The sequence below is a fragment of the Strix uralensis genome, chromosome 4 (assembly GCF_047716275.1).
Source record: "Strix uralensis isolate ZFMK-TIS-50842 chromosome 4, bStrUra1, whole genome shotgun sequence".
NCBI lineage: Eukaryota > Metazoa > Chordata > Aves > Strigiformes > Strigidae > Strix > Strix uralensis.
Window position 1 is genome coordinate 118318293 of NC_133975.1, and position 72089 is coordinate 118390381.

Genomic DNA, 72089 nt, shown 5'->3' on the forward strand with positions numbered 1-72089 from the left:
CAAAGAAGTAAGTGGACATTGATATTCTCCCCAGACCTGTGTCTGCAGGACACTTGAGAAGTGATCTGAGCAGTATCTGCAGGATGCTGATACCAGCAATCTCTTCCAGAAGAGCTGAGCTCTGAGGAAGCTTTGCTCTCTTCTCCACAGACACAGCTCCCAGTGCATGAGGTGAGCTGCTGAACACCAGTTTTGACTGAATAAATATTCCTTTATTTACTTTCTCTGATCTGCTGTTTGCTACTGCTGCTCACACCTCCACTACATCTACCCAGGACACACAAGATGGCAATTGATTTCCTACCCCAGGACTAGACAGAACCAATAGGCAGCATCAGATGGGATTAGTGTTTCAGTCCATCAGTGCCAGAGACTGAGCACAAACATGAGTGGTAGAGCTAAACACTGTTTTTGTTGCCTCTTTCCAATGCCTTCAATGTCTGACTCAGATTCTTATTCCCATTGATGACTGGTTCTGTTCCTGAGCATTCTGCAGGGGTCTCTAGGTCTTTAGTAAGCACTGAATATGCAACCAAAAGACATGGACAGCGAAAGAGTTCTCTGGGCCTGATCAGTTAAATGTCTCCTAGATCCATTGGATTCTGGATCATATGAGTAAACATGTATATACAGGAGTTATATAAAATAAACCAAACTAATGGAGCCTGTACAAAAATAGCAGTATAAATAAATACATATAAGCACATTTCAGTCTTCAGTTTTCCAGAACACTCTAGGACTGCTTTACATTTCCGGTGGGACCTGACTATATGGAAAGTACAATATACAGTAGAATTCACTTTTTTTTTTATTCAGCCATTTTTTGCTGTTCTATACACAGGTCGTGACCTCTCACCTCCTGTTTATTTCTTCCCATGTTGACCTTTCACTGAAGCACGGGGCTAATTTTGTGCTCCAGTGACCAAGAATAGGAATTTGTCACTTTATTCAAAATGGAATGAATACAGGTATGTCTGGCATTCTCAGCTGGGCTTAACCCTCTGCATGCTGAAAACAGTCAAATAGCCAAGTGATCTCTATTAGGAAATATCTTTTCTGAAGTTGTGCTATTTTTTGTAACAAAAGAGCTTTGCTTCTTTTGTCTGAAAAGGGGTTTTTCTTTTTCTGTGCACAGCCGGGTACAGTTTTCTTTGTTGCAAAATACAATGAACTAAACAGAAGAAAATGACAGGTTAGAGGTCCATAGAAATTTGCAATGGTTCTAAGGGAGAACTTTCATTAGTGTTAGGAAATAACCTCCATCTTAATTGTCTGCTGTACAAACAAAGTTCTATGTGTTATCTTTGACTGAGAAAGAAATAACTAATTTCTCCAGTAAGATGCCAGTAATGAATTCTTATGGACTAATCTTAATAAGTATGTGCAAAGTAATCTATGCTTCTCATGTTGAGTTATAAAATATAATTCTTTTCCTTATGCAAATACTTTCACTGGTACTTATCCATCTATTCAAATCTTCTGTGCAGTAGGGCTCCTTTCTCCAACTGTAAGTTCTGTAAAGGGAAAAGACGTCAGTGGATTCATGCAGGATTTGAAGTTAACACTTAAGTCCTGTGTTAGAATTACAAAGGATAAGGGTGCCAGCAAAAAAAACCCCAGTAGGTCTCAAGTGAGACAGTCAGTAGATTCAAGCACTACCTGCAAAAATGAAATAAGTGGTTCCATGAGCAATGAACTTTCAGAGTGTGATTTCCTACAAATATATCCTTTTTATTTCTATGGTCTTTGCTGCAGCGACCATTGTCTCCCTTTTCCTCCTGGTGGCTATATTACTATATTTTCAGTTCTTCGTCATGTGCCCTGATCTTTTCTCCTAAATACACACATTGTTGCCTTCCCAGATACTGTCATTACCTGATAAACACATGCCTTGAGCTATGCATGTATCTTTTGGCCAGCCAGTGCACAGGAGCTGTCTGGCCAAGAGAACAACACTGCTGAGCACTGCCCTTCCTGCAGTGGAAACACTCGTTTGGGCCACTAATCTCACAAAACTTGTCAAGAGTTAGCATATCTGAGCACTTTAGCACCTTCATTTAATTTACTGAAATTAAGTTCAAAGGTTACTTGTGGGAAGAACAACAGACATAAATGGCATGCTCCAGTAGGCTTCCTAACCCTCAGGAAACCAAGTCAAAAAAGCTTCAGTGGCTTTGGACCCTGTTATAGGTCACAGGCTGAACCAGTCCTGTGCCTTCATCTAGGATGGAGACCTCCCAAACATGTTTCCAGCTAGGCCAGCGGTTCTGATCTCATGAACATGAAGAAAGCATCATTTCAGATAATTTGTGCAGAACTTTTTTGAGATAATTTGTGTAGAAATTTTGGCCCTCTCAGTTAAAATCAGTAAAATACTATATAAAATATAAATGTGCATATTTTTTAACACACTTTAAAATACCTCTAAAATCCCAAGTCTTCCATATCTTCCAACAGTGTCAGAACTGTGTAAATGAAAGGAGCAGAATGTTGAATTGTAAGGTCTGTTATGTGGACTGGGATTTTCTCCTCAAAAGAGTGCACTTCTAGTGCACTACAAATGGGTGCCAAACTTTATGTGTTGTTTTTAAAATAAAAATCTCAGACCCTGGGCAGGTCCTGCACATAATTTCACTGAACAGGGAGTATCCTCACCCCTCTTTCCTCAGTGCTGAGCTCATGGCTGTTGGCCTTGACACAGTTTGGCTTCACAACAGCCACATGAACAACAGATGCTCCAAGCTGCTCGGTTCTGGGTCTGTCCATGGGTGGGTGTATGCTCAGGGGGCTGCAGGCAGATCATGGGATTCAGAAGTGATGCACTTTGTTCACTTCCTGGTTCAAACCTCTAAGTGATTGCAGTTATTTCCTATTCTGAGAACAAGGAAATAGAGGTGTGGGTGAAATGGAGTGTCGTACATTTGTAATGGCAATCACAGTAACTGTAACACTAACACCATAGAGAGGCGTGACATCTTTTTTCCTTTTAGTTATTTATATTTATACTTATACAATATTTATATTTATACTATATTTATACTTTTTAGTACTACTTTTTCCGAGGTGGAAAACTAGATCCTACACTTGGCTAAAACATGTTTTCCAGATTCACCTGAAGTATGCCAAAATATATACATAAAATATTCATGTGACTTAAGAGAAGGACAAGAAGGATCCTAAAATCAAGATTAATTAGTTTCAGCTTCTCTCCAGCAAATATAACCTCCCTGCCAAGCACAGATAACTATTTAGCAGAATAATTCTATGAAAGCACTTAAGAACAGCAGAATCTAGTTAACTTAGAAGTTACTGGCAGTTAATACTACCCCATGGTCGGAAATTCTTCCTGTTCATGCTATGTAGGGTATTTTAGTCACAACTACAAGCATATTCTCCCTCTTTTAGACATAAAACATTGTGTCATTCACTGTTTTCAGTTCTCACCTCTCTAAGTGCAGAGTATGATGCCAAGGGAGTGGAAGTCAGTGAAGAGCATGTGCTTCTGGACCAGTAGACCTTTAATAGCTTACAGTATTACTGAGGCCGCAATTCATCCAATTTGCTGACAAGTTAAGGATTCAGCTTTCACAAGCTAGTGGAAGCTGTGCTCACCAGTGCCAGCAGAGAACCTATATTTTTATCTGTTCATCAATATCTCTATATTTTCATAAATGCTTCCTTCCTAATAGAATATGTCGGTATTTATGTACACAGATTATTGTTTCTTACTGACCTACACTCTTCATGGTGCTTTCTACTACTAGAATGAGATCAGCAGCAGCATCCTGGTCTGGCCAGGGGCTCTGGCTCCTTCCCTGAGCTGTAAGGCTTTGCACAAGTGGCAAAGCAGGGAGGCATCAGCACCAAACCATCCTTGTTAGTCCTGGCACTTGCATACTAACTGCTTCTATGGTGACCACTTAACTCTGATAAACTGAATGCTGAGGGGGAAAAAAACCCCACAACCTAAACAGAACAGAACAGCATGCCTAAACAGCCCAATACCACACTTCTCATGCTTTACAGAATTTTACATGGGTGTTTTTCCTCTGTGAGCATGCACATGCTCTGATTTTGATCATTTAAAATTTCTGCATCCCTTAGGTTGCATTCTTTCACTCCAGAATAACTTTTATTGTGATAGATGAACTGGAACAAGTGTGGGCTTCCTCATAGCCACTTCCCATCAAAGTACCCTGTGCTAAGCAGCAAGCTGTGCAGTCAAATGGAAGGAAGGACAAAAGTCCACTTTTCCCTTATCCCTTCCCCATGGCAACCTGACCATGAACAGTGACCCCCAGCAGTACAGCTGAGGCCTGAAACTGTGCTGAATTACTCAGAAAGAGCATCTCCTGACCCCAGGCAGCAGAACCCAATGGAAACACATGACCTGTAACTGCAGAACCCCTTGCCTGACGTTGCGTTTGTACTGTACACAGCCAACACAGGTCAGAGCCTTTCAGGAAGCTGACTTAATGATTCTCAAATCTAATTTAAAGTGAACCAGTGAACCTAGAACTATTCAGCAAACAGGTTCTGCAATTAGAGGGATTTAAATTAAGCAGTCAAAAAAAACCCATAGAAATATCACACCTCCTTGAATTAGGTATTGAAATCAAATACTTTTTCTCATGGCTGACCTTTGTTAGTTACATGTAAACTGAACTGACGATGAGTCACTGAGCTAGCAAATTAGCTACTGGTAGTTGTTGACAGGGTCAGCAAGAAATCTACCACATTTTAAAACAAAAATAAAATCATCGTGTAGGTATTGTACATTACTCACTTCATATATACTTCTTGTCCTTAGCGACATTCAGAAACCATTGGCTGCAATAAGAGGAAAAACAGGAGATCCCGGGGTTTTCACACTCTCTGCCAAATGTAGTCAGAAATTTAGCACCATAAGTTTTGGTTAAAGAGCAATAGCAGTATCTATTTGTTGTGCTTTCCACCACATAAGTAATAGAATTGACCTTAACAGTGGGTAGAAAAAGGACCAAACTCTCTAACTCCCTACCCTGGTTAATATGATTTCAGTAAAACTACAGCCTATGTTATAACGCTTCTACACAACAACTTTTTGCCTTGTGGGAGCAAGGTAGACCAATAGTTCATTACAAGAACACTAGTTCTGTGATTAACTCTTATGACTGTATTAGTAATTTGGAACACAGCTAATCAGGGCCCTGAATGTATTTTTGAGTGAGAGCACCTTACAGTTAACAACTCTAACAAATGTATATGAACAACATTTTAATGCCAGAATGAAGCTCAAAGGTGGCTGTTTAGCAGACTTGGCTTGTTTTAACATCTGCCCATTTAGTTTATGGCTGCTTCCAAGGTAATGTCATTGGATCACAGCTGATCTACACAATGAACACATTGCTGTGGTCATCGCAGGCATCAGATGAGCTACATGATTAAAACTGGTTTTGGCCACCCCTATTTAATCCTTTCTTGTAGTCAACATGTCCACACAGGGCTCCAGTGTGCAGAGCACAGTGCCCTAAACCTGTAGAAAACACACCGTGCTATAGAAATATTTAAGGTAAGAAAACAAGCTAGAAATATTTTCTGCTACAAATACTCTTAAATTTTAAAGCAGCTTCTCTTTTGCCTACCTAGTTTCACCTTTTCTCTTTGTTGAAGGCCTTTTGGCATTTGTGCTGGTCTTCTGAATCTAACTATTTTGCTTCTCTTCCAGTATGTTACCCAACTCTGTTGTTCCTTCCAGTATTTGGCATTTGCTTTGGAATTATGTTTGTCCATCTGTTATTTGTCCTTTTGGTGATGCGTTCTGCTGATTCCCATTTGTTCCTTTCAGCTTTCTCAACAATTTGAGCTTCTGAACTGTTGTGGCATCAGTCAGCTCTATCTTGGCCCAGGAGGGCGTTTGTACAGAATGACAGAAAGAGCAAAAAATGGCCTAGACCTGTGTTTCTTTTTCTTTGGGAACACAGATACACCTTTTTCCAGTGGTCATTCCCACCAGCTGATTTCACTGGTACAAGGAAAGTGTAGTGCAAGAGACTTTCTTCTATTCCGGTTTCTGGTTTGCTCCTTCCATCTTTCTGGATGTTAGTAAGCATTGTGAAATCATGAAAAGGCTGTAATATCAGCAGATACTCCACCAGTCTTGACTGAGCTTGCACTTTTCTGATATGGGTTCCTTTCCCTTTGTGAACACATCGAACTCCTTTATTAACTCTTCACAAAACTTACTGACCTGATCTGGCCTAAGGAGAACCACAACTCCACTTATTCACCCTTTTTTTTTTTTTTTCCCCCCAGTTACATCTTTTTTATCTCTTAAAAAAAAAAAAAACCAAAAAAAACAAACCCCCAACCTCCTGCACGCATTTGCTGAACACGACCTTTACTTGGCATGACTTAATTTTTCGGGCTTAAAACATTTTGTAGATAGAATTTGAAATCTGTCAGCTCACAAGTTGCCTGTGCACAGGTGGCATGACTAAAGGGATGCTCAGTTATTGATCAATAACTCAGTTTCTGTTTTCTTCCCCACTACAGCTCTGAAAGTCCATTTTAAGGTGACCAGCCCTAATGCACTAGTGTTATCAATTATACTGGGTTTGCAGAGCTTTGTTTGGCAGCCAGGCTCTAGGTAGGACCATGTCTCTTTTTCTACATTTGTTTTGGATTTAGGCTCATCCAGTAATGCAGTCTTATTGGAAAATCAGATTTCTCAGGAAAACAGAACACTGTCCTGGAAAATCTGATTTTTTTATAAGTGAAGATTTAGTTTGTATCAGTAGCCCTTGGAGAGATCTGAGTAGTGTAGGGGAATGAAGGATACTTACCTCACTTACTTTCAGCTTTTAAATTAGACATTAGTTAAACTCTTTACTGAGGTGCACTGAAATCACAGCCTTACTCCACTGAAAGCCATGTGAATTTTGCTAATAACAATAAGAGACAGATATTCGACGGCACTTTTTGGAGTAGACATGTCTTTGAAAGGAAGGAACTTCCTTTTCTTCCCTCTCTTTCCCCTCCCACCCCCAACCAAAAAACTCCCAAGCCCATGGCTTTCATTACATATATACTGGGTATTAAGAATAATTTATGAAATGTTTATGATGTGGGTAGGATGCTGTTTTCCATCAAATCACAAAATCACGAAGCCCAAATTTGTAAGGAACCCCTGAACAAAGCACCCATGGTATGTGCAAGTTCTTGGGGGTTTGTACACAAGTGCTTTGCACATGCAAATGAGTTGGAGCATGCAAACTCATTCTGCTCCTGAATATACAAACAAATCCTGGGTCACACAGAACAAATAGACCACTGTGACTTAAAAAAACCTATTTCTGCATCTCTAGAGTCCTTCTGAAAATCTGACATGATCAACCAGGTCTCATCCAGGTGACCTGGTTCTGCCCTTGAGCTCTAGCAAAGGCAGGAGGAGAATATGCAAGCTGCTGTAGGGGAGAACTTTGTAGAGTAGGGCTGATGGTTGGACTCGATGATCCCAAGGGTCTTTTCCAACCTGAATGATTCTGTGTGACTCTGTGACAGTCTCACTGGCCAAGTGCGCCAGATCAAAAGGAGGCAAAACCTATTACTAGCACTGCAGACAGTCACCTTCTGATTGGAATTGCTAATTAATTGTTACTCTTTAATATTTTTATTCTAGTATAAAACCATAAAGTGTGTGCCCATGAAACACCATTGGACACTCAAGACATCGAAAATGAACAAAAAATATAAGGGCTAGGTAACACATTTACAATTACAAGAAAGAGGTGTGAATAGTGCAGCAATGACAAATGTATGCAGTTAACTACAGTTTCAGTGTTGATCAAAAAAGGCCTTTTGGAAACAAAATTAATGTAGTGACCTTCAAAGAAAAGACCAGACATAACCAGATAACAGTTGACCATTCAGTCTAAGATGGTCAGCAATCATTAAATCACATCTCATTCTTATTCTTGTATTACATCAATCCAGAAGTTGCCATCAGTGAGAGATGTCGGCTTATGAAAGTACCAATCAGCTGATACAAACATCATTATTATACACCTGCAATGTACAAGGAGAGCTACCTTGTCTTTCTGGATTCTACTCCAGTGAGATGTACAGATCTAATAATTTTTCTCTGCAGGAGGCTACTTACTTTATATCATCATGTTGCAGAACTTTACACCTTTAAAATAATTAAAACATTCCAGTTGCAGTCATGTCACATTTAAACAGCAGCAGCTATAGTGGGATTACAGTCACGGCCTCCTATACTGCTTGCAGGTTAAATTTGAAGGCTTGCTGGCTGTAAGCTAGTTAGAAGCATTGCAAAACTGAGATTTAACTTTGCTGTTCGATAAAGGGGAAAATAGAGGAATCTCCACAGACTACTAGCCCTGTACAGTACACATTGTTAGTCAAAAGAGAGAATGATAATTCTGCATTATAAACAAGAGCACATTCCTCTCTTTTTATTCCTGAGAGCTACAATTAAAGGATGCAAGTCATAAAACAGTGTATTATGTGATGCATTGTTTTTAATCTCACTGCCTTGTATTATATATCAGGTTCATATAATTCTTCAGACAAGAAAGGCTTGTTCCATAAAAATACAGACTCCTGCATCTGAAATATAAGTTCACGCACAAGCAATGTATATATCACCAAACCAGCAAACTAACTCACTTTCTCAATACACTAAACTTCAGGTTCTTCCTATATTATGTGAAATGGCTTGAAACAGGAGGCAGCTGCCAGGAAACATCACTGCTTCTTTGCTCAAGAGAGACAGGGGAAGGAAGAATGAAGAAAAAAATTCCCTCGATGGATGCCACAATAGCATGTCTTTCATTATCGCCCTGTGTCAAGGCACTGTGTAATGTTCATTGTGCATGCATAGTAAATTACTATTTACCTGCCAGTGCCTTTGATAAGTCAGTCTTTTCTCCCTCTTTTCGTCCACACAGCATGGAACAGTGAAACCTCTTTGCCTATAATTCTTATTAAGGTGATACCTTTTCTGAATAAGAAAGTACACACTTCCAAAGGAGGCATTCTCTTGGGTTTTTAAGGGCCATTGTTTTTATTGTTTTCCTTTTATTTCTCCCACCCTGCTGTGTTTTAATGCTATAGTGACTTCTGTGTATACAACTCTCATATTGAAATGTCTGCCGCAGATATATGCAATATTAAAGAGTGCTTATGAATTTTTGACATCTAATTAGTCGCTACCCAGTTAACATGTCAAGACTCAGAGGGATTAGGGAGTCAGCCCTTTCTGAATAAGTTAAAGCTATGCCCTGTCCTTTTCATGTATTATTCTTTAATGTAGGTGGTGATTATTTTGCTGTGATTAATTGATGAAGCTCATTGGTCTGGCAAGTGTTACAGAATTCACCATTCCTCACTTTTATTTCTCTCTGTAGGGCTTTCCCACTTATTTGAAAGGAATTGGTTCTAGTCAGTCTGTGAAGCCTCATTGTCTTTCCTCAATACATGCACATTGGTTTCTCTTAAGATTTTATCTATTTAATTTTATATCTTTTCTACTATAAAGGAAGAAGATAATTAATAACGCTTGTTTTATCTTAAGTCATGTGTCACAAATAGAGTTTCTGTAAGGTGGTGTTTATTTTTATTTTTGATACATACATTTAGATAAAATTACAGACATGTATTTTGCAGGATAAAAATAGATTTTAATGTTTGGTGTGGTGGGTTTTTTTTTTTTAATACTCTACAAAGTCCCCCACATTCAACATGGCTTGGAGGATTTCAGGGTTTTCCAGTCCCTGACTATAAGCAATATTTCACCCAGGTGAATTATTTTTTTTTCAGGATTTTGAGTGGGGTTTATTTAGAGATGATATAATATTCTCTGTTGTCATCTATGGTGAATTATATTCATTTTAGCATCCAAATGGAAGCCTTAATTATACAATCTCTGTTTTCCATGTGCACATTCTTTTATAAAAGGAAAAAAAAGAAAGAAAAAAAAAAGGAATGTTGGGGCAAATCTTTAAACACCTGTAGAAATCTAAGTGATGCATATTTAGAACAATGTGATCGCTCATAAATTCAGCTGTGTGTCAAGGTTCCTGCTGACCTGTGGTGCACTCCAAAGGAATGTTCCATTGATTATATACAGCTGCGGATGCTCAGAAAGAAACAGCACATATGTGTGCTTCATGGTCTGATATATTTGTTATATCCCCCTCTGTGTAAGTGATATTGGGTTCTATATAAAGAAACAATAAAAACGTATGCTGAGCACATAATGGCTGTGCCGTTTGCCTACATAGGCACCGCGCCACCAGTATTTAACTCACTGCTTTGTAAAGCACTGGAAGATCTACCTAAGCTATGAAAGGCACAGTAAAAACATACACACACACACGTGCACATGCACAAAGTTCTTTTTTTTTTTTTTTTTTTCCTTTTTTTTTTTTACCTTTTTAAACTACTGTAGAGGAGCATCCTGCTGTATTGCATTGGTTTTTGTTCATGATTTCAATGTAGTCAGCTCAAGAGTTTTGGGCCTTGTAAAAGTGCAACCCAGTCAGGCAGTTTCCCTGAAAGTATAAAACCAGAAAAGGAATTTGCAAAGCACAATGCAAGAGGTAAATGTATAGATATGGTTATGGAAATATTTAATCATGCAATGTGGCTACTGAGAACTTTCTTCAATTTCCCTACTTCTCCATTGCAAAGGAACTGAACAAAAGACTGTTGCCATCGAGTTCATTTCTGCAGCCTCCTGGTTTTATGGACAAATAATTACTTTTCACAGAGCAGAATCAATCCCATTATGAACATCCACTATTCAAATCTGTAATTGGGACAATAAGAGAGCTCCAGCCGGTTTATCTTCTTTTGAAATGAACAAACTCATGCACACACTCCTGAAAATTGTATCGTTATAAATAAGCCTTCCCCTGCATAGACAGAGTTTTTAATTACAATCCTATGTGTCAGTCAGGGTTTGTGCTTTTTAATGTACATTTGGGGGACTGTTTCTAAGGTATTTAGTTGGTGAAAATATGTAAACAATTCTCTGTTACCAGGCTTTAAAGGAAATTGCTGTGTGTGAGGGAAAGAGGAGAGTGAAAGGGGCCAGGAGGTTTTATCAAGGTGCCCCTCCTTAACCCCCACCTGGGTTTGGTTGAGAAAAATGTTGGGTCTGGAGGTTATTATGAAGAAGCTGAAAAGAGGAGTCACAGCAGCCTCACACACCACCGAACCACAACCTCTTAGAAACAAAAACTGACATCGACCCTGCCACAAAAAGAAGAAGCACGAGGCAACAAGGAAGGGAAATAAAAGTGAGCAGAGTGGGTGGGTCAGATAAAGGGGATGAGAGTACGAAGAAGGAAGGGGGGGCAGCATTAAAAGAAATATCAATCAATTGGAGCATATTCACTTTCTCCTGCACAGTAGATTCTATCAGAAGAAAACACTGAACTTTGTAGTGTTAGCAGCAGCTGAAATTTAGAATTATTGTTTCCTCCTAACAGAAGACTCATTTTCCACGGCCGCATTTGCAGCATAATAAGCTTTTTGTTATTTTTTCAATTAGAGTCAATTGACCTAACAAAATGGTTGGCAATTAAGTGATTTTTGTAATGGTCCGGGGGTAATTTAGTCGAGCTTGTCAGCTGTGTTTCATGAAGCCGAGATGTCTTTTTTTCCCACTGCCTCTCTCTCCCTCTCTCTCACTTACTCTCTCTCTCTCTCTCTCAAGCATAATGGCTCATAATTTCAAAATCTTTTCCTTCTGTTTCCCTCACAATAATTCGCAATTACAGGAAGTTGTTGGAGGTGATTTTTTTCCTACCTTGCTTTTTGAGTTAGTAATTTTAAATAAAATGTACATACTTGTAAAAAGGGGGCTATTACAGAAATCACTTTTTGTGTAAACTCAATTATTTTATGAATAGTGACACCAGTTTCTGCTGGGTTCAACTCCTAAAGGCTGATGTATTATTATTTTCAGGGTAAAAGGTTTTGAACATTTAGAACACTTTTTCAAATCAAACCAGTATTCAGGAAGGTAAACAACAACTTAAATGATGAGGAGCCTTGTAGTAAAGCTTACAGGTATATGAGAAGAATGAATGCCATTAGGACATTTAAACAATAGTCTGAAGCTACTGGACTTTATCTTCTCCTGCTATGATTTATGAAGGGATTCCTCATTTGCTTAATTGATTCATTTTCTTAAGACAACATCTGGAGTTGCATTTCCTATTAAAGTGCTGTAGTTAGATCCGATGACTAGATCAGATGTTCTTTCATTTGTATTCTTTTTATTATCTGTTTTTGTAGTGCACACACGCTGGAAACCAAAGCCACACGCCCGTCCACCAATGAATCCGGAGACTTTCCAGCATCTGCCTGCAAACGGCTGTCTACTTTTTGATTTTTAAATCCTTTTTTTCTAATCCCCGACCATGCTCAACATTTCCCCTGTTTCAAGAGCCACCTTCCTGGCCGGCGGGATGCGAAAGATGCGCAGCTGCCTGGAGCCGCGCTTGCGACTGCGTCCTCGGCAGTCAGCAGAAGGGGGCACTGCTGGAGCAGAGCAGCCAGCACCTCGCCCCCCTGCCTGCCCCCTGCCTGCCCGCAGCCTGCCTGCCCCCTTGCCAGTCCCGCGCCCCCACCTGCCGCCCCTGTCTGCCTCTGCTGCCTGTCTGACGGGACCCTGCCTGCCCCCTTGAGAGCCCCCTGCCTCCTGCCTGCCTGCCCCATGCCTATTGCCCCTGACCCCCCCTGTCCTCTGCCCCTGCCTGCTACCCCTGCCTGCCCTCCTGCTCCTTGCTCCCTACCTGCCCCTGACCCAGACCTGACAGTCCGTGACCCCCTGCCTGCCTCCTGCCCACCTGCCTGTTCCCATCACAGGATTACATTGGAAAAATTTGTCAGGCACGGCTCGGAGGTGCAGTGGGTTTAGCCCCATGCCGGTCTCAAAGGCAGGGCAGTTGCTGTTGGGCTGAGGGTTGTGTCACCGGTGGAAAAACCTCTGTGCTTAACACTACGGGCACTGATTTGCAAATGACAGGGGATGGCTCCTGTTTGTTTTTTGGGTTTTTTTGGGGTTTTTTTGGTTTTGTTTTGCCTTTTTTTTTTCTGGTGCCATAATTATTTGTTGGTGGCTGAATTTTATTTATTTATTATTTTAATTTGCCTCATGTCACGTTCTGAAAGCTTCTCATCCTGTAGTTTTGTATCACATTTTTCAGCTAAAATCTGTGGGCCAATTCTAAGAGTAATTTTTACCTTTCTCTTTCTCTCTTCCTCTACTGCATCCAGCATCTCTTGGAAATCGGTTGTGAGAGACTGGCCTTCCATCTTGCCTATTGGGACAGCAAGATCTGTGTGCATTATCCTCAGTAAATATTACTTTCACATTTGGATCTCCACTCATTTCCCTTATGACCCCTGACAGTCTTCTCCTAGGGTTTGATTATAAGTCACTATAGTCTGGACTGGGCTGGAGCCTCTTAAAGCTTCGATTAATCCACTGCACCTAGCATTTCTGTGACTATAAAAGGAAAAGTTATGATTCTGAATAAGCAACGTGCGGAAGAAAGAAGCAAAAGCATAAAGTATTAAACTTTCATCCAGCACCATAGGAGAGATGTAGTTATTAAATTTCAGCTGCTTATCAAACTGATATGAAAGTCATTTTGCATGATTGCTTTGCATCCTCAAATCTTCTGCTTTTATTTGCAGTGCATCTCTGTGCTTTCTTATTAGAAAAATACTCAAAGGATAAAAAAGCTGATAATATTATTCAGTTTTGACAATTAGGTAGAAAAAACATTTTAAGAAGTGCTTTTTTTATTGCAGCTAGTAATAATAGTGGTGGTCCTCCTGGTAGCAGTCTCTTCTGATGCTACCCAGGGTGATGCTAGCTTTACCCTGTAATGTCTAAAGCCCTGATGGTTACACTGGTAAAGCTGTTAAGGAGTGTGAGCCAGGATGTCATTCTCAATATCACAATGTATGCAGCCACAGCCCACTTTGCCTTGAGAGGTCCATATTTTATGGCTTTTTCACTCTCCCCTTCCTATTTCAAAGATTCACAGATGGACTGTGGCTAGTATCTGTGCTGAGAGGGGCAGGACAAATAGCACCTTCCCAGCTTTACACACCCAGTCCTGGATTTGCCTGCAGCTGCTGTCCATCCCCTCAGGATCACTGTCATGTTAGCCACTTCAGCAAACCTATCTCTGCCTATTTACAATCCATCTCCCATACACTTTAGCTGCCCAGCAACTGCCTTTAATTGTTACCTCCCCACATTGTGGTTCCCTTCCAGTTCAGCTTAATCTGCTCCTGATGCTTTGCGTGTGAATTTATGTAAAGCTGTGAGCATTCATGGGAATGCGGAGCCCTTAGAAGATGAGAGCAAATCATCCCATCTCCCACAACTCTCCCTTTCCCCACCATGGGTTTCCACAACTTGATGCTTGGTTGTTTTTTTTCCAACAAATGTTCCAACCATTTCTTCAGTACTCTCCCTGCCTTCCCATTTTCTGTCAATGCTTCCCCATCTCCTGCTGGCTTTTACTCCTCTATGATTTAATTCACTCCCAGCAACTGTTGCAAAGCTGATGCTCCCTAGCATTTATCTCTTTATCACTGGTTGCTACCTTCTGTCCAATCCTTTCATTTCATACTATCCACCTCACATCACTGGCCAGATGTCTGGTCATAAACTCAGTATAAGAAAAATGCAACCTCTTTGATCCACTGTTTCTCCATCATTGTACAGAATTATTTCTGTTGCATGATGCTGGAGGATATTAGGCCATATCCTGGGATGCATCAAGAGAATTGTGGCCAGCAGGTCAAGGGAGGTGATTCTCCCCCTCTGCTCCACTCTCGTGAGATCTCTCACCTGGAGTGCTGTGTCCAGCTCTGGAGCCCTCAGCGTAATGGAGCTGCTCGAGTGGGTCCAGATGAGGGCATGAAGATGATCAGGGGGCTGGAGCACCTCCCCTATGAGGACAGGCTGAAAGAGTTGGGGTTGTTCATCCTGGAGAAGAGAAGGCTCCAGGGAGACCTTATAGCAGCCTTCCAGTACTTAAAGGGGGCCTACAGGAAAGATGGGGAAGGGACTCTTTATCAGGAGGGAGTGTAGTGATAGGACGAGGGGTAATGGTTTTAAATTGAAAGGGGGTAGATTTAGATTAGCTATAAGGAAGAAATTCTTTCCTGTGAGGGTGGTGAGACAGTGGAACAGGTTGCCCAGAGAAGCTGTGGCTGCCCCCTCCCTGGCAGTGTTCAAGGCCAGGTTGGACAGGGCTTTGAGCACCCTGGTCTAGTGGAAGGTGTCCCTGCCCATGGCAGGGGGGCGGAACTGGATGATCTTTAAGGTCCCTTCCAACCCAAACCATTCTATGATTCTATGACATTAGCTCTATACCTGCTCCTCACACTTTCCCTTCCAGATTTAATTTCTACAAATCAAGTAACTGCTTTTCCAATCTTTACAAAACGTATCTCTGTCATATTAAAAGACCTCCTTAGATCTTGCTGTCTAGATTTGTTTTCTCTTCCCCAGGCTATGGCAACTTTCTCCTCTCTGAATTTTTTCACCTCTACACTGCTGTCCCATTGGACAGTAATTTGCTCTGGGTATGCCTACAGCTTGGGAGAGCAGTCTTATATACTTCTTAATGCTGAGAAGATCTGGAAAAGACAAGTCCTTCTCCCTGTGAGAGGAATTCTAGTGACCATCCCCATGCAATACATGTCTTTTAATAAGCTTTTGGACACTCCCAAAATCAGAGTGGGATGAATTTTAGAAGAATACTTCATCAGGAGAGAGGGGAGGAATAGTCATAGTATTAGGAAAAATATTCTGACAGTGAGATATGCTAAGCTGGGATGGAGGAGGAGTATCTCCTTTACAGGATTCATCATCAGAATATATTTATTACTGTGTTGTCCAAAGTACTTTACAAATTCTAAGATATGATTGTATCTTACACCTTGGCAAGGAACAGAACAGATGTCCTTATAAAGGACAATTTAATCAAGGAAAAATAACAATTAGGCAGGAATTTGCTAAAGAAATCAGTAACTGTAATTCATAGTCAGCCCAAAAATGTAAAAGCAAGCTGCCTGAGTTTTGCTGTGCTGACCTTTTGACTTCTCAAAGTCTACATTTCAGTCTTATATAGTTTTTGCACCAAATATTGCTTTAAAGAAAGAAAGTAAAAAATATTATCTTATTTCACTGGTTGTGGGCTAATATTTTCTCTCTGAAGGTTGATAACTCTCCATTTTCAATACAAAAACCAAAGGCAGGTCATGTGTTGAAAATATATATAATGTCCTCTGCAGAGTGCTTTAACATGCCCAGCAGTATATTCCCACTTTATTCCTAGAAGAGTAAAATTACAGTGTGTAGCAGGGCTGGCACCATGCTTCCATGCCGTGCAGACATTAGAGCAGAGGGAATAATTCACAATGAACAGTTCAGTCAGTAAGTTTAGCCCTTTTTCTGCTTATGGGATCTCCATGGGCAGACTGAGGTTTCCTTGAGTTTATTATGCAAAAGAATTCAACAAGATCCTTTTTCCTTTCTAAGTATTTTTAATTGCTCAGGAACACTTCTCTGTGAACACTCACCAATCAGTTCTTGAGCTTTGTTAGTTATGACTGCTTTGATGAGTCACATGGTATTGATTTATTTTTCCAATGTGTTGAACGTGCAAAAACTTCTGGCACACATACTCATGTGTGTGAATCTAAGATCCAGTTTCCATCAATACTTGTGCATGCTGTTCTGAAATTCTCTGTGAATAGCCACAACATTAACTGAATTATACAAATGTCCCTAGAAAGCAAACACAGCTAGAAGACAGTGTGGTTGATATGAATCCATTTCTAAATTCCAGTGAGTAAACAATGGTTGATATTAATCCATTTCCAAATTCCAGTGAATGTACAAGTGTTTTTAGTAGCATTTACCCAGCTATAGTAGATTATAGAAAAAATATTCTTGTCTCACTGCTCTCCTTTCATTCCATCCTGTGTTTCTTTCTTCTCATGAAGTAGTCATGGGAAGGAAATAATAGCAACTCTTCCCCACCAAAAAACAGGATGAAGGTAAATGTCTTTGAGTACGAAATAGCCATCTCCCATTTTTCAAACTCAGACATAGTACATTGCAGTTGTACCTGGGAGGTCTAGTTCTTTCAGCACCTACCTGCCTCCAGGATGAGGATTCAATTAAGAAATACAAAAAGATAATATGGTGCTATAGGGACAAAAGTAGTTTTGAAACTCTAACCAGGCTTTCTGTAAATAGAGGTACATTTCTTTGAAAGCAAACATTTGCTGTTAAAATGCAGCAGTTTTCTATTCTCTGATCCTCCACTCCAAATTATAATAGAAAATATATAATGGAGTGTAAGAGCTAACAGATGAGAAAAATATACCTTTAATATGAGTTTCCCCTCCTAGCTACAAGGTGCTGTTTTCAAGAACCTCACTGTAGTTGCAGACTGTTACTGAGGCATAAATTAACTACCCTCACCACAATCCTTCATGGTTTTCTAGGGAAAATCTGGGTTATGTCTCCATGATGATTTGCGTTGAATATGTCTGATTTAAAGTATTTCAGCACTTTCAGTGGGTGATGGAAAAAATATTCTTCACCCTAAATCCAATCACTTGATTCAAGAGTCTGCCAACCTCCAATATCTTTGATACAAGACCCATAGCAGAGTGACCTGTCCTTTGAGGACTTTCAAGGCATGAACTAATTGCACCAGTGCTTACACTGACCACATCTAGGATCAAATCTGTCTCTCTTCGTTCTTACCTCATGGGCTTTTTGCTTTTAAGATTTTGTGATCCTCCCCTTATTGTTATCTACCACTGAAGCCAATGTACTTCATGGCAGAATAAGAAACACAAGACCAGCTTCTTTTTAACTTCAGTTTGAAACCTCTAGCCTGGCACCAGCCTAAGAAGTCATACTGCGCAACAACTATCTTGGATCAGAAACTGTACATTACCCATTTGATATGCTCTGTACGCCCCACCATTATTACTTAATTTCTTGCAGTTTTTTTCTGTGGTGACATTACCTTTGTATCTTTGTGCTTTGCAGACTTGATTGCAATGGTCTTCACTACATGAAGGGAGGTAGCACTCTTTCTTCATCTGGGAAACTGAAACAAAGATGTGAAAAATCATCAAATTTTGCCTACCCAGTTTGTGAGATGAAAGACATGATTTTCCAAAGCACTTACAACTGTGTAACATTTCTCATGCACAGGGCACAAGTCAGATGACCTTGCTTGCTGGCTGAGGGACGTGGGTCCTTCTGCAAAGTCTGTTTTGGGTTGGGAGATCAACAAAATTAGGGAAAAAAGTGGACAACTGTGAACACTTCAGCATGAATTATTGCTTCTTCATTAGAAATGGATGTGAAGTGAAATCCAGCTCGTCGAACATAGTCCTAGCACTTGTTTGCACCTAAAGTTTTGGTAGTTATTCAAACACGGCTGCTACAACAAGTGAATAAATTCCCTATTTAATCAATAAAAAACCTGAAAAACACCAAAAAAAATTTTCTTGTTTAAGCTTTTGTCCATAAAATTTATGTTTCATTTGCCTTCATTAGGCAAACTGGAACTCCACTCTCAGAAACAGGGCTAGGTTGCAAGCAATAGGGTTAGGACACATTTTCCACACCTTCAGGTGACTGAGCCAGGAGAACCTGCTTTGCTCCCCTTTAACTCTGTCACAACCAGCAGAGACTTGCCATTCCCCCCCCCGGTGTGACCAATGTACATCTGGAGACAGTATGGGACCCAGTCCTTACCAACAGTCATAGTGCATAACCCCAAGTGGGCCAAACTGACATTGCCAGGGCAGATTTAATCCAGACATTTCTAATTTTTCAGTGCTGAACTTCAGAATGTCATTGCTTAATTTAAATTTCATGGATTCAATACCCTTGTGTTTTGAAAATATAGGAATTGAACAAGCAAAAACATCATTGCCTGTGACTGTTCTGATGTCTATGCAGAAGTGGTGGAGGGGTGTTATCTTCTGCGTAACTTGTTATTAGGCATGGGCCGGAAACAAATTTGAACAGAAGGTACTGTTACTTTGCTAAACAGCACAGAACTCAGGACTGCTTAATTTGAGTTTAGGTTCAATAGAGGTGGATGGATTAGATTTCCTCTTGTTCCTTACAACCTGAACATCCTTTTGCTCCTTTTCTTACCTCCTTTCTGGTAACACTTGTGCATACCTTCCTTCCCATTCCTCACTTCCCCATGAGCTTATATCCACCTCCTACTCATTCAGTCACTCCTCACATCTGTGGTCAATGCTCACGACTTCCCTTCTTTTCTGCTTCTATGACCCACATGTTGCTCCTCCTTACCCAAAATCTGAAGGTTGCCATGTTTCTAAATGTTCTGGCCAGTTCAGTACAGCATGTCCTGGACCCTCATAATTTTTCCCATTTTTTCCCTAATTGTCAGACATACTGATCTGTGCATGCACATTATCTCCACATCCCAAAGTGGCTGTTCTTTTGTGTTGTTAAATATAAGCTCTGCCAAAGCCCCACCACTCGATTCCTCATACCTTTTCCTTCCCCTCTTTTATTGACTTACTGTATGAAAGTAATTTTTCTCCAACTGCATATCCTGTGGACTCCACCAGGAGCAGGGAAGAGCAAAGCTCTCTGCTGTTAGTTTTGGATCCAGAGACCCAGCCAACTCCAGCAAGTAGGAGCAAAATCCTGCTCAAGTAGCAGGGCTGTGTATCTTAGGGGACCTGGTGTATCCGTGCAACCTGATTGACACATAGAAACTCTGACAACCATAACAAGCCTCTAATGAGCATAAATAAACTTTTTTTTTTCCTAGCCACTTAAGAGCTGACCAGTTTTCAAGACCCAGTTTTAAATTGCTGAGGTGTTAAGGAAACAACTGAAAGGTATATTTATTTTTAAACATTGGCAAACAACGTATTTTCCCTAATCCTCTTCTCAGAAGTGAACATTCACCTGAAACAGAGCCATACAGAAGAAAACTTCTGACCTGAATGTTAAATTCTGGCAAAGAAACACCTGCTGGAAGCAGATTTTGTGAAAGAAAATTTCAAGTCACCTTCATTATAGACGTGGCTTTTTCCAGTGTTCGAGGAAAACTAAATTTCATGCTAAAGAAAGATGCTGTATTAACAACCCTTGAAAAGTTATCTAATTAATTATCAAATATAAGCTGGATTGTTTCCTTTCCCTGGGCTTGGCCTATCAGTATGTGGCATTCCTAACACACTGGTGAGAGTGAATTTCTATCTACCTGAACTTTTAATATCTTAATTTACCAGGATTTATCAGAAAGGTGAAGAGTTTTCACCTGTTTCACTGATCAAATTAAATTTTCTCACTATAAGTAAGAAATATTAAGTATACAAACTGTAGATCGTGCAACATCCTTCTGAGAATATCCTTCTGGGCATTGGTCACTGCCAGTAAATGTTGATTTCAGACAGGAGAAATTATTTCCATTAAAAGGCAATACAATTAACAACACTTGCCACACAGTGGAGTCTAGGTTACCATGGTATTGCCTTATGCCCAGAATAGGAAATAATGGTGGTATATTAGATTCCATCTCATGGTAATTGCTACTTTTTTACTGACCACCCATGTAGCATTAAAAGTCTCCTGCCCAACTAATTCACCTATTTTAAAGCATATTATGGCTATATTTATTTTCTGTTCCACCTCAAATCCTTAGTGTGCCAAGTACATAATGCTGGGTTTTCAAATACCCCAGAACATATATTTATGATGTGATGAGTAGGAAAGAGGTATTCAAGGTGGAAGAGAAAATTGAAAAAGAAACATTTTGGGGTTATGGGGTTCAGGGGAGTGTCCGAGGTGCCTCTGCACCATGGAAGAAAGATGGGAAAAGACCCAAAGTAAATATGAAATGTGAGAAGATCAATGATGATTTTCTGAGTGCACGGGAATATGCTGGTTGGAGGAGACAGGAAGAATAATGTCAACAACATAAGAGATGAAGAAGATGGTGAAATTGTGGCTGACAAGATGATTGAGCTACAAAGAGGGGCTAACTCAGAGCTGGATAGAAAATTTCCTTCCACATCCTTCTCCCACCAGCAAACAAAATGTGCCTCCCCCTGTGGGGAAAGCTAGGGACTGTTGGAAGTGTATGGTGGGAACACGTTTGGGAACAGAAGGAGGTATGTGAATGGAAGTGGTGAGTTGGGAAAAGACCGAAAAAGGAAAAAAAATCAGTGAAACAGGAAGGTGAAAAAGATGGGACAGTGAAAAGCACTTTGGGATACTGGTAGACAGGAAAACAAAATCCAGGTGTCACATTACAGCAGTTAGGGAGGGGCAGTGCTGTCTATATGCAATCAGAGAGGACCTTATATGCACGTGGTTGAATTTTGTACCTGAAATGACCCTGCTTTATTTGTGAGTGACTTCTCCTTAAACATGCTGATGTTCCGGCAGCCAAAGAACTGTGACAAGCTTTCAAAAATAAATACAAGTATATACTAGGTAATTAGTTCCCCTATTATACCCGCCCCCCCCCCCCCCCCAAGAACCCCCCCCCCCCAAGAACACCCCCCCCCCCCCCCCCCCGAAGAATTATAAATGTTTTCAAGGTTTGGGTTTGTGAATGGTTTATACATTTCCTTCCCCAAAATAATTTTTTTAAGCATGTGCATTGCTCTGAGACACCCTGGTTTGAAGGATGAGTTTCTAGGATGTCTCCTTTTTAGCATCCTAGGTTCTGGTATGTGTGATATCACACAAAGTTATGTTTGGGAATGTCCTTATCAAAGGAGGAACTGCCAGATTATTGTACAGGAGAAAAGAGAATTTTGAAAGCTGCAGTAAAACTTGCCTGATAGTTGAGAGATTCAGGACATATTTTTGAACTTAACATAATTTTCACTTCAGCTTTACAGCTCACCTTTAACACATATCACCTTTTAAAAATATTTCCACAAGCATCATGCGTGTTACCATCAGAGTGTCAGCTTTAACTATGAATTCACTGTCTTCATTATCTGTTTAAGTTTAGCTGCTTATCACTGAAGAACCACAATGGTGGCCATGTTACAATATGCAGGTGGAGAGGCACATAGGTACACAGAGGGATTCTGATTTAGCAGCAGATTTCTGCAAGTGTTTAGCTTTGCGTGTATGATTGTTGTGCACAGAGCTAAGGCATAAGGTATATTGTGTATATGGTGGGATTTTGCAGGATCAGGCCCACAACCAGTTAAAAGTGATAGACAAATCTAAGTTGGACTCACAGCATTATTTTAGTATATCTCTTAGTATTTATAAACAGCAATATGCTGCTGTTACAAAAGCTATTTCATTTAGTGCCATCCTACATTCAGCAATTTAATTATTCTCTTAATTATTGAAACATTCATCATAGTTTTCCAATTGATTCATGAGGGGCTGGCTGCATTTCTTTAACTCATTAATATAGTGACAAGGAAATTGACAGTCCTCTTCCTAACCTCCTATCTCTGAACAGCAATACTGGGAATACAAGACCTTGAGTCTTTTTTTTTTTTTTTTTAATTTTTAAAATTTGTATTATTATCACCGGCAATAACTATAGTCATAAAAGCCTCATTTAGTAGTGAAGGAACAGAACAATATATGAGGAAACCCTAATTATCAATGGTTTCGATAGTAAAATTTGCGAACTAATATCTTCCCGAGACCACATTTTTTATTATGAAATGGGTGATAAAGCAGAGATAATTCTAAATCCAAACACATATTATATGAAATAGATAAACCTGAGATAAAAATTAATAGTGACCTTGCATGCCTGGATATACGAAATATAATCAAGCATATATATCAGTCATGGATGGAAAAGGACAGGGAGATGCCCACAGGTGAAAGATTAATTTACAGAGTTCTAAAATGTGTTCAAATAAAATCTGTGACATCTCTCTTCCCTCCCTTGGCCTGATTTTGAATGATTTTGTTATTGCCAGTCTGCAAAACTACTACCTTAAAACATGTTCCTAACTTGCATTAAAAAGAAAAATTTAATCTTTTTTCTTCTATGTATTTATCTATTTACAGTCTGTTTAAGAAAAGGCACGACTCTCTACGTCTCTATAATTTTTTGGCAACTGTCTCTGCTATTTATTTCATTTTTATAGCTTCTAAAATGTTAGGTGATACCATCAGAAACCTCTCTTGTATTCATCAGTTTTCTCTCAGGAGACGTTGTCCAGAGTTTGAAGCATACAAGGTCTTGTCTTAATGCTTATATGAGTACTTCTGCCCTTGGATATTATTCTCATCTTCATGATACTATGCAAATCGACAGCTACTTCCCTGTGTTTCCAGCTAGGACTTCTGAATATAGTTTGAGTAGCTGGAAAATAGCTAAAAAGGGGTGTGAGCATCAAAAATATTAAAGTTCAGCCCTGAACATGTCTTATGGTGTATATGTACATACGATTTTGTAGATGTGTGTGCTAGTCATATACTGTAGTTTGAAAAGTGAATCTGTGTAAATCAATGCATTTATTTAGCTCTCTCACCAACTCTCTCCCTGAGTTAACACCCCAGCACACACAATGCTAGCGAAGGTGATTATCTCTGCTAGCATAATTCCTCCGTAACATCTGCTTTCGCCCATAACACTCCACTAATTTTTCCCTCATTTCATTACACATAATTTTCTTTCAACACAATCTACATGTATTAAGTGGTAATGACTTTCCAGTTAAGAGCAAATCGACGCCAAGGGACCCCCCCCTCGATTGCCTGCCGTGCCTGACTCCGGCTATTAAAGATAAATTTGGTGCCTCAGAAAGCTGCAGTAAGCTAATCAATCAATTAAGCGGTTAGGACATACATTATCAAAATTCCACAGTGAGGGGGTGCATGAGAGCATGCTGATATACTTGGTATGATTTTACGAATAAAAAAAGAAAAAAAAATGCAAGGTACTAATGAATACAATTTGAGGTTGAAAGTCAGTATTCAGTGTCTTCTGAAATGAAAACTCTAGCTATTACACACTACCGATAGCAACTTTGTTGTCTATGCTTGTACAATTTCCACTGCAACTTTTATACCTAGTGCAGTTTACTAGTGATACCAGAATGGAGCTGATGACACAGTACAATCTATTTTTAAATGATATGAGGATTCTGGTGCAGAATAAAGGAATGCCATTCACAGTTAAACTGTCTGTTCTGTCCCTAACTTGTCATTGTGTCTCTGGGTACTGCCACAGCCTTAGAACACTGATTAATATTCTGTATTATGTGTGTTGAAAAAAGGTAGTTTAAGGACAGAACGGCAGCCATCACATCCTGTTGTGTCAAGTTTTATCTTCAACATTGCTTAAATATTCATTTTGAGTTTAATTTTGGGGGTTATTTAAAACTAGTAAAATAGATTATAAAATAAACTGAAAAATGGCTTTGACTTTTTTGGTTTTCTAAAAAGCAGTTCCTAGCGAAGTGATGTCCTTTGCAGGACTGCCTTACAAAACAGCTTCAACCCAACCAGAGAAAGTTAAGTTCACTGATAATCTAGTTACATCTGAGTGCAAGGAAATAGGATAATTTCAGAAGTATACATAATATCACTACCAACCCCTTCATGGCTATTTTTTCTTTATTATCTTTGGCATTGTGTTGTTCTTTGTATGGAAAAATGTCTTAACCAGTTAAAGGCATTTTTTTAAATGAAAAAATATTTTCTCTTGCATTGTGATGAATAGCCTGTATGCAATATTTGGCTAAACGCTAAAGAAATTGCAGCAAAACCCCAAAGACCATAAGAATTATAGAAGCAATCTTTATAGCTCTGCCAAGACTAATACAAACAGGAGAGTTAAATAGAACTTTAGAGCAGGATTCTGAAGAGGACAAAATATGACAAAAATTGTAAAACTTATATTTTTAGAACAATCAGTAAATCTATAAAATATAAACTATAAATGGATCATTACAAGGCTTTGTCAATTACTTTTCCTGTCAGTATTAAGCATTTTGCCTAAAGCTTTGTTATCGTAGTATTGTAGTTATCAGATGAAACGACATGGCAAAACTCCCTGTTTACTTTTCCAGAGTATTTTCCTCACTTTCTGCAAATTACCTTGGAGCACATTCAGTGCATACACTTCTGCTAGTGGAAAGAACCATCACATCATTTTACTGTCTAAATAAATATTTCTTAGCAAAAAAAGAAGCAGGTTGTCAAAGACAAAAAGGGTGGTTTTGTTTTGGTTTAAAGTATAATACAAATAAAGGAGGTAACTCAGTGACTTCTTTCTGATGTGTTTACATAAGGAAAAAAGCCATGAATAAACTCTAAAAAGAGCAGAATAAATGTACATGATACATGCAGAACACTTAATCCGAGCCCTGCATGTAAAATACAATTACAGAGAGTTAATAATGGCAAATAGAGTGAAATAGAAAAGCTATCCACAGAGACTATACAAGTGCATCCTTCAAAAAACCCCAAACCCAGCATGTTTCAATAATATGATGCCTCCCTTTCCTTAGTGGCATTCTTCATTGACTAGGCTGATAATGAAAAGGTGTCAGGGAGATTCACAGTTTAGAGTTGTATTTTCTTCCTTTCTTTTGTGCTGTTTCTTCCCATTTATGGCTGTTTTCCTGCCTTTGCTCTGTACGGAGTGTATGAAACATTTCAGAACTATGTTTTCTTGTGAGTTGTAGGGCTGAATTTGACTTTATTATCATTACTAAGAGCATGCAAGTTTAAGTTTATTTGGTTGGAAAAGATACAATGATGTTGTTCTTCCTGATATAGAAACAGCTATATTTGCTTTTATAGGATTTTTAGTGCAGGCTTCTTCATCTGTCCTGGATTTGATAGCTACTCAATCAGCTGGAATTTTTTTTTTGTTTCCATTTCTTACCCGTTCTCTTTTTGGAAAAAATTATTCTGATTTATCTAAAAGCACATCAAAACATCTTTATCTGTTCATACAGAGTGAGAAATTCCTTCAGATTGAGGGGGTGGGGGAAGGGGGGGGGGGGGGGGGGGGGGGGGGAGGGAGAGGAGGGAAGAGAGGCAAACAATAAAAAAAGCTTAGACCAAACCAGTTTGCCTTCTCCTTTTGTGCAGTGCATGTAATGACTGAACTTTTGACTTTCAAGTTTTTCTCTGGTGCAGTACTGTGGAAAAAGAAACAAATAAACAAACAAAAAAAAGAACCCCTTGGTGCAAAGACCAGTCTAAGGCAATACCTGGTGAGGAGATTTTTTTTTTTCAGTTGTTGTTGTTTACTTGAAGCAGATAAAACACCCACCTTAAACCCGCCCTCTATTCAGTTCAGCAGCACCTCCATACTCCAATAAACCGTTTTCATTCCATCTGGCGTGCGTTTGCTCTGAAGACATTTTCCTGTCAATCTCTCCTGCCACATTAAAAATCTGTCATTACTATTGCATTGCCGCCTGGCTCCTGAGATTTGTCTGACTGCTTTATTGCTCCTCTCATTTTTTTTTTTCTGCTACAGCCGAGAAGCAGAAATAAAGGTTTGTTGTTGAAACATGGCCGCAAGGAAAGTAGGAGGCACACATCTGTCAAGGTATTACCTTTCTTCAACCAGGGATTAAGGTGTTTTACTGCTCTCGCTACTGAGCAGTCACACTGAATAAATTTTCTCAGTAGAACATAAAAATGAACTCATACATTTTGAACTGGGTTTCATTCTTTCAAGCCAACCCATATAATTATGCAATGGCATCAGTGTTCAGGGGGAAAAAGAAAAGTCAGAAAGGTTTGTGTGCACCCCCCTTCTCTCTCCTGCACCACCCTTCACATTTACATTATTTAAATGATTATTAGGAGTGCAAGACTGAGGCAATCAGTATTGGGGAGAGAAATGTTTTTTTACTTGTCCTTGTTGCTGTTACTGGATCCCTTGCAAGGTCAGATGGGGTACAGGGCTTTACTCCCCATGTTTTGTCTCTGTGCTCACAAAATACGCCTGGCTGTGAATACTCACTGTTAATTCTCATTGAAGCATGTCTGTAGATTTGTGATTTCTAAAACATTGTCTTTTGAAAGAAACTGGCAGTATTATCTGTCATGTGCCCTTCCTATTTCTACTGCAGACATTTACTTTACAGTCTCAGTGATACAAATGAAAACAGTTTAAAAATTAAATATAACCAATGGAAGTGGTTGTTACACCAAGACAGAGCATGACAGACCATCCTCCACAGTCCTCTGCTGGACACTTGTCCATCATCATCTCAGTCCAGTTATATGAAGTCAGACATCTAAAACAGAAAGGTTATCTCACAGAATAATCATTAGGTGTAGGCAAATGAAGGATCTAGATGTTTGTGAAAGGGGAAAATATAAGGTGCTTTATGGTGGTGTTTTTTTTTTTTTTCTGAAAGAGAGTATTGAAGCTTTTAAATCTGAGAAGACCACAAGACAGAAGGACTAATCTGAGTGCAGGAACGATAAACCTCTCCAAACTTTAAGGAAAAAGTAGTTAAGAAATTACTGCATAGAGTCAGAAATCACAACTCCATCTATATAAAGGCATCTATTGCTCCGTACCTCCTGGTAGCTCTGCAGTGTGTCCCCACCGTCAGTTTGACTTGCTCTCTGTTTTGCCCTAGGGTCCCTGCCTCCTAATGCCCACAGTGCTTCCTCTCAGGCTCCCCTTTGGAGTGAGACAAATACCTCTCACCAGAGATGCTAACTTGTGTCATTGTTGACTGACATATTTATTTAGCAGTAAGGTAACTCAGTTCAACAGAGCAATATTAGGACCTGCAGTTCTACTGAAAAACTGCTGCTTGAACAAAAGCAAATGAGCTATCCTGCAGGTCAGCAGATAATCTGTGACTCACTTATTCTTCAGAGCATCCCAAGAAGGTCATAAATCACGGGGTTATTGGTTCAGTACTGTATTCCCACAGCCTCTACTTTCTGCTGGCTATAGGCTATTTTCTACCCATTTCAACCCAGTGAAGACACGAGGAAAAGTGAGCATTGTGAAATCTTACACTCCTCTCCCTGGTCCCACCTCCTTCCCAGAGCTAAGTTTCATGGCTGAATTTACAGCTTTCTTATGCCAGGACAGCACCTGGGAATGCGTCAGGCTGGATTGGGAGGCAAAGCTCCATCCCAAACTATTTCCAGGTTTTAATTCCTCAGGGGAAGGGACCATCTTCTTGTTCTGTGTTAGTATAACACCTCGCATAACAGGGAATTTAGGGTTGTTACGTAGTGCTTCAGTGCAAATGATAAATAATAATGTGCCTGTGGAAATATAGTTCTGTCAGATGCTTTTTTTATGGCATTCCTCAATGTGTCTCTCTGGTTTAAACTGTATTCACAAGTAGTTGGGCCATAGGAGTAAATATGTAGAGCGAAGCAATTGCTGCTGAGGACCCCATGTCCACATTGTATGTCTTTTGGGGAGTTACCTCAAACTAATTCCAGTCTGGTCCCATGGACTGGATGCCCATTAGCAACAGTATTAATTTCATCTGAAAGAAACCCAGTCTGTGCTCCCTGAGCCCATTCTGCAGCATAAGCCACAGTACTCGCAAAACACCGGTGTCACTGCAGCTGATGTCTTCTCTTGAAGCCCTCATGTTTGCTGGATCCTGCGTGTGACTGATGCTTCTCCATGTGCCTCAAAGACAGAGTGCTCTTTGGTGGTACAGAGAAGCAGTGCATTAACCTGCTACACCAGGTGAATTCTGCAATGCTTATTTAGTGGAACACAAACCATTTGCAGATAAGCAACCAAAAAAGAGGGAGAAAGAAAGAGAGAAAAAGATAAATATATATCCATTCTAATTATTTTCCCTTATTTTTTTTTTACACAAAAGCACTCTCAGTGATTTTCTCTGATACAGCTCTCAGGGAACCTGAAGCTTGTAACAGTGTTACACTTGACTGTAAATTCAGATTATTTGCACAGGTCTGGGGTTTTTTGGTGGTTTCTCAAAACCAAGTTTCAATGTTTTCCTCCAGATATGTGTTTGCTGGTGATGGCCCTTTACCTACTGACTCCTCCTCTTCCAGCATACATAGTTCAGAGTTAAAACACTGTCAGTAGTTGTAGTTTCATTTGCAAAGCCTGTCTGAAGTGGGCAACTGCTTTATAACTTGGGGTGTGTTTAAATTACATATCAGGATCCAGATCAAAGCAGTCAAATGGCCTCTTGCCAAGATACTTTAAAAAGCAGTTCATATTTGTAGGAGACAACCATAAGGGACCGAATTTTCAGAAAATGTGAAGCTACTGACAGTCCTTTTGGGAACCTCAGAGTTCTTTTTTCTCTTAAACAAAAAGCCGTGGCCCCTATTTTTATTTAAACAAGAATTCAAATAAGAATAGTTAAAAGTAAAGGGAACTCCATATCTCAGTCTTCATTAAACTGACCACTTGACTTTAATTACCCAGGAAAAACATGACAATATTTTCCCATGGATGAGGAATCTTCACATCCACAGCTTGAAGCTTGAATTTAAATATGCATAACTTCTGGTCCACACAGAGGGATATGGTTGATAAGTATCTGAGATGAGGATTTGGGCAGTACAGTTTGATCTGGTTCTTGGGGTTATCTGTCTAACCATGACTGCATCTTATCCAGTCAGGCAGCAGTTATCAAAGCCTTACGTGCAGTCCCAGTGGAACAAGTCCACTGCATGTGTTATCTTCATTCTGGGACCAACTCCAGATACACAGGGCTTTAATGAGTCAACGAATTGTCCTGCCCACAACTCATTAATTAATACCTCCTCACAAAAAAAATTAAGCTGCCCTCACATGATAATTTTAGCCTCCGTACTCTCATCCCAATTAGCACAGAGCCACTCCCTGCTCTGTGCATTTAGGTCATCCCGTCTTCACCTGTTTTTATTCTCCTGGTATCAGTAAAATTGTTAGATCCACCTCAGGTATATATAATTAATGAAGGGACCTTTCTCTCAGTAAAACTAAACATATTCATCTTCTTCCTACCCAGCAGGAATGTGGAATTCACTTATCCCACTCTCATACCTGTCCCTATCATGCCTCTCCACAGAGCAATGTCAGCTAGTGCCAGCTACCCAAGGACAGATACTGCTTTTAGTGAGGGAAGAACAGAGGGAGTCTGTTCAACCAGTAAATTTTGAAGGAAAGAAAGGGCATAGTGTTTCCAGTGCCAAGGCTTGGATTCATTATTTTTGCTGATAAAAGTATCTTAGCCTGTTCTTTTCTCATATCACCTGTTTCTGAGAAAGAGCATGTTAGCTTCTGCATAGGATGTCCAACACCTGAACCAGAACTAGAGTGAGGAAATATCATCTCCTCCAGTTCCATCAACTGAGCCTTTTAATGTAGATACTGCTTTATCATGCTTAGGCAGATACAGATTTATCGAGGGAGTTCCCATTCCCATTAGCTAAAGCCAACATGATACCTGCTCCCATGCTCGGTCACAGGTCTGTTATGATGGCAGCTGTACCCATTACTTGAATGCAGCAGGACAGACAAAAGATGTTAGAGAAAGGAAAGTCATCCACTGATCAGCAGGGAGCTTTGAGAGAGACATTTTCTACTGTGGGCCTCCTACATGAAGTACAGCCCACTGTACAGCATCTGTGCACATTCATTCCCTGCCTGTGGAGCCAGAGAGGGCAGCACATCCTCTGCCCATTGTCTCCCTGGTACTGTGGTCACTGGCTATAGAAGTGCCCAGCAGCAGAAGAGGTAGAACAGGTGCAGTGATGTGTACTTGGGGAACCCACATGGGAGCACTCCCAACGAGAGTACTGCTCACGTTCTTACAGTTATTCACATGTTGAAGCATCTTCTCTGTCACAGTCTCTCATCTCTCCACTGCCAGGGAGGAAGTACCATGAATGATTGATGCAGAGAGCTGCGTGCAGCTCTCTCCCAGATCTGTTCACTTCTACAGAGCATGCACCTGCGGTTTGCCTTGTCTTTTCTGTCTCACTCTGCCCTTCTTCCCTCTGCATTGCTTCTAGGCAGGGGGTGACGGTCTGAGGAGGCAGATCTTTCTCCCCAGGGAGAATTTGCACTGCTGATGCACAGATCTCAGTGCTGTACATCAGAAAGCTACTGCATGCTACATTGCAAGCATGGTGGCAGACATCTAGAAGCATCTTCCAAGGTCTGCAGTTTATAATTCTTTTCCCCAATATTAATCAAAAAGGATATCACTATTCTTCATTGATCAAAAACTATAGCCAAATGCTGGGTTCTGCACTTTGGCCACAACCACCCCCAGCAGCGCTACAGGCTTGGGGAGGAGTGGCTGGAGAGCTGCCAGTCAGAGAGGGACCTGGGGGTGTTGATTGACAGCCGGCTGAACATGAGCCAGCAGTGTGCCCAGGTGGCCAAGAAGGCCAATGGCATCCTGGCCTGTATCAGAAATAGCGTGGCCAGCAGGGACAGGGAAGTGATCTTACCCCTGTGCTCGGCACTGGTGAGGCCGCACCTCAATTACTGTGTTCAGTTTTGGGCCCCTCACTACAAAAAGGACATTGAATTACTCAAGTGTGTCCAGAGAAGGGCAACGAAGCTGGCGCAGGGTCTGGAGCACATGTCCTACGAGGAGCGGCTGAGGGAACTGGGGTTGTTTAGTCTGGACAAGAGGAGGCTGAGGGGAGACCTCATCGCCCTCTACAGCTACCTGAAAGGAGGTTGCAGAGAGCTGGGGATGAGTCTCTTTAACCAAGTAATAAGTAATAGGACAAGAGGTAATGGCCTCAAGTTGCGCCAGGGAAGGTTTAGACTGGATATTAGGAAGCATTTCTTTACAGAACGGGTTGTTAGGCGTTGGAATGGTCTGCCCAGGGAGGTGGTGGAGTCCCCATCCCTGGAGGTGTTTAAGATTCAGGTTGACATAGTGCTGAGGGATATGGTGTAGTTGGGAACTGTCAGTGTTAGGTTAATGATTGGACTGGATGATCCTCAAGGTCTTTTCCAACCTAGATGATTCTGTGATTCTGTGGGTTTGGGCAATTAACTTTCTAAAGAATTCCAATCAAAATTGGATATTTTTCATCATATATTCCCCCTCCCCTGGCCTAGTTTTTGCTCCCCACATGACAAGTGCTGTCTCCCTGATTTGTGAATATTGGTTCACAAATTAATATGAAAAAGCTAAAACTGCTCCAATCTTACCTGGCCCTGTATGTAACCAGGAGGTGTTGGGAAGGGCAAGAGAGGACAGGGAGGTATTCTCTCTTTAAATCTGTCCTGCACCCCTCGGATACCACTGCCAACATGTGTTATAACAACCTCTACAACAGACTGTGCTGCAGGTAGCCTTCAGGTTGTGTTTCTTTTTGCAAGCCACAGAACACTTTCAAGTCAGGCCTGTGTCAGGCTGTTTGAACACCTCTCAGGATGCCTTCAGTATCGTCTGTAGGTGGGCACTGTGTTGCACTGTTCTCATATGCTTATGGATTGCTATGCAGGATCTGCAAGGATAGAATGGTTTCCTCTTCAGAAAACAAGTGTGGAGTGTAAAAGCCCTACTGGCCACCCTGATCTCCATACCTGTGCGTGATGACAGCAATGAGTTTTAATATGAAACATAAGAGCTCTCAGCCCAGAACAGAGTGGTGAAGTGTCTGCCCTTCTGTCTCAGCTCAGGCTGAAATCAGCCTGGACACCCTGAGGTCAGCTTACCCAGGGAAATGAGCGCGACACTGTGACATTTCCCTCCAGAGGGTGACTGTAGCACCTCAAGAGGCACCAGGGCTCAGTGGTTGTTTATCCATACTCTGTGATGCTGTGTCCTGCAGGGCATATTAAAGTCCATGAAATAATGATGAAGCAGAGGGGTAATTAAAAGCCATGGTGACATTGATCTGCTGAAATTTCAGAGGGAGCTTGGGGCACACAGGGAAACTATCCATCTTACCTCACGCAGGGCCAGCTTGATTGGCCTACTGAGTATTACAGATGGCGAGGCTCCTCACCTGTGGCCGGGAGGGCTCCCAGTGCAGCAGCCCTACCCGCTTCACATGGCTGCAAAACAGGAGGATGGGGAGGCAGTGGTCACAGCTGCCACAGTCTGTCCTTGCAGAGCTGCAGAGAAATCATTTAAAGATACAGGTGTGCTTTCCAGTCCCCATTCTTTTATCTGCAAATAGTAAACCCCATACTTTTACATAAGGACAGTTTTCCCTGCTAAGAATCATTAGGCTTTTGGACTTCTTTGCTGTATGAACTTGGTTACTATTTAGCATTGATTCACAACTAATTCTTTTGGTTTCATTGACTTTTCCTTAGTTTATTTTCGTAATTCTAAAAACTCCAAGGGACATTCCACATCAGCCTCTACATGGTTTCTCATTTCATTTTCTAATTTGCCAAGGCTAAATAAAATTTAACTTGGGGTCGATTACTTTCCCTCAGATAACAGGCTCTCTTTCTTCAATTTGGACTTTGAGTACTTGGGATCATTTCTCAACCTGTAGCTTAAAGATTACTGGTTTCAAACTACTTCAGAAGCTGCCTTTATGTCAGAGAAGTGAGAAGTACAGAGCTCACTAAGATAACAGTGATGCCATAGCTTTCTTTGGTAGCTGGCATCTTCTGTACATCATTATATAATCACAGATTTTTACATTCTTTTTATAAATCTCAGCCTATTTTTTATTCTTTGCTTCCTCCCACTTCATTTGCTACTGACGGCTGCTGCTAAAGTTCCCTTACCTCTCTCGGAAAGGAAGTAGGTTAAGAACAAAAAGAAGAACTCTATCAGATTAAGGCAAACATGTGGGCCCTACTGAGAAATGATGCATTTTACAATAGTACCAGTGAAACAGCTTACTTTGAAGGCTAAATTGCTAAATATATCCAGAGATTTCTATGAGCCAAAAGCATCTGTCTTCAGCTTGTTTTCAGTTGTTAGACTCCTGATGTCCCAAATAACACAGTCTCATAACGGGTCAAAACTGATGCAATCAGGATAATAAAATCATTCTGACAAGGCTACAGTTTATAGTTAGTTTATAATTAGGATTCTCCTGTCTCAGGTTAAGATACTGTAAAGTTCCAATGAATTGTTAAGCTATTCACAGTATTGTGCTGCTACACACAGCACAAAATATAATATCCTAAAATAATAATGTCCTAAAAATATCCTCATATAAACACATCAGAAATGGAAGGATGGGAAATCCAGAAAAAAACCCTCTAGAATTGTGTCCGGCTCAGGAAAATGATAAGATATTTAAATTGAGGCTGACAGGGAATTATTATCTTTAAAAATAAAGTTAACGAGAGCCTCAATTAGCATGGATTTCAGCTGTGCTAGAGTGGTTTTTACAAATCAAAGATCATGCGGTCTGTACTTTAAAAGTGACAAGAACTTCCTCTGACCAATCTATTTTTTATTCTTCTAAGGATAAATAAATAGATGCCTTGTGACTTCTGATCTGGAGGGCAAATTAATACAGATTTCTATTTTGGACTGAAGCTCTGATTCTGTAGCTTCTCTGCACAGATACAATTATCTGTCTTTGTGAACCTGTTTGTATAGATCTAGCCAAGCTGCTCTTTTTCATGTTACTGTTTTCAGTCTACAGGACATCTCCTTTTTCCCAAGATCTGAATGCACTCTTCAGCTCCAAATGATTTCCTAAGCCCCAGTAACAGTTGCCTAGAAGAGCATGAATTTCATATATCTCTCCCCCCCTATGGTAAGAAATTACAAGTGTTTCCATAAGCACCTGCTACCAGGGCCAAAAACCTGAAGTAACATCAAAACTGAAGAAAAACCTTGTTAAAGACTCATCTGAATTATTGTCTGTACCAATGTTACATTGAGCAGACTTTGGGAATCTTCTAGCTGAAAAAGCTTCATACAAGAACTAAATCCTGTGCAGTTCTATTGTACCTTGAGTGTGTTCATGAAAAAGCAGATTCCAGAATTAAGTTGATTTTCCTTTTTTACTTTCATCTGGGTTAGATGAATATCCTGTGGGCTAGAGTATCTGAAGATTTTTACTTTTCATGTGCATAGAAATGTACCATTTTTGGTCATCTGACATTTTTAATTAATTTATATTTGTCATAACTTACATGAATTAAATGCAGATCTAAGGCACCTAAATACAATTTCAAATTTATCTATTACCTCACTCCCCTAGCTAAGGATGTGAACTGCATTCAGATTTTATGTCCAATATTGCCATCCATCAAAATTCAAAACTCCAGAATCAGCTCCCCAAAAAATGTGTAGAAATCACAGCATTTTTAAAGCCCATCTTAAATATTGGCTTTTAAAAAAAAAACTACTGAACCTTTCAAGGTTCTTTTTTCAAACTGTTCTTGGCAAAGAGGAGAGCTAGAAATGCTCATATTGTTAAAATAAAATTAAGATACTTTTTTTTTAATGCTACAGGTGTTAATAACAACACCAAAATGGCGTGATTCTTGATGAAACCTGGAAAACCTGAAAGCTGTCCACAGTGAAAAAGCTTGAAGCACCGATTTCTACTCTGTGTCAATATCTATTGCTCCTTAGAGCAGACTGGCCTGGAATTGGGGACCTGATTTGTAATTAACAGTCAGGCTCAGTATTTTGGGTGGTTTAGGTACGGTGCTGTGTCAATTTTCTGTACAGAGCTGGCTAAGGTGTGCTGAATGTGCAGATTTCTTTCAGTGTAATTAGTCCACTGCTTTGTTTTTGCTGATGCACCCAGACTCTTCCGTTTGCAGTGCATACTGTGTATTCACAGCTGGTAAGTGAGGACCTTTCCTCTGAAAATTTCTTTAATCAGTTAGTAGGGGGAGCTTTGCAGGGTCGATAAAATGTGCATTTACACAGGCATATTCATCTCTGAGTAGCCTAAAAAAGATTCTTCCAAAGTTAGCCATAAACATTCAGCTCCCAGGTGTAACACATGGGACATGATCAGTTGCCTGGAAAATCACTTTCAAAATTAACATGTCTGCTCTGTAAGATATTACATGTGGTTTCTTTCTTGCCTTAGAAGAAATGAAAGCATAGACTATAAGGGCCAAGTCTTATTGTGCTGCACAAAGTTGCCTCCAAAAGGGCAGGACTGGTAAAAATATTGATTTCACCTTTGCAGCACCTCTCTGTCTCAGGAGGATTTTCCCAAAGTACCAGATTTTCCTGCTGAGTCAGCCCAAGTGCCTCTGGCAATGGCCTCTGGAGAGAAACACCTCAACACATCCACTGAATGAAGGCTCCAGATGCAAAAGTCAGAACTTTCATATATAATTTTCTGATATACTAACCAGGCTTCATATCAGTTCCAGAGTCCCATGACACCTTATGGCTTATGTTTTATCTGTCACATTGTAGTTATAAACCAATGAGAAATATCCAACAGCTTATACATTTTGGCTAAGGCAAATAAATTAACTAAAAATATACTAAACCAAAATATTTTGATAGTGATTGTTTCAAAATTAAGAGGATAGGAAATCAAGAGATCTGAGCAACGCCCTCTCATAGATTGATGTTAAACCATGGATAAGCCACTGAATTGTTCTCTGTTTGAGAAAGTTCCCATCTGTGAAATATTTCCAGAGGTTCCATAAGGAAGTTACAGTCATGATAATTTTGAGATGGTACAGAAACAATAGTGTTTATTACCAATATTATTTGTATACATTACTGGCTCTAAGCTTAACTGAACCTTGGTACACAAGGCACTGAGAAAGGCATAGTCCTACACTACCACAAAGAGTTTACCTTCTAACCAGGCTGGAAAGAGACAAGAAAGGCATATTTCTCCTATGGCTGTTATTCCAGATATAGGGTGCTGAGAAAAGTTATGCAAATGCCATAGAATAGTATCAGAAATATGTGAAAGGTCTGGATCGAACATCGTCAGATGAAGTCCCAGTCCAGTGTTTCAGCACCTACTTCATTAAAACACAACTTACCTACAGTTTGGGCTCTTAGCCCTCATCCTTAAGCTGGCAACACATAAAATCTCACTGACAAATGACACGGGTTTAATGGGTTGGTGGCTGCAGTGACATCAGTGAGGATATGGTGTTTGCTATATGTACAGGGCCAAGTTCCCCTGGTAAGGACTGAGACTCAACTGCCCCGAGGACTTCTCCTGTGCTCCCCTCATACCACCTCTGTACTCCCCTTCCCAGCAGTTCCCCGCAGGGACTTAACAGGAATCTGAACTTTGCTTCCTGAGATGATCAACTCCAGTTCCTAATTGACCAGAGAAGCCAGTCTGAATTCCTTCTGTCTTCATCCTACAAATGAGTCCCTGTGGTTACTGGAACCCACCCACACAGGCCTACATGAAGGATTGAGAAAGAGATAACAAACATCTGTGGGCTAATCTGTACTTCACACAGAGCACTGTTGTGTTTGGTATAATCTCTTAGGGGTGTATGGAGTTATATCAGTGGAAACCTATGCTCTGGTCCTGGAAGAGAGGAGGTGGGGAGAAGAGGTGGAAACAGGAGGGGAAAAAAACCCAGATGGGAAATGAACCTGTGCATCTCTCATGGGAAAATGCATTTCAGTCATTCAAGCAACAGCCTAGCCCACGGAAAAAAATTGTTCTTTCCAGCTGTTATGCCAAAAAAAAAAAAAAAAAAAAGGACAAATGTATAAATTGAGCATATTTTTATTACATCCCTTCTCACAAATTACTTACTACACTCGTGTTTCTTATGAGTAGCCATTTTTAATATTTAAACAGTCATACACTTCTCCAAAAGTGTTTCCTAAAAAACTGAAAACCATTATTATGTTAAACTCCCACACAGTTTGTTTTAAAAATATCTTTAAATACTATTAAAGAACAATCATTATTTAGGTTTATATCTTATGAGTGGGAAGCAGAAACCATCAATGAATCATATTATTCCTCCAACTGTAACAACAGCATGATCAACTAGCACAATAACAAAAAAGTTTATGCTCACTGTATATCTGTTTTGCAGACAGTTTTCTGCCTTGAAATCTATATAATAGGTAAGTTGTACCAAGTGTAATACACTATTTACTTCCCATCCACAATGGATAGCCAGGCACACTTGGTCTGGTACATTGCTCCTCTGGTACAGCTCCTTGATGAAGTGCACGGCATCCCTGAACAAGCAAATAAAGCTTCTACAAATTCTAGGATCTGCTCCTTAAAAATGTTGCCAGATATACAGAGCTAGATATTTAAATTATTTTGTTGTTATCCACTATGTTGGGGTTTTTTTTAGTTAAAAACAATGCTTTTGGTTGCAGAAAATATTTTCAGTTGTATGCTGTTTTGCAGAAGGAAGCGACAATGGGACATTACTGAGGGAAGAGAAAGATTGCAAGAGATATGGAAAAAACACCATGGAGAAAACACCATGGAGATCAATATTTAATCTATAATTATGGGTGTACAGTATGTACTGTGCATTTTTTAAATTTAACTTGGCTTTTACTATTACTCAGTAGGAGGGGAACAGATACTGAGAGCCCTGGATAGCAACCATAAGAAGCGTGTTTAAATACACATATTTTCAGGAGATCTATGAGTACAAGAAGGAACGGATGGTAGTCTCTCTGATATTTTTTCATGTTGGAAAATTTGAGAGCTTTACCTGGGAGATTTAATTTCAGGTAAAAGAATTTGTCAAATAATTTCCAAAGTTTATGCTGCATAACGTTGCGACACATATGAAAAAAAACCTTGTGTCACCCTATTCTTGAATAAAAAAACAATGTGCGGATCACTCTTCACAGTGGAAATACTGATGGTATAAAGAGTTATAAATAAATACTAAGTCAGCCCTCTGTGTGGGAAAGCCCCCATCCTCTTCACTGGTTTCAGTCAGGAAGCGTGCAGGTAGCACAGACTAATTCTGCTCAAACGGCGCTAGAAGAAATTACAGTATTCCTGGCAGCTCGTATTCATCATGAGTTTAACAATGCTTTGATTGTATGCATATACATGTCTCTGTGTGTATGTCCTCTTATACGGGCATTTATATGCCACTTCCAGGTTTTTCTGAAGGCCTTTGAAGTTAGCTGGCCAGAAAAGATTAGGCACCAGGGGGAGGAAAATTATTTTAAGAATTTTAAAATTATGTTATCAGGTATCATCTGCTTGCTAATGAAGCTTCAAAGTTATTTCCAGGGCAGAATTCTGCAGATTGCTCCAGAGAAAGAGTCCAACAGTCTATCTAAAGACCTCGTTCCATCGTTAATGAGTGCTTAACCCCAGCATATTTGAACTTGGACTACATGACCAGTAGTCAATTTTCACTAACAGTTTTTTTTTTGATCCTGAAAATCTTTAGCCGTGTCATCAGCTCCTTCTTAATTATACCATATTCTTTACATCTGTCCTGCTAAATAACTCTAATTGAAATAGCACCGGCGTGAATTTTCGTAATGTTCCCCCCAAGACATCCCGAAAGTGACTCACACGAGAAAACAGACTGAAGTCACAGCTGGAAGCACGTCAAGGATCATTTCCATTTTTACATGATTAATTTGAATTTAATATCTTAAATCAAAACCTGATTAATTTAAATAAAATTTTGATGGTGCCCTGCTTCTAATATACATTGCAGTAATTAGATTCAGCTTAATGTGATTTTTTTACATAATTAAAAAAAAGAGTAAGTCAAGTGTAACAACACAGAGTTGGTACAAATCTGTCCATATATATACATATACAGACACACACACACACGGGATTTTGTTCAGATGTTGCTCAGGTACAGGAAAGATCACAGCTGGATGGCTGTGCTATAGCTCAGATTATGGGATATGTAGAATATTCTGTTTCTATTTCACTGCAGTGAAAAAAAAAAGACAGAAAAAGGACAGCTGAAAACAGACCAGTGCATAAGTCAAACTATTACCAATGCAATAGTCTGGGTCAACTCATCAGTTCTAGTTCCTCCCAGTTTTTAACCAACTTTTCTTCAAGAATTAGCTCTGTGTATCCTATAAGTGAACAGGTTTTTTCCAAACATCTGCAGTGTAATATTTATAGCAGCTCATGGGCTACTGTTTTTCATGAGACTTACAAAAATTCTTTATAAAATAAATTGTTACTGCATTTTTATAGGTGCTCCCCCTGACTGTCTCTGATTTTATAAAATGCTCCTGTGCACTATGCAATCAATACATTGAGCAAGCAGCAGTTTGTATGTGTTAGGACCAGATGAAGCCTGCCCATAGCACATGCCTGATCCTTTACTGATGCCAGTTGTGATCAATGACTGTGGCTGAAAATGGCCAGTGCTAGAGAGTAAAACTTTGCAAGGTGCACTGCATGTACAACTCACAGCAATATTTCAGATGTTTTCAGCTTCTTTGCAGGAGGAGAAACTACTAACATAGGCTGAACAATGGGTTCCCCTGCATCTGTAGACGGAGCTTCAGTGAAAGCATGCAACAAAATGATGCATGTAGGCCAAAATCCTAGGGAATCCACAGATGGAGTAGAATTTTTGGTTTTGTGGACTTGGGCTTCTTTTTCTGTCATGTCTGAAGATTTATGTAAAATGTATTTCTGTTTAAGACTAAAATATCTAATTCATTACTGTAAATTATGACTCTTTTAGGTAAAAAATAAAATGATGTAAAAAAAAATAATGTTGCCTTTAAACATAAGAAAGGTAGGCACATCCTGTCCTAAGTGACTAAATTGCTCATCAGATTATACTTCAATAATTAGATCTTTCTTCAACAAGACAGTGAAACTTCAACCTGACTTTTCGGCGTGGAGTAATCCTAGCATATATCAAGTCCCTTGACTTCAGTGGGACTCTCCACCAGCTTTAAAACACTCTGCATGTGTTTATCTAGTAGTAAATCACTATTAAAAAGAAGAGAATGATGGAGAGTGAAAAACTCCTTTCCTGCCTGGGGCTAACAGCTTTCAGGGAGGTACATTCACCGTTCATCCTTTTATGAAGGCAAGTAAAATCATTCAGGTGTATTTGATAGCATCCAGCTTTCCAAAAGCCTTTATATACACTATGTTATAAATATTGTGTAATGGCACACAGTTAATTTTTAATTTCAATATTTCTTTGAAAGAAAATTCCTCCTTGTTGGTGAAGCTGGTGGATCTTTGATGGTAACTCAGACATATCAGATGGTCTGGACATCCTCACAGTCTTTAAAATACCCACAGAACAAAAATATAAAAACCCACGACAGGTGACAGTTTCAAGTCAGTATTCATCCAGTAAGGTCAGGTTTAATGCTTCTCAACAGAAATGAGAAAAAGCCCACAAAAGATGTTGAAGAACTGGGCAAAAATCAGCAGAACCTTAGTCAAAAAACAGGCAAAGAGAAGGAAGGGAAACTGATTTACAGAAAAAGTAATAAACCAGATTTAGCTGCTGAAAAATGCTACATATAGTGATTTACAACAGCTATGTCTATTTTTCAGGCTCTTAACTATGTCTTCACATCATTGAAATTGTCAAAATTCTCATTCTCATGCAGCATCGGACCCTCACAAAGTCACTGTCACAGCAAGGGCTGCTATGCCATTGTACTTGGTCTCCTCAAATTTACCAGCATATTACCTGCAGATCCCTGGAAATGTGTAGACACAAATTAAATTTCTTCTGTTTGACCAATCAGCCCTCCAAGAGTGTTAGTTCTGTGAATTATGTAGACAGAAGCCACTGAAGTTGAATACTTATTCCAAGGAACTTGCTTATTTATTATTCATCACAGACAAGTAATAATAATAAAATGCCACTTTTTATCTTACAGCTAAAACTTTTGATGACAATCAACTTTTTTTTTTTTTCCTTCTAAATTTAGGCTTCTCTCAACATCAACTACAATATGGTCCAAAAATAACAGCATAGTTACTATCTGGGGAGAAGCTACTTTACTGCTTATATTCTTATTCCAAAGTTAAAGTCAAAACAAAATTAATCGGGAAGGGTTATCTATAATGAATCACCATTCATTTCAGAAAAAAATATCTTTGCCAGCAGCAGAAGGAAAGTACTTTCAAGCAGTTACATTAGACTATAGACTCCAAGGAGAAGATTACAGATCTTCCATATTCAGCAATATGAATCAAAACTCTTAGGAACTAGTCTAACTTTCTTTTTTTTTTTTTTTTTATTGCAAGGCAGCAGGGATTGTTTTTTGTATAGGCTATGATTTAGATGGCTAATTGAAAGTAAGCAGTGGTGAGCTGCTTCCTTGGTAAAATATTACCAAGACAATCTTATCTGAGTTTACAGAGTTATTTTCAATTTGTAAATGCTGTATTCATTTCTACCAGATAAAACACCTTTAAAAATCCTAGACCCAGGCATGACTGGATTGTTGTTGCAACCACTCTGCACAGTTTCACCCCACACAAATGCCTTCCACCCCACAGATATACATAAACTTTGTTTCCCTATGAATAGTTTTACTATGTAAAAAAACCTCAATCCATTTTATGGTAAATAAATTTAATGATATACTGAATCCTCATAACTTCGAGTTGATGTCATCCTGCCAGTTACCTGCTCTGCAAGAGAATCTCCCTCATTAGAGCCTACACCTTTTAGAATCTCACCTTTGCAAATTTATCTCTTGCCTATACACAAAGAAAATCCTGGGCCTTGTTTCGCCATTATAATAGATGTAAATTAATGTTTTGCCATTGTTTGTTGCTGTAATCATAGAGGCAAGTATATATTCCTAACAGCTATCTTATTTTCAATTTGCAAAGCATACTGTGCTTAATCCCATGAGGCAGCCTGTGGTTCTAGATATGAATTTAAAAAGGTAATTAGACCAGTGTGGGGAGTTGTCCCTGAGATAGAAAAAGCAGGCTCCTGCCAGGTCCAGGGGGGTCTTTAAGAGGTCCCAGGCTGGTCACAGTTCTCGTCCTAGTTTATTACTTGTTTCCATTGTGTGAAACAGCTTATTTGTTCATGTAAATTTAAATCATGTTGATACTAGTAGAAGGGGCTTAGTTCTTCTTCTTTAAAAAAAAAAAAAAAAAAAAAATCTAGAAAGGTCATAGAGTTGTTTTTTGGTGACTGGCAACAAGCTGTTTTTTTCCCAATGATCTCTGCATTTTTACAGTCAAATAGATAGTAAAAGAGACATATTGATAAAAGTTTTAATGTATCTCTGGTGGGTGGCAGTAATTTTAAATATCATACAATCATCATTAAGTCATATGTGTAAATGAAAAGTACTTAGCAACCCTTTGTATGACAAGAAATAGCACCAGTTTCTTTGCACCTCTGCTTTCTTTCTCTCTTTTTTCTTTTATCTTTTGCTGTCTGTAGCATAGCGCACATTGTACCGATGAACTATTTGCTTTAGGGTTCTGTGAAGACTTTTTTGTAGAGAAGATCACACACCTGTGTGAGACAGTGTGTAATGAGTAAATAGTGTTGGGACAAGGTTAAAATAATCTCTCATGAAAAATGCCCAAATGAATTTCTGTAAACTGAAATTAATGTGGTGTATTGGTGAGTTTTAAAAAATTTGAGAGAGATACATTTATGTGGGTTTGGATTAGGTGGGTTGTTATCCTATCCCCAGTCTCACCATTTAAAATCTAGATCCAGATCTGAGTTTTGAGGCTTCAGTCCAGGTCTAGTTTGCATCATGTGAATCTCAGTTTGAGTTGATGGCTGGTTTCAAGCAAGACCATAAATCTCTCCCCAAAGGGAAGGGTGGGTAAGGATCCAATCACTCACCCAGGTTTTACTTTCAAAAGTTGACATCTTAGACTGATCAGATTCTGAGCAGAAAAAGTGGAGGCAGTTTGAGCTAAACTGTTTTTGTTTGCCCAGTTGTCTGACAACATTTAAGGGCTGGATTCTGCCCTTGAGCCGTTTCAGCAGGCAGCGGGAGCACTCATTCTTGGGAAGATTCTGTCCCTATATGTTGTCACTTTTCAGTGCATTGTTACCCTCCCACATATCTATTCAGGCAGAAAAACAGAATGGTGAACCTCCCCCAGGGGTTTTTAATGCAAGTTTGTTGAGTCACATTCTCCTCCTGATTTTTGAATTTAGTTAGGGATATAGGATTGGGTTTGAAGGTGATAAAGATGCCAGGAATGCATGAGGAAAATCCTGTTCCCAGGCCAGTAGACAGAGCATAAACTCTATCCCCATGTCTGTGCACAGAGGCTGTCTCTAAATCTCCAGAGGCAACCAGCCAGTAGAAAACATTAGACTCAGTGACTTAAATAGACAGTTGCAGAGCCAGTTGGCTCGGTGTGTTGATGTCTGCTGGGCTGTGTCTGCATCTGTAGCTTCCCTGATGGGAGTCCAGGAGTGCACAGAGCTAGCCAAGACTGCTACACACAACTTCAGTGCATCTACATCTTCGCACACGACTAAGGCCACCAGTAGACACAGTAGCACAGGATTTACATCACTCACTAGCTCCTTATCTTGTTCTTTGCCCACTGTCTCTTTTTGAGCACAGCCTTTCCAGGAAGAAAGTTTCCATACGTACCTGTAGTCTAAGCCCACATTTCCCTACACAATATGAGTTCAGCAGGCTTATTCTGAGCTGGAGTTCTCTTGAAGTTTTACATCATGCTCTCTTGGAAGGAAAGTAAGGTGGCCGCAACTTCTGCTTTCTTACAGAACCATCCTTGAAGTTTTCATTGAGGATCAGTTCCCATAAACACCTCCCAAGAATGCTTATTAAAGAAATTAGAAACTATGGTACATCAGGGTAGACATTTGTTTTAATTGAATTGAATTATTTATTTATTGAAAGCCTGTATTGTTCATAATGCCTAGGGCGCCAGTCTCCTTTTGCTAGATTTTTACCGATGAAAGGAACATTCATTTTAAGGGAGGTATTCCTGACATTTGCCCAGTAATCAAGAATAGGATAGGGTGCCACATAGCTAGCAAATACACGTGACGAGAATCCTCCATGAAACTACAGTACAATTGAGTAGATTCAAGTCGTAATGTAGTTGAAATCCAGGTCAGTGTCTTTGTGAGGGCTATAACCAGTCCTGGTAGAAATTACAAGAAATTTAGATCATGTTGTAAGCTTATTTTTTTTATATTTGTCCCCACAGATAAAGTAAAAATTAATATACAGAAATGCAAAATGTCCAGCTCAATATGTGACCTGAAAACCGGTAAAACTGAGTTCTAGTAAGCCTGAGGTCTGAAAATGTGAAAAGCCTACTCAGGAATGAGTGAAACCAGACTAGTTCATTATGTCAGAATTGGAGAGAGGTGATATCTCCAGTAACTGGTTCAGAAATCCTAAGGTATTGACAATTCACTAAGAGTTAACTGTCAGGGCTCAGCATGAATTTGCTCTACTCAGAGTGGTCCCTGTGCAAGCATGTTAAGCTGCTTGCCTCAAAAAAGTTATCATCTGTTCTTGACTCCCTCTACATTAAGTAGATTTCAGCAGAGATTCACCAAAATTTGCTTGCACACCTCAGACACCAATAGCACCCCAATTCCAAGGTCAGGCTTTTACTTCCTTTTCAGCAATGCTCACAGCTATTCAAAAGCATAAGTAATGACATGAAACAACCCTTAAATTCTGTTCCTTATTGCCCATAGTTGTAGCAAGACACCATCGTACTCATCACTAACAATTCAACCGCCCTCAGGCATTGGAGATGTTCAGAATGCATGTGGATGAGGCTGACTATTGGCTACCCTATTCCAAACCAGATGGGCTGATCCTAAAAGAGCAAAGGTAGACATCAGGCTACTGAATAGCACTGTAACATTTTGTTCCCTCCTTACACTGTATTAAGGCTGGCTAAAGAGGCAGTCTCAGAAGTTAGGAAATCCCCAAACAATGTAATCAATCCTTCCATGCCTGTGGTGAGCAATAAAAGTTTATATGAAACCTACAGCACTTCACACTGAATGGCTGAAAAATAGCACACATTTATCAGAATGCCTGAAAACACACCCCATTCTGGTAGAGCAAAGCAATCAGTGAAGCCATTCTTCACCTAAAAGATTTCCATTCTGTTTTGCTAACACACTATATTCAGTATTGATGTGTCTCTGCGTACAGTAAAGAGCAGACTCTGCAGTACTGGGACAGCTCATTCACATGGCAGCGATATCGCAGTCATGCATTGCTCTTGCTTCACAGTGTGACTGGAGTTCCTTTATTAAAGCAGCACCCAACAGTGCTAACAGTCTAAAGGATCTTGTCAGTGTTTCCCCTAGAGGACTTCATTTTTTAAGGGGCTTTAAATCTGGCTGTTTTATCATGGACCACAGGTCCATAAAGGGATGCTAAAAGGATTAAGTGAAGGTGTACCCTCTAATAGTCCTAATCCAATCTTTGTGGATGGGACTGCAAAATGCAGCCAGGTTTGTGGGATTTCCCTAAACAACAGTGCCGTTTGCTGTTCCTGGGGACAGAGCACTGGGCTGGACAGGCTGCCGGCGTGGCCCAGATGTGCTTTCTTACATTTTTCCATAAGGAGCTGCAAATCACATTGGAAACAGATCCACATCCATATCAACATTCAGAATGGCTTTCAATCTCTGCATCTCTCCATTAGAACATCCATAAAATTCAGCTAAGGCGTTTCAGTCCCTCTCTATGAATTTCTTTAGGATCTATCCTTGCTTTTAGGACCAGTGCTAGTCAACCTTCAAAAGGAAGAGTTCAGGGTTAGAATGAGCCAAGGTACCGACTGAGTTTGGGATACTGGCATATAGATCTCATATCATTAGTCTTTCTTACCAGATTTTCTCCCCTTCTAGTCAAAAGAATCACCAAAAAAGCCACATTTCATGGTATATTTTCTCTTGGGATTCTGCTTCTAAAAGTGAAAAATGTGATAAAAATTGAAAACAATTTTTCAAATAGTTAACTGAGCACATCAAAAACTTTAAAAACTTCATTCAAGATAAGCTTTCAGAAAAACACCAAACAGCTCGAGAGTTCTCTTTATAATAAATCCATGGCCACTTTCGAACTTCACAGTTCTCACTGTCCTGTACACAACTCCCACTCAGTACATCACAGCAACAGTACAGATGGAGTTGTGATCTTCTTTACTCCAAAAGCACAGTCTTGTAGCTAAAGAAGGATATCTGTTAGCAGCTCAGGGTCTATACCATAGAGCTGAGCAATTCTCAGTACGGTGGTACATCCCGATTAGACAAGCAGTCCCATTCTCTCCTATTCTCTGCTGCACTCTTTCTCCATCAAGAAGGTTCTCCACATGTAAAGCACTCAGCCTTTGCTGTTGTTTTTACATAAAATTGATTTAAATAAGCAGACTTGTTTATCGTTGAGCTAAAGAGTAGCATAAAAGTAGGTAGCTTTGAACGTTTTTTTCTTTGCGCTACTAATTAAAAATGTTAACATTTCTAAAAGGGTATTTTAAAGCCTATTAATTGGTAATGCAGAGACTTGAGGTTTATTACACTGATGGAGAAGACAGGAGGGGAAAAGTCAGCAAATCAGAACACACAGCTTTTACCTCTTCTGTAGCCATGTTCTACTTGTGGTTTTGGTGCTGGTCAGAGCAGCAGTAAAACCTGAAGGTGCTGATCAGTAAAAAGCATGGCCATGCCATCCCCAAGGAACAGCGGGGAAAAGTAGGGATGTTGATCCATATATCTCCTAGGTAACCACCACCTTGGAGCTCATGCAACTCTGCTATTTATAGTAGCTGAGCACCTCACAATCTTAATGTGATTAATGAATATCCTTAGGCCATCTGGGTAAGGAAGACTATCTATTATCTGTATGTTAGAAATGGGAGCCTATGTCTCAGAAGTACTTAGGCACCTAATTTGTTTCAAATACTTTTTAGGATTTGGGCCAGACAGGCTGAGGCATGGGGATATATATGGCATGGGTATTATGAGTAGTAAGGCTGCAATGTATGGGTTTGTATCTATGCTAACATATTTTGCTTTTCGGTTTGTTGAGATATTTCTTCAGGACCTGTGTCACACCATTTAGGCAAAAAAACCTCAGAGGAATGTCTGGGGTCATATGGGATGGCTGCAACAAAACAGGTACTGAAACTAAACTTTCTCAGGCTGGACTACCCAACGGACTATCTTCTTAAAAATTTCTCCCACTATCAGAAGAAACTTTTGGTTTTGGTGCAAAACCTTTTGGGATTGCAATTAAAATTCTCATGAAAACCCAAAATTAGTAGTTGGTCATTTTCAGTGTTGAAACCAATCCCTGAAAACATTGTGAACGGTAACTTGGATTTTAGCTATCTATCACATGGTAACATTTCTGCCAAGGAAAAAGTGGGCAATCCAGAAGGGCGAGGAGAAGGAGATGTCTCTCAGTTCACAGCTGTCATTCACTCAGTGTTTTTGAGTCATTTCTGGCTTCCCGTTCCACAGCCACTAGGAGGTGTACTTAATACATAGGCACATAGAGGTGGAAACCTCTACATCTAGTGAAGAAGGGGTCATGTCCAACATGGGGGGGGAGGCTCAATTAAAGACAAATCATGCCAGCTAGTGAATCAGTGGAACAGCTCATAGTGAGTAAGCTACTGTAGTTATTGCGTAGGTTTGAGCAGATCTGTGGCTATCCTCATTTAAACTGGTGCCAAAAAGAGTCTCTAGCTACCCCAGGGTGGTGAGGAGTGTAGATGCAATTCATCATCCTTCCTTCTCACTGCATAGACACTCACAGATGATCAGACAAACATGAGGATTAAACTGCATATATACAGACACTTTCTGTAAAATGAGTATGGGAAGAACAGCATTCCCTGGAGAATATGACTGCAGCCTGACTATTTATGCCTGATACGCACATTGCTCCTTAATTTTAACTACACAAGGAATAACATTAAAAAAAAAAAAAAATGGACAGACAGATGTTGAAGAATTTTCTGGGAACTGCAGTAAAAATTCTAGCTACCACAACAACTCAGTCTATGTAACCATGCTGTCATGCCTATACATCAAAATATAACTGGAAGCTTTTCTTCTTCACCTTTTTGACATATATGCTTAAGTACATAAGCATACAACACTGCTTATTTGGGGGATGGAAGAAAAGATGGGGCTTTCTGTTACCTCTAACACTTCAGAAATCTTAAAGGTTGAGTATGTATCTTGTTCTAAAGACTGATAACTCCCTGATTAATTGACTATTCTCCTGTGCTATTGTTTTCTATCTGCTTGACTATATGCCTTATAGGAAAAAACAGCTGCCAAGGAACATAGGCAATCAGTGTCCCCATGTTCTAATTGTGATAATTGTGCATGGAAATCTATTTCAGGATGGATTTTTCTGATCTTTCTATGACTGTCTTCTTTTTTTTTTTTTTTTTTCCTTTACTGTGTGCTTTGGGAAAGGGTGGCTAAGGAATACGTTGGTTTACATTTCTTTTTGACCATATACCAACTGTACTAAGAGTTAAACATGAAAAAGAATGAAAATAAGCACGAAAGACAACATCCGTTCTCATTTCAATTTCCTGGAAGGAAAGTGCGGTTGGGCAGATGGTGCTTTTTTGTTTTACTAAACTGAATGATCAGATGTAAATAATATACACCATATAGACTATAAAGATCGTTGAAGGTGAGGTTTCTATGTGCAGAGAATTGCTATATTGTAGAGACTTTCTCACTCCTTAGTGATATGTCAACCTTTTTTTTTTAGCTTCTTAATTTTTTTTGACACTTCAGCTTGCTTACTGCACCCTCTACCTGCCTAGTCATATTTGTTTCAACCACTGCATTTCAGAGGGTTGAGTTGTATATACGTTAATCCAGGTCCCTTCTGTGAAGAGCCATGATATTGGGTCTCTGGTTGAACGGACAGAGGAGAGTGGCTCGTAATGTGGCATCACGTGAGTCTCAATATTTCTGTGTTGTTATCTTTCTTCATGCCCTAGCTTTATTTTGTTCTATAAAAATCTATTTTCTTTGTTGTTATCCAATGTGATTTTTACACCTTTGTAGCTCTTCTTTAATTAGCTTTCCAAGTTGGAACATTAAACATTCCTAAGGCAGAGAATAGTTTGTGTTCTCTGGTAACTAGAAAAGGCCCTTACCAAAGGGAAAAAAAAACCCGAAACGTTTCTAAAATGTGCATGACTAAACATGGCTCAACAAGGTCATAATGCTGCTTCCTGACTGAGAGAGCAGAAAAAAAATAATACGATGGTTTCATTCTCAGCCAGATCAAAATGTATGTTCTTCATTACCCTTCATGTCTTGCATCATCTTGGTGGGACTCAGAGAGAGGACATGTTCATGTTTACACTACATGAACACCTCTACCAGTGGTGGCAAACTGAAAACACTACTGCAGATGTCTTAGTAGGTTTTTACCTTTCTGAACCTCCCTGGTCCAGGGTGACAGGCCTGGCTGAACAGAGAGCTTTGGCTGTAACTCAGGAAAAAAAGGAGAGTTTATGACCTTTGGAAGAAGGGGCAGGCAACTCGGGAGGACTACAAGGATGTCGTGATGTTATGCAGGGAGAAAATTAGAAGGACCAAAGCCCAGCTAGAACTTAATCTGACTACTGCCGTAAAAGACAATAAAAAATATTTCTGTAAATACATTAACAATAGGAAGGCTAAGGACAATCTCTATCCTTTATTGGATGTGGTTGAAGATGTAGTGACAAAAGATGAGGAAAAGGTTGAGGTATTTAATGCCTTCTTTGCCTCAGTCTATAATAGTAAGACCAGTTATTCTCTGGATACCAAGCCCCCTGAGTTGGAAGACAGGGATAGGGAGCAGAATGAAGACCCCATAATCCAAGGGGAAATGGTTAGTGACCTGATACACCGCTTAGATACACATCGGTCTATGGGGCTGGATGGGATCCACCCAAGGGTACTGAGGGAGCTGGTGGAAGTGCTCACCAAACCACTTCCCATTGTTTATCAGCAGTCCTGGCTAACTGGGGAGGTCCCAGTTGACTGGAGGTTCACAAATGTGACACCCATCTACAATAAGGACTGGAAGGAGGATCCAGGGAACTCCAGGCCTGTCAGTCTGACCTCAGTGCTGGGGAAGGTTATGAGGCAGGTCATCTTGAGCAGATCACATGGCACGTACAGAACAATCAGGTGGTTAGGCCCAGTCAGCATGGGTTTATGAAAGGCAGGTCCTGCTTGAATAACCTGATCTTGTTCTATGACAAGGTGGCCTGCTTTAGGGGATGAGGGAAAGGCTGTGGATGTTGTCTACTTAGGCTTTAGTAAAACCTTTGACACCATTTCCCACAGAATTCTCCTGGAGAAACCGGATGCTCATAGATTGGACAGGTGTACTGCTGGGTAAAATCTGGCTGGATGGCCAGGCCCAAAGAGTGGTGGTGAATGAAGTTAAATCCAGTTGGCGGCTGGTCACAAGTGGTGCTCCCCAGGGCTCAGTACTGGGGCCAGTTCTGTTTAATATCTTTATTAATGATCTGGATGAGAGGATCAAGTGGATTCTTCAGTAAGTTTGCAGATGACGCCAAGATGGGTGGGAGTGTTGATCTACTTGAGGGTAGGAGGGCTCTAGAGGGATCTGGACAGGCTGGATCAATGGACCGAGGCCATCTGTATGAGGTTCAACAAGACTAAGTGATGTGTCCTGCTCTTGGGTCACAACAACCCCATGGAACACTACAGGCATGTGGAAGAGTGGCTGGAGAGCTACACAGTGGAAAAGGACCTGGGGGTATTGATCGACAGCCAGCTCAATATGAGCCAACAGTGTGCCCAGGTGGCCAAGAAGGCCAATAGCATCCTGACTTCTATCAGGAATGGTGTGGCCAGCAGGACTAGAGAAGTGATGATCCCCCTGTACCCAGCACTGGTGAGGCCACACCTTGAATTCTCTGTTGAGTTTTGGGCCCCTTCCTACAAGACAGACATTGAAGTGCTGGAGCATGTCCAAAGAAGGGCAACTAAGCTGGTGAAGGCTCTAGAGTACAAGTCTTACGAGGTGCAGCTGAGGGAACTGGGGTTGTTTAGTGTGGAGAAGAGGAGGCTGAGGGGAGACCTCATCGCCCTCTACAACTACCTGAAAGGAGGTTGTAGAGAGTTGGGTGTCAGTCTCTTCTCCCATGTAACAAACGATAGGACACGAGGAAATGGCCTCAAGTTGTGCCAGGGGAGGTTTAGATTAGATATTAGGAAAAAATTCTTCACTGAAAGGATTCTCAAGCTTTGGAACAGGCTGCCCAGGGAAGTGGTTGAGTCACCATCCCTGGAGGTGTTTAAAAGACACCTTTGTAGATGTGGCACTTGAGACATGGTTTAGTTGTAGACTTGCCAGTGTTAGGTTAACAATTGGACTTGATGATCTTAAAGGTCTTTTCCAACCTAAATGATTCTATGATTCTACGACACCGCAAACATAATCCCTGTGCCCACCAGAAGTTTTATTTAACATTCCAACTTTCCTTACTAACCTTAAAATGGGCACAGTAGAGGAGGAGAAAAAAAGATTTTTTTCTTATTGAAAGAATAGCACTGTAATCTTCAGGAGAAATTACTCATACAAAAATACAGAAATTACATATCAAATCAGAATGACCAGATCTGGGGGAATCAGAAGACATAACCACCACTAAAACTCCTTTATAAATTAAGACTGATGCAGACCAGAGGACTAGATTAAACTAAAACTGACTTTAAACTAAAACTGACTTCATTAAAAACTAAAAGTACTAGGGTACAAAGAGACACTGTTTTTTTTTATAAAAATGGCACTGCTGAATATAAACTATACAATGGATTGTCATTTTGTTTTTTTAATGTGTCTTGGTGGAAAAATTCTGCTTGTTAACCTGGGAGACCTGCTGACAGTTGTCAGAATTGCATTGTGATTTTTTAATAGTTTTACATTCATATCTACTGGATTCAAGTGATTTCGCAAGAATTTCAGCTCTCAGTATAAAATACAATGTTTCTAGCATACATTGCACAAATAAAATTTGAAAGTTTCTCGAAAATAAACTCTAAAATCTAAAAAACACAACACTTTAAACAAAGAAACATATCTTACTCCTTTAAGTCAGTCCTGTGTTTCAGAGAGGTCTTGCATATTTTTAGGGTTCTTGATTTTGTCAGTGCAGAGAGTATGAAAAGAAATACCAAAGCATGCTAGTGACATAACTTTGGTATTCCCAAGAAAGTGGAATAAATAACAGAGAAAACTGAAAATCTTCCACTTAGTCTGAAGCTGTATTGCAAACATGAATGAACTAGTGCTTGGAGCAAATATGTTACTGGAACTATGATTTTATAGGGGAGATTTTTAACATTAAATTCTAAATGAGAAACAAATTAGAACAAAAATAAAAAGGAAAGATTTCAGCTTGCAGAACCTGTTGCCTCATAACTTTCTAAAAGTTTGAAAACTTCAGAGAATGATATTTGTCTCTTCCAGTTGCTCATAGACAGCTCAGTAATAAATAAATAAAGGAACAAATCAAATAAAGGAAGGCTCCAAAGAGAGATTTTAGCAGCTGAGAAAGAAATGCCAAAGCCCAGGTGCTTCAGCTCAAATGTTGTCATGTGCCTACCGAGCGGTTTTGGTGCACTAAAGATGGGGTGACTTTCCTGGCGGACATGTGCTGCTGACAGGTAGTGCAAGAAGGAAGCAGGGCTGAGGCGCAAGTGGCATGGACAGACATTCAAAGCAGCAGCAACAGCAGCTTCCCATAAGCAGGCAGGGCTTCTGTTGGTTGCTTACTCAGTTTCCCACAGTTAAAAGCTAACGATCTTGAAACAGTTTGGGGCCGATAAGGCAAGCTATAGTTAAAAAGGAAGGAAAGGCTTTAAACACCTGGGGCCAAACCTCTATCTGCTGTTGATCTCAACTGGAATAAAACAATGTGTGTGAGCCCAAGATTTGACTCCCAGCCTCTCACATGCATTCTGAAACCCATAGAAATTGACCATGGTGTATTTTTGGCTTTCCTTAGAGACATCCCCACAAAAACCCCACAAACATCACTATTCTTATGGACAAACATTTCTGTGCTTGCAAGATATAACTCTATGGGTAAACAAAACATTAGCACACACACTCACAGACACATAATCATGGATAGAACTCTAAACTGAAGAAGGCAGAGACCATTTGCAAGTAAACGAGACCAATCCCAGGTTAAATTATAAACAGTTACCAAACAAAATGGAGGCAATGTACAGGCCCTGACAAGCAGCTGAGAGTAAAACCTGTTGAACTAGTAAGACAGCAAATGTCCTGTGGCACCGGAAAGTAAAAAATCTCATATCTGATTTTTCTTTCTCTTGAAAGAAGCACTTCATCATGCAAACCCAATTCTTTGTTGGTGAGTGGGCCTGGACTGCCACTGTTCATTACTACAGGAGTTGATGTAGAAATCAACACAGTAATGCCTTTCATCTCTCATATTATAAGAATTCAAATTCAATTTTTATTTTACAGCACAGCCACATAATACCTCACAGTATGGTTCTTGGTTGCCTCCATCTGTTAACAATAGCCTTGAAAAGAGATATAGAACATAAAAATAAAACCCTCTTTTTCCCTCCAGTAGTTTGTTTCACGTTACAAACAACAGCAATTCACCAGTTAAACCACACAGTAATAGTAAGTAGAGTCTATTGAACACTGTGCTCTTCCTAAAAGTTTTTTTCTTTTGAGTACTGGAGTAGTTAGCTGTTCCACAAAATTCGGGATCTCCAAGTTTTGGCCAACTGATGCTTTTGTCAATAACATACTGATATGTTGAGAGCCTTTCTTAACTCACATACAGTGGACTATCACTTTTTCTTCTGTCCTTCTCAGAAGTGCAGTATCAGACAACAGGAACCTCAGTTCTACTGTGTTTTACCATGGGGTGTGTGGCCTGATAGTCACAACACTCTAACTGGTGCTGGCTGAATTCTTAATTATCAAGTTTTGGCTTGTGTGTTTGCATAGGGTTTTTCAAGGTTTTCAGTTTGAGGGTTTGAATATAGGATATGCATGTGGTTAAGTGTTTAAGTGGTACCAATATAGCTGCATTAACTTTATACACATTGACTTTTAAAATTGCATGGTGATCATTCCTCTGCTTCTTCATATGTGCCTGACTCTCAGCAACTGGTGGTTAGTTCTGTGGTCAAGATACTATTTCATAAAGTCCCCTAAGGTGACAGGTGGCCCAGTGGATGTTCAGTTTGGTTTAAAAACATCAGAATCCATCAGTCTCAGCAGTGATCAGAGCAACAGAGGAAACAGAGCAATGCATGAAGTGTAGGGATGGAGATATCCAAAATAATCTGACTAGTCTATATGAAGAAAGGATTTGACAGACCTGCTGGGTTCCTACTTAATGCCAATCAAGTCTGAAAGGGACCACTTGAGCTCAGGTATTTATCTCAAACTGATTTGAATTATCCTCACTTCTTGATTTGGAGACTTCAGAATAGAATACCATGAAAAGAGTGTGTTGACATTTCCCACATAAAACAAAATTAAACCCATTCAAGTCAAGGAAACACACAGTATGAGTGATATGAGAATCAGGACCTTTGAATTTGACAATAGAAATAGAGATTCATCAAGGCTGTATGTTCTCAGAAAGTCCTTTGGGAAGTGAAAAACCCATTAATTCCTCCCCATTGCCCCCTTCATAGCAATTAGGATCATCAAAAAGCATACAGGGATTATCACATATATTATTCCTTCTTTTTCTTCCTAGTCAATGTAAGCCTTATGTTTCTTTTGCAGACATAACATTAACTAAGGAGCAGCATTTGAGGTCAAGTCTGGATTGTCCTTTTTATTAGGCTAAGTTTGTGCATATCAAAACTTACTCAAAAGATATTGTCTTAAATTATTACCAACACTTAAACGTTCACTGCAGAAATCACAGGAAAGAATGATAGTGCTTACCAAAACCCCAAGAAAGTACTTCAGATAGTTTTTCTTTCATTGTCAAGCAGCGAAGGTCAAGTGAATTGTATTATTTGCAAATATCCACCTTCTCAGACTGTCACGAGCAGCTGTAGCATACCTACTAGCAGCAATTTCCACTTGGCTCTATCCAGAGGGGAGAAAAGTACCAGGAGCTGCATTGTTTATAATTCCCTCAACCCCAAGGGTAATTCTGTTCACCAATTACTTGAAATTAAAGTTAGGTAATTTGACACGTCTGTTTGGTACCCGACCACAAACTACCTCTTAAGCAAACCAAAGAGTTGGATAGTTTACTTCCACAATACTCTACAGAATTTCATTATTGCAACCATGACAGGAAAGGAAAAATGAGAAGTTATACAGACTCGTGAATAGCTGGGGCTTGGGGGTTTTTTGGTCACTGTTGCCACTGTTAAGGGATCCCAACAGATCTGAGAAGGAGGAAGCTGGAAGGCAGTTTTCTTCCTGGTTCCCAGTCAAACATAGCAAATATAGTAAGAAGTGAGCAACAAGAAGCCTCCAAGTGCAGTGTTTGACAGAAAAATCCCCTGCTCTGCAGTTAGAAGATTTTATACCTTTTGTCTTTGCATACAGTTACAATACTACCTAGAAAATGCTATACACATGCAGAGGGAAAATTACCTACATTATCTACAGTATGTATTTTTTGATCTCTAAGGCCAGTCATTTAAATTACATAATTGAATCCTGAGTTAGATTATATCTAGACTTGGAAATTTTTTAAAGTCAGGCAAACCTGTTAAACATTTTATTGGTGATAAGTTTGTGTACACACCACTTCCGTATCTCTTTGTGAGTAACGAATTAGCTACCAGGTATCGTGACTGAACTGCATGACTCACTCCACTGGATTGATTTTACAGTCTGGTGAAACCAGTAGCTGGTAACATCTATCCTTTGTAAGAACTTTTTACATGTTGTAATTCTACAAATGAACACTTTCTCTTTTTTTTTTAGTGCAAAAGATTAGACTGATGAAGTTTAAAAAACTGCAAGATGACTCAAAATTTATTCACATTATACTGAGCCATATATCAAACTGTTCAACCTAACATCTATGAAGTGGGCCTAGTTCTCATTTTCATGAGGGTCTATCAGGAGTCATTTCAAAGACACCATTATCCTTAAACATTATAAAACAAGTCAACAAGAAATGCAGAGCCACTATCTTTTACTAGTCAGAACAGTTGCTTTTTAATTGTGTACTCTCATTCTTGTTAGCATAGTTTCCTATTAGGAAACTTTAGTGCCAAATAAGTAGCAAGTGCTTTATTTTTTAACTCTGAATATGATTACCCTTTCAACCATATTCTGCATTTCATTTTTACTATAAAAGTTGTTCGTTGTCCAATTTCAAGCTGAAAAACTATAAAAGTCCATTTTGACTTCGCTATAGCAGAACTAAAAGATTTTTTTGAACTAAGATTAAATTGAAATATCTTGAGCTTCTGTCATTGTAATATGACATTAGGAGCATAGTCAAATACTAGCTTTGACTATAAGTGTCCTACTAAAGTAGTAGTCTACTGCAGAGTGCTTTTTGATGTATCAAAGAAATGGTACTATCTTTCAAACTGCATTCATATTCTAACCTCCTATCATCAAGGTAAAGTAATAGCAGGACTAAAGCATGATCTTTTTTTATAGTTTCTAGAAGTCAGTGCTGTAAGGGATTGCCTAGCCTTGCATTAGATATTCATGTTTAAATGAACCACAGATAGGCTTTCCAATCTACAAACTCCATTAATTAGATTTCATTCTTTTCTCTGTCTTATTTTAGGATTTTTTACCCTCTCCCCTGCTGCTATTGCTATAGCTTCGCTAATGACAGGCCAAGTAATTTATTTTTTTTCTTTCCCTAAAGTTGAGATACTCTTACTGGTACAATTCACAAATGTTTCTGTGTAATGCTGATGCCCAGTGTCTCCATTGCTCAGTGGGTAGATAACGTTTTACTTTATTATCTCTCAGGCATGTCACCTCCCATATAAAAGGTCTAAAGAAGACTAGGTTTTATTTTGCAAAAAGTCTTGGTTAGTAGACAAAACGTCTTTGAATAATTCTTAATATTTACAGCTCTGTTATGGCTAGGCTATATTTACTGACAGACAGTCAGAAGGACAGCATGTAACCATAAAAAACATGAATACCAAGGAGCAGCACTGGTACTGAAGGGACAGAGCTGGACAGTGCAGTGTATTGTCAAAGATATGTGAGTGTCTAAAGCAAGGTAAGAGAGTTTTTGTTTCTTTTTTCCCTGTGATATTTCCTTCTCCTTTTTTTTTTTTTTTTTCTTTTTTTTTTTTTTTTCCTGGAAACAGCCAGTTTTCACCCTAAGAATGGTAGAATGAATCTGGACTTTTCAACTTTTCCTTTTGTACCAATCTAGGACAAAATATAGAACTCCACATTCACAGAGCAACAGGGGAGAATCTCTAAAAATATTTATTTACAACAAGTGAAACAATACATTTGTTTTGATATTGTTGAATTGTTTCACTAGAGGCAAAAAGTTTTTCCCTGAACAGCTTGAAATATTGAATGTATATATGATGTAAATGTTAATACAGAATAAAATACAAATATTGAAAGCATAAATTCAGAAGAGAAAAAAAAAAGCAGAAGTTAATGTTTTAATTTTGAGTTTAAATCGCTGAAATGTTTCCGTTAAAATATTGTTAAAATCAGCATGTTCTTCTGAAATATTTAAAAGAACACACTTCTGAAAACAATTTTTTTATCAACTCTGTGCAGAAAAAAATGTTATTTCCATTATTTTTACCATAAATGCATGAAAGATATTGCTATTGACAGACTTGTTGCTAATGAAAAGAAACAGCTTGACTCTCTTGAGAGCAATGGATTCTCCCCAGAGAACAAACAGATAACAGGATGGTATAGCCATCTTCAAAAGTGCTCTTCTATATATGGGGGTGTTTTAAAACTGGACCAGCAAATAGTTCAAATTGCAGTCCCTATAATTAGGCAAAGATCTATGTAATCCCAGTTTCTTCTCCTTCTAAATGCAGTTTGCAAAGATTATAAGGATGGTCCAGTAAAAGTGTGCATATGTTGTAAATATTACATGGGCAACCCAAGACTAAATAAAAAAAAAAAAAAGGGAAAATAAATAACTCTCTAGCATAGGTCAAAGGCAAAGGTTATTACGTTAAACTTTTCTCCAACTGAGAACCATCAGATGGACAGACTTCATCTACAGAAATCATTACGACTGACTGAAATTTTACAGATTTGGTCTGAAAGGCAAACTCTGGGAGTGAGAAGGCTGGCTCATCTCTAAATCCACAATGTCCTGTTTTCTGAGGTGGCCAGCCAGCACAACACACAAGACCAAGGTCTCAGAGACACTTCTAAACAGGTTTGCGTTCATTTCTTCTTTTCAGTGTCAGATAATTGGTATCCATCAGCGCTGAGTCAGTTTATAGTGCCTATGCATCATGAGACACTTCCTCAGCTACCCAGCTTCTTCCACCCTCTTCTAGATTCACAGATCAAGTTTTCTGAAATTCTTCCTTCTTGGCATAGTGAATCATGAGCATCAGAAGCACAGGCTTGAGCAGCTTATAATATGCACATAGTAACAATGGTTCCAGATACTGTATTCAATATAATACTGGATGCTGATATTGGCTCAGTTGACACTGTGTGTTGCCAAAATTCATTGTCACACCAGAAACAGAAAAATAAAAATCAAGAAAAAGTGTGAAGAAGGAAACTTCTGGCCAAATTCAAATCACAATAATGCTATTATCACTTGGGAATAACAGTGGAAGACTAAATGGAACTGTTTTGGACTGCGGCTGAGGCAGAAATGACCAGAAAGGGATGTTGGGCACTCCTGCACTTCTCTGAATGGTGCTTCTTCTGCAGCTCACATTCTCTAAGTCATGGCACATGACAGTGAACACATGACAGCCTGGTCCTACTCTCCTGATTCACATTGTTCTTACATGTAGCCTTATTTTGCCTGCATAAATAGGGAGGAATTTCCAATTCCTTGGAGATACTACAAGTTTAGTCATGAAGATAATTAAGTCCTTTGGGCTTGAACTACCCAAACATTTCATACTTGAAAGAAATTCAGATATGACTCTGAATGTCTGGACTACTGCCATCTACAAAATTTGGATTCATTTGAGGTTTAAGATTAGCTCCAAATTCCTCTTCACATCAATTCATCATTCAGATATTTACTATTCTTATCATTAGTATTATAGAATGGCTAGAAATTCTAAGATACTGTTTAGCCTACTTCTACCAACATACAAAAGCTAGCTTCAGTCTTTCAAAAACTTCAAATCTAATCAGTAAAGATAAACAAACAAACAAACAAAAGAGGTAGGAAAAAAATAAGTTTTTTGTTAATAACATCCTTTTCCAAAGGATAATAGAAGCATAGAGAAAGTCTAGTCACTTGCCCAAAAAAACCCCACAGATCAATGGCAGAGCTGGGGAAGGGATCTAAGACTATTATTTTCCAAGGCAATAGGAGGTTTAGTCACTAGATCACTTTGAACATTTTGCAGCAATAATAATTTCTAATTGTTATTGTTCACTTCAGTTAAATGAAATAATTTTTAGACTTTCCAGAATTTCTAGAACTCCAATATCCAAATAAATAAGTCTCTGTAAATGATGGACATTAACAGAAAGTTAACAGATCTCAAGAAACTCACAAAAATGTAGGTACCTCCTGGTACTGCTGTGGTGGTCAGATAAAAGGGACCTTTGTACAGAAATAGGGACACTTGCTTGAAATCAAGCTTAGATGTCCAGAGATCTTTGAAGCTAAAGAGAAAGGCAGATAAAGAGCTACATTTATCTCCAGGATTAGGGAGCCTCTGGGATGTATCTGTCTGAGCCACATTCTTAGCTGTAGTTTGTAATTTTACCTGTATTTCTAAGTAGAATTCCTGGGGCTCATTCTTAGGGCTTTTTGTTGAATTTGTGTGCTGGTTTTTAAATACTAAACATCAACCATGTATATTTATACCAAAAATTTACGCGATAGTAACACTGTCTTGCTTAAAGCTTGCTATCTTTTGTATTGTTTTGCCATTAAGAATTCTTGAAATCAAATGAAGAATCTGAAAGTAGAACTATTACAGTTGTAAATAAATTTAAAACCTTCACTTTCTTTCCAGGGGTATGGGGCTTGGGTTTTTTTCTGTGCATGTATGTGTTTGTGTCTGTGTGTCTGTGTGTATAGTGGAGGGCAGGAGGGTTCAACATGACCTGCGGTAAATATTATCAAATGAAATTTAATTAAAGGCTCTGACAAGATACCAAGAAAGATTGAAGCTCACCTCCCAAAACTGTATTAGTTTGTTGTTGCTGTTGCTGTTGTAAAAAAACTGTTTTGCTGACACCTCGGAAATAATTATGATGAGTAAAAAGATACTGTCTTTGCAAGCGTAATTTTGGACTCAATGTAATCTGTATTAAAGAGCTGAAACAAAACAATAACAAAAAAAAAAAAGTCCAAATGAATATTCTGCACTGAACTGAGTTTATTTTGAAACTGTTACTACTGCAGTGCCTGAAATAGAGCACAAAGACCTTCTACTTTTCTCAGGGTACTGCAGCAGTCAGGAGACAACTTAAGAAGACCTTAAATGCAGCAAAACAGAACCTAATACTCACTTGGGGGGTGGGGGAGGAATAAAAAATTAAATTAACTTTGCCAAAATTTCTGTGAACATCTCTAATAGAAGTTAGCTGTCATGGACAGGCACATTCCTGATGCTCAGCACAGAATATTCTTGTATTGGAAGATCCTTCTTATTAAAAAGGAAGGGATGTGAGACAAAAAAATATGGTTTATGTGTTTATATGCATATAAGTACTGAAAATAAAAGTTCTAGCTCAATACATCAAAGTTCTATTTTTCTGTTAATTTGTATTGCCTGTGATTGGGAGTAATTGTAGCATTTTATATACTAGCATGGTAATGTCTGATTAATTTTAATTAATCACTCACAGTAAATGGGTATATTGATATATATACGCCTGCTAAAAATACTATGCTTGTGTTACTTCATTGAAAGGACCAAACATTTCTTGGAGAAATATAATTTAGGTCAATCATAAGACATTTCTACAGAGCAATTTCAAGAAACGAAATGAAACTTGATTCAAATCTTATTGTGAACTTAAGGTTAAGTCTGAGCTGACTGAAGGCTGGATACTTTTCAAACCTATCTTCCTCACATGGAGAACACAGACAATTCAAGTGTGACTTTCTGATACAAACACTTTTATCAGCCCTCTACCAAATACCTAAAGTAATTACAATGGAATACGGATAAATCATTTGCTAGTTTTCTTTTTTTTTTTTTTTTCCATAGGCTAAATTCTAGTCCCAGACTTGTACAAATCCATATTTTATTGTTGATAAATGTAAATCCAGAATGATTGAAAGGTAGAATTTGGACCACTTACATTTAAGACTACCAAATGAATATCTGTCAATTTTGTTACATAGAGAAATCTTCTGAAGCACTATGTGATTCAGTTTTCTCTCTCTCAAAAAAAAACAAAAACAAAAACAAAAACCCTTAAAATTATCAATACCCTAGAAACAGGTAAAAGTATGTCTCTGTCAAAAATAGTATTGTTATTTCCAGGACTTGCTTATCCTTCTAGTCCAGACTGTAGCACATTGTTGAAGACTGATATTTTTATAATCATTTCCTACTTCTCTAGCTTCTCTGTCAGCAGTGTTTACCTAATTCACTACAAAATGAAGATATAAGACAAAACCTCAAAGACCTTAGAAAGTACTGTCCAGTTGGTTAGGGACTGAAGGAATTCTCTTTCCTTACAAATTTAAATATGCCTGGATGAGTCCTATGCCTACAAGCTGAGTTCTGCTGGTTTTCAACTAATCATTTGCAAAATTGGAGGGAGGAAAAGAAAAGAAAAAAAAAAAAAAAAAGTAAGACAGAAAAAAAAAATGGCTTCTGGTAGGTGAGCCACAGCAGGGCAATTAAGATGCTACGGCAGAGGTAGACATCTGCTCCTAGACAGATACAGTTCCACTGATGCTATCTATAGTTACAATCCTTCTGAGAGATAAACAACGTGCGAGAGCAACGTGCAGAAGGAAATGCCACACTGAGAAAGTGGTGATTGTGTGGCCCCTGTGGTCTGAGAAAGAGAGAGAGGCAGCAAGAGAAAAAGGGAGGGGTGGCATGTGGGGCCTGTACCAGGCACACGCAGGTGACAGAAGTCATAGGAGAGACGCACATCAAGATACAAAGCTGGGAGATATGTGAGAACTGACACTGGAAGGGAGAAGAATTACAGCAAAGATGAAAGGCACAACATGACCAAGAAAAAGAGAGAGATGGAAAACCCCTCTCTAAGCTCTATGCATAAAGTTACAGTTACCTTATGCTGAAATTAAAAAAAAAAAATCATTAGTGGTTGATCTCTTCTCTAAGATTTGGAGGCTTGGAGAGCTCCTCAGAATTTCAAACCCACATTTAGGTTCCTCACTAACAAACTCAATCTGAACTATGCTTCCCGAAGTAGATGATCACTTGTTGCTGTTTCATATTGCTGTCACAGTAATGCCCAGACACAGCAGTAGTAGTAATCCCTTTTTCCCTTGATGCCAGGTGCAGATAAAGCCTAAAGGAGGATGTGGTATCTACTCCAAATAACTTTCAAGCTGAGGACTGACCCTGTTTAATTTAGGCAGGACTTGAGGCAACACTACACTACATAGTAAGCTCCATGATATGCATTTTCTAAAAGTAAGGCATGTCGCCTCTGACCATCACTGGCAATGTCACTGGCTCCTCATATCCTTTGCCACTCAGTTCTTTGTGGGGAGAATTTGGTTGTTCTCCTCTGACATCAGGGGTTCAGAGTCCCACCAAAGCTGAGGGAGCATCCTTTCTCTCTCCAAATTTCCTACAGGCAAGAAAGCTCAGCATTTATTCGACTTAAGAAATTATTCCAATTTAAAAAACTCTCTGGAAAACTCATAGCAGGAATTCGAGGCCAAACAGATTGCAGAGATCACTGGCCAGTAGCAAACAGCAGGAATTCCCTGCTGAGGGCAGGCCCTCTGGCTTGTGTGATGTGCTTTCTTCTGCTTCTGGGGTGGACTTGGGGCTTGTTTTACTTCAACAGAAGCTAAAGAACTGAAACATCAAAGTGTCATGCTATCTTGTGTTGGAATATCAAACCAATAAATATGAGTTTTCATAATGTATATAATTCTTTAACCTGGTTACCCTGTGGTCTCATTATGCAAAAAAATGTTTCTTTTCTCTGTCTGGTAAGAAGACAGAAATATTAAACTAAAGACCTTAATGTAAAATCAAAGAGTGAAGTGAATGTCAAGTCCTTATGCAACCTTGTGCTTTGGAGATTTTTTCAAATTGCTACTCCTGAAAGCTGCTTGCCTGAAAAACCTGTCTGAAATTTTCTGTTTAACTGAAGAAGGTAGAGCTGGATTTAATGTTTTTAATGAGCAATTCACCTGAGGCCAGTTTCAGCTATCCTGACTCAGTTCATACCCCAGAGAGGGTGACGAACAAATTTAGATACTTCTGCCCACTGGATGCTCATAAAGAGACTGCATTTATCTTCAATGTATTCATTACAGAAAACCGTGCAATAAGGGTTTCTGTTTGCTTAACTTCACTTTTGTCTTCCTTATTCTACACAGAGTCAGCATGAAGGTTTGAGTGATGCAGCTGGTTGGTTACTTGTTTGGGTGGGTTTATTTAGATTCTTGCATGTCCCTTTCATTCTGCTTCTTCTAAATTTCACATTCACACATGCAAGCGTCAACATTTCTTTCTGAGACACGCATGCTGGAAAAACTCAATCCTGTGAGTACTTGCAGGAAGTGAAAAAAGCATAAAGAGTAGAGTTCTAGTGTACATGTCTCAAGTAGCTTAATTTTTAAACATGAGTGTGAAATCAGGTCATTGCTTTATTAAAATTCACCTATATCTACACAAAAATATCAAAACATGAACAGTATCAGCAAGGAGTAAATTTCTTCTACTAATGTGTCTGTTATTAATGTATAATTTCTGCTATTACCATACAATTCATTCTGCATATCCAGTAAAAAATTCAATTATTTGGAGGCAGTCAAAAAAGGTCTGATCTTTTGAGCTGGTCAAAAAAAGCTATCATTTTGGAGAATGTGGGTTTCCTCTTTTGGAATATCTACAACAGCCACAGAGAAAGCCAGTTCCTAAATTAGCACCCCTAATGGTCATCAGAGTGTAATAATATCTGGACATTATAGGTGATAATGTAGCTTTGTTATTTTCATCTATTAACTCTTGGGGAATCTGACAGCTATGGAATGCATTCTGTGTGCTTAATCCTGCAATATAAACTTGATTGATAACTATATTGATTTTATTACTCTCTGCCCCTGCTTTTCTGCCTTTTTTTTTTTTAAAGTGAAGACTGAAATATCTGGCTTTTGTGAAAAATTTGGAGTTCTAGTATAGAAAGAACCCTGTCTTCCTCTCTTTTGTGTTTCTTAATGCAGAAATGCATTCTTAATGTCTGAGAAAAAAAATCATGTGAATATCTTAAGAAAAATATTTTAAAATGTATTTTGGGGTATTTTGCATTATTCTATTGTAACCTACTATGCTACTTTCAAGTGGCAGATTGTTATTATGACTGTACTTTGCCTTTTCACTGGAGTCTATCACTTGAAAAAGTGTCCCTCCCCCATTCCAGATTTGCTTTGCAAGCTTTTTTATCTTTTCTACCTTGCTAGAGGCATTATTAGGGCAGTTCACCTTTGACCAAATGGGCAGACGAACATCCATCCTCTGGAGCCAGTACTAGTGCTGTTTGGTAGATCAGCTCTCAAATGGTACTGAACTGTGACCTCTTCTTCTGTTCAAAGACTAAATACATAAACTTGAATTTCCATTGGTGCCAAGCCTGGGAACCTGAGTTGCTCCCTAATCCCAGGTCTCGCAGCCAGCAGCACAATGGGCAGCTCACCATGCCAGCCGGCCAGCCTGAAAGAATGTCTTTATTCTCTCTTCCTCAACAAATTGCGTATTGTTTGGCCCACAGGCTGCCAGACCTTGTGAACTGTCCAAAACTTCATTGCTTTTCTGTTAAACTTTCTTCTATTTTCCCTTTGATTTTGTTTATAAATAAAATTAATTTCTATCTTTGTTTCTCAGTAATATAATTTTAAAAGATGACTGTTACTTTTAATCATTTTTCAGAGAATATCTGCCTTTTGGAAGCTTGCAGGAACCTCAGAAATTATACAAACCCTGCAGGTTTAGGCTCCTTAGAAAGAAGAGTCTGTGGAAATGTTAAGTGTTCCTATAATGCAGTGCTAAATTTTACTTAGAGAAGAATGGGGGCAGATGCTTAAGGGCATTCCTGTGTTTCCAAAGACACGTACCATTTCTCTGTTCTTGGCCTCACCTTCACTGTGGTTACGGTGTGCCCACTGTATAAAGACTAGAGGACAGAATACTTATGTTCGGACCCTACATTTTGGAGTTGTTCAGGGGTAGTTGACTTCAGAGGATGTTAAAGCAGGCTGCTTAGGTTTGTCTGTTATTTATCCCTTGAGCTATTTCTGGAAGCACCTTTTGTCTTCGTCAGAAGCTTCTGGGAACATGGTTACAAGACAATCATTGTGCAAGTGAGAGCTAGGCAGAGCATCAGCAAGGTAAGGCTGATATTGCAATGTTCAGCCAGATTTACCCTGGAAAAAGAACTCCACAGGTGTGACCCCATCACATGAAAAGGGGAACTGTGCTCCAGAAATATGGCCAAAACCAACACAGGACCCAGGACACTCCTATTCTTCTCCCTCATCTCAGTAATCCTGTGTTGAGACATGTTTACATTTTCAGTGAGGAACCTTGTCCCTCTTTGGAGACAGGGAACTAGGAGAGGAATATCCCTGTGAACAGCAAGATAGGTTCTGATCACCGGGAAAGTGCTAGTTAAGATCAATTTAAACAATCATGCACTTCTCAACCCTTTTTTACACACACTCTTTAGGAAACTTGACAAAAGTACACAGCTTTCTGGGGCCATACGTGATCTAAGAATCAAATTTCTTAAAAGTGTATGTATGTGTGTGTGTGCGTGTGTATGTATGTGTGTTTATATATATATATAAAATTTAATACCCTTTCAAGTATGAGAATGGCAGCACAAGAGTAGAAGAATTGCAAAACTAAAATGTCCACATTAAGCTGATGCATGGTACATACCAGATGATATATATACTGCCTTATTGTTCAGTTGCAGCTCAGAAAGCTAAATGCATAATTTAAGATATATGTATAGTCTAAGGGTCAAATGCTGTCAGTTACACGAGTGTAAATCAAGAGCAATTGCACCAAAGTGACTGAAGTTGCAATACCCTGGATTTACACAAGTGTTGCTGAAAGCAGAATATGAGTCAATATGTGTCATCAATACAGCTGAGTTAGTGGTACTGGGGGAATTTTATGATATGCATGCACCTAAATCCTTCACTTTTTTTTTTTTTTTATTTTTTATAATATTACATTTTATGTTTCTGTTTTTAAAGGAATAAGGGGCTCAAACCCTAATTCTGTAAGTGAAACATCCACCTCCCTCATCTACCAAACCTTCTCAACCTCAGTTCATAATGACATGACAAATATCTCACAGCTGCAGAAAGCTTACTTTCCTTACTTACATTTAAGGCCGGTCTTAATTTACATAAATGCATAATTCTGAACCGCGGGCAGGATGTTGCTAGGCTGGCTGGCTGACTGAACGTAGAAATGCATCTTTGACATTCACTTGGTTCTGTTACCAATTGTAGAGGCTGCAATGAAGGGTCAGGAAGCAAAGTTTCTTAGACCTGTAGGAGGATTTGAAGAGTAGGAGTTGGATGCAGCAACAAAGGTTGTGGACCTGGCTGAAGTGAGTGAGTATGAAGAGCTGGCAGCTGAAAGGAAAATCAACCATGTTAAAAGATCACAGGACAGTTTTCTTAACTGATGCTTCCTGGGTTTGTTATTGAGAGGTTCAAGGAAAAAAAGTGCCTTTGCATGGGACACTGATTGCAAGATACAAATCTACAGCACAAAACAAAGAGGTATAAGAACTCATAATCTATTGGGAAACTAGCAGAGTACCTGTCAGATATACCTGACCTTCAATGACCTTGTTTTGCATGGAGAAAGAATATATGATTTTCTGGGTTGAGAGGAGGTTTTTAATTCTGAAAGGAGGTCATGTGTTAAATATATGGTAGCAGTCTATTCCATAATTGAAGTCAAGTCCCTTATTCGTGGAGGCAGAGTCTGGTATTCTATCACATAAAATAATGCCATTATTTCTTAATACACTTTTAAATTGAATGTATTATTTTTAAAACACTTTTTTATGATATTCTTGAATACCTAGAAAGATTAAAAAAGCTCAAAAGTAGATTCCCCAATATCCACATAATCAAAAATGGCTGAATGAATTTGGGACACACTTACCAAAAAAAAAAAAGCCATTTAAGATTACAATGATCAACTGTGGGGGCTTACTGCTTCAAAAGAACCAGAACAAATGTGTCTGAAATAAAAAGGGTTGAATAGATCTCAACACCATAGTGATAATTACAGTTACATTATAATTTCTACAAAAAAGAAAGAAAAAATATAATTAATTATGATTGGTTTCAGAAGATTAAGACAAATTTATATATTGTGTACTGGGTACATTTATCTAGAAATACGTACATAAAGATCTAGGATTTTATTTTTTAAAAATAAAGACACATCTGTATATGTGCTCAACACACACACACCCTTAGCCAGTTAGAATACTGTGTAGGCACAGATTTGTCAGGATTGTTTGATCCCAAAAGGATTCGTATAAGAAAAACTTCTCTTTCAGAGAAATGATCTCTCTAGAGACTGATAGTGATGATACAATAGGCTGGAGTTGCTATTATTAAAAAAAAAATTACTACTTTTTCTGACTATGTTTCTTTTTTTCCCAGTGGGATTCTGATTCCAGACATTCTACCAGCCTGACATCCACTGGGAAAGTGATGACACTATAAATTATTTAAAGGTTTGAAAACCACAAGAACTACTGTATATAACCAGATTGGATTGACTTTTTAACTCTTTTGATTAATAATACATAAAGCCTCAGATATGTGAATTGGTCGACTGCTAAACTGTTAACAAAAGGAGTAGAAGGGATGAATTCTAACATTTCTCATAAGTTATTTTACTTAACATATTGGCCAAGCAAAACAAACAAATGTTTGGCCATAGATGATATTATGATCATCTGGCTTCCCAATTTCAAGCTTCCCTGCTTGCTCCTGCATTCGTCAAAACATGCAACTAGAAAGTAGAAACAGAGTTTCAATATCCTGGTTTATTTCTGACTTTCATTTTAACAGCACTAACTACTCAAAAGTGAAAAAATTAGATTTCAGTCCTCAGCAACAAAGAAGGGCTAGAATTTCCTCAGTTTATGACATTTTGTGCTCAGCAACAGGATGGGAGTAGATATGTATGTGTGCTGCTTCAGAAAGATTTAATGTTCTACCCTTCCGCTGCTGGCTCTGTTTTTCTTAAATTTTGGTCTCTTAACGCGCTGCTTTGGGTGGAGCTCAGAGAAAAGAAGTGTTCTTTCTTTGCTCTTCAAGTACAGATGAAGATGCACGGGACAGCCTACATTTCTAAGCAACAAAAAAACTCTACTGGAGCCGGATCACTTTGCTCCTGGGTAGCCTGACCCATGCTTCAGGAGACAGGCTACCCAGGGTGACTTAAATTTAAGTACATTTTAAGTATATTAGTTTACAATAACAACCACTTTTTTCTTCTGTGCAATAGACAGGTACTATCCCTCTGGATTATTTTCTATTATCCCAACTGAATCTTGACTCCCTTAGATGTAGGAACAATAGGAAACCCATCTTTACCTGTTTCTCTTTATTTATTCCTTCTCACTTATCTTTTATCCATGTAATTCAATTCTCAACTTCCTTCTGCACTGGACACTGAATCCCCACTCAACCTGCAGTGTCCAGCTGCAGAAACTCTGACCAATTCTTTTTGTCTCTTGACATGCCCATGGAGCCACCCTTTCACAAATATGTGTGGCTGCCCATGGTCCACTTTTATATCTTTTAAAGCTTCTGTACTAGCAGGCCAACCTCCATCCATTCTCTTGCTCAGGGCCACCAAATGATGCCTCACCAAGTATTTTTTAAATCTTAAAATCTATGTGAGATTAATCTATGCCTAAAGGAAGGAATATTTCAATTCAAAGGCACACCCTACAATTTTTGTTAGTCCATCTTCCTCAGTTTGATCAGTTATTTTCATGTAAATTTCTATTGGTGTCATTAGAGGAATTCAAATGAATTTGTTACAATATGAGAAAAATCAGAATCACATCCCAGCTCTGAGAAAGAAATGAGGTTCAATTTCTTAATAAAATACAAACTTCAGAAAATTATAACAGCCCACAAATTACACCTGAATTGGGTCTCATTTATGACACCAATAATAAATGTAAATTATTTATCAACATTTATTAAAGGTTAATGAGTCCCATCACCTGATTTTTATACAGACAATTACTATGTGGAATCTGTTGTCAGATTCTGTTTCCCTTTCTGAACCTAAGTAACACCCAATTTGTTCATAGCTCCTCAAAATATAATGGAAGTATATTCATATTCTATTAAAAATAGTAAGAATCTCACTTATAGTTAATATATATCCACAACCTTGCTTTCCTTATGTACCTGCCATATCAATAGCACTGTAGGCACATTACTTTGTTAGCTGTTATGGTTTGTACACACCACTTGAACAAACAAATCCCATTCTAAAATAAAATTCTAGCTACAATGCTATTTTTGCACATTTGCTTACTTCATTTTAAGGTCTAACTGGGGGACTGAGACCAGCATCTGACTTTACCAGAATAGCAAGTATCTTTCCCATAGTGTCTTTCAACTGTCATTAAAAAAAAGAAATCAGCATTTGTTTTCTTTTCCATCTGGGATTATGTGACAAAATGATCTCCTGCATCTAATCAATTATTTTTCTCCTGTATCTTTTGCATTTTCCTGCAGAACTATTTGCAAGTATAACAGAAAGATTCTTTAGAGATAATCTGGTGATTATTACAAATTCAACCTTGGACGCTGCAGGCATTAAAAGATGAAAATTGCCTGAAGTCCACTGTTGTACAACAAATCTGTACCTCTGGACTCCTGTCCTGAGGTGAAAATGCAAACCAGAGAGATATTTAGAATCATTTTGACAGTTCATAAAATTAAGCAGGGATTAGGGATTCTCTCAGAAATAAATAAATAAAAAATATAATGCCACAGGGCCCAAACAATGTTAATCACATCTCCTTGCAACAGGTATAACTGCAACCCACTTTTGGGAAGAAAAAGAAGTCATACAATTAATCCTAGCATGTATTTAGCACTGATGAGGTCAATTTAAAAATCTGAGTGCGTGAGTTCAACATGTTAATACATATATCTATGCATACATACACATATATAATTAATGTATAAACTACCAATTCAGTTTAAGTTTATACAGTTAGAGGTTCTATAGAAATGTTGTACATCTTGTGTATTCTATTTTCTTCTCAATTTTATGGATTAGCCCTTATAATACAAACACTTGAACATACGCTTACCTTTACATAATGAGAATGTCTTGCTGGTTTTAGGATAACTCTCGATCTACATGAATTTAAGCAAAAGTTTAAGAGTCTACTGGGAATGTAATCTATGGTGCCAGTCATTTGAAACACACATTTAATAAAAAAAGAATTGAAATAACTGCAGTAGAGATAGATGACTTAGATCCCTGCTGTGTTTGCAGCAGGTAAGCAGCAAATATGGCTAAAATTAATTCACAGCAAAAAAGTGTGCAGCTGACCATGGAAATATATTTGGGGCGAGCATGGAGTTTTACAGTCACCCTCCCAAATTTCCCCACCCTTCCCACTGACTTTTCAGTAGAGTTCAAAATGTTTCCTTTCCTTTCCAAAACCAAAAGACAACCTTGCAATACTAAGCAACCGCTCTAGTCCACTTACAAGACCACATATCCTTTCTGGGTGAACAAACCTTAATATACTGCATTTACACAGTG

The 72089-nt window shown here is 39.1% G+C and overlaps 1 long non-coding RNA gene across 1 annotated transcript; it reads right to left on the reverse strand.

Annotated features, from left to right (window-relative positions):
- Window positions 1-9596: 9596 nt before the first annotated feature.
- LOC141942286 (uncharacterized) lies at window positions 9597-56035 on the reverse strand. Its single transcript, XR_012628591.1, has 3 exons — window positions 55870-56035; window positions 18093-18176; window positions 9597-10556 (listed from the first exon to the last, which is right to left on the reverse strand). It is a non-coding gene; the product is annotated as an uncharacterized LOC141942286 (long non-coding RNA).
- Window positions 56036-72089: the final 16054 nt, after the last annotated feature.